The 72,089-nt window shown below is 28.5% G+C and overlaps 2 protein-coding genes and 1 long non-coding RNA gene across 4 annotated transcripts; 2 read left to right on the forward strand and 1 right to left on the reverse strand.

Annotated features, from left to right (window-relative positions):
* Positions 1 to 33,121: 33,121 nt before the first annotated feature.
* On the forward strand, positions 33,122 to 35,164 carry LOC100197887 (DNA polymerase kappa). The gene has a single exon (XM_065808269.1). The coding sequence runs from the start codon at positions 33,141 to 33,143 to the stop codon at positions 35,070 to 35,072; it is 1,932 nt and encodes a 643-aa protein (XP_065664341.1). The 5' UTR covers positions 33,122 to 33,140; the 3' UTR covers positions 35,073 to 35,164.
* A 720-nt stretch (positions 35,165 to 35,884) lies between these two features.
* On the forward strand, positions 35,885 to 57,106 carry LOC100213301 (uncharacterized). 2 transcript variants are annotated; one of them, XM_065808271.1, is made up of 9 exons: positions 35,927 to 36,009; positions 36,090 to 36,588; positions 39,563 to 39,783; positions 43,291 to 43,520; positions 43,632 to 43,867; positions 49,629 to 49,910; positions 50,611 to 51,045; positions 51,264 to 52,611; positions 56,866 to 57,106. In XM_065808271.1, exons 2-9 carry the CDS (start codon positions 36,099 to 36,101, stop codon positions 57,014 to 57,016), a joined length of 3,393 nt encoding a protein of 1,130 aa, XP_065664343.1. In that variant the 5' UTR covers positions 35,927 to 36,009; positions 36,090 to 36,098; the 3' UTR covers positions 57,017 to 57,106. The 2 variants fall into 2 exon arrangements, with proteins under 2 accessions (XP_065664342.1, XP_065664343.1); XM_065808270.1 differs by having other exon boundaries at positions 35,885 to 36,588.
* A 6,447-nt stretch (positions 57,107 to 63,553) lies between these two features.
* LOC136086647 (uncharacterized) lies at positions 63,554 to 64,500 on the reverse strand. The gene is made up of 2 exons (XR_010641493.1): positions 63,915 to 64,500; positions 63,554 to 63,824 (listed from the first exon to the last, which is right to left on the reverse strand). It is a non-coding gene; the product is annotated as an uncharacterized LOC136086647 (long non-coding RNA).
* Positions 64,501 to 72,089: the final 7,589 nt, after the last annotated feature.

A 72,089-nucleotide genomic window follows, 5' to 3' on the forward strand; every position in this document is an offset into this window, starting at 1 on the left:
CGTCCATCAATCGTTATCTTGCTCTACAATATTCATCTTTTCTCTTTTAGTAACTTCCAACTTTAATTAGTGGCTGCTTGCAGCCTTGTTGGAAGCGAAGATGTTTAAAAAAAAAAAAAACCTTACTGAGTTCTTTAACGACTACTTTTTCTCGTGATTCAATCTTTATTGATTCTTTTAACACCATTTTTTCTTGTGATTCAACCTTTCCGAGTTTTATAACGACCACTTCTTCTCGTGATTTAATTTGTTTGTTTTAGAATAATTTCTTTACAACTTCTTTGCATAACCCACAGCTAACTAACTAACGGGTTTTTTTTAAGAATGCCGAAAACTTTTTCAGCACTAAAACCTGTAACACACTGAACGTATTCAAAAATGCAAAAATTCAGTCTTATTTCGACGTTGGCCCGAATTTAGTTCGACGTTATCACTTGAGTGATAAAATAAACCAACGCTTCCGACGAACACTTCCAACGTGCCAACGTTGGCCCAATGTATGTGTGCTAGCTGGGTAACAGCATCCCCACGAACATTTTTATTGATTTTAATTCTGAGTTTTCTCATATTCTCTTTAAGCTATTTAATATCTCTTTTTAAAATTTTTCCTGACATTTTAAAATTATCTTTTGTCATTCTAGTATATAAAAATGACTCAAAGCTCTCATGTACTAACTATAGACCAATTTCAATTCTTTCTAACATTAGTAAGCTTCTTGAAAAATTAATTTGCTGTAGATTATACTCATTTTTGAATTCCTTTAACTGTATAAATGAATTTTAGTTTGGATTTCGATCAAAACACTCTACTTGTCACGCTTAAATAAGTATAACCGAAAAAATTAAAAAAGCACTGAATACTGGTCATTTCGTAGGTGGTGTTTTTATCAACTTACAAAAAGCGTTTGATACCGTTAATCATACCATTTTAAGTTCTAAACTTGAACATCACAGAATCCGAGGAGTTGCTTGTAACTGGTTTCAATCTTATCTTTCAAATCGAAAGCGGTTTGTAAGCATTAATGGCTACAAATCAAATAACAATCATATAGTTTGTGGTGTTCCCCAGGGTTCTGTTCTTGGCCCTTTGTTGTCTTTGATTTATACAATGATTTACATAACTCTGTCCCCTTCTCATCAGTCCATCTGTTTGCTGATGATACTAATATCTTGCATATTAATAAGTCTCGTCATTCCTTGTGTAAGAATATAAACTTAGACCTAAAACTTAGTTCATTGGCTAAATGCAAACTTAATTTCTCTGAGCATGGAAAAAACTGAACTTATTTTTTTTCATCTCCATGACAAAAAAAATCATAGAACTAAAATTAAAATTAATAATAGACGTTTATATCCAACACACGTTGTTAAATACCTTAGTATTTTTATAGATTCGAGCCTCTCATGGAATTTTCATATAGATGCGCTCTGTAAAAAACTTAATTGAGCTAATGGCTTGCTTTCAATAATTCGCCATTATGTTGAAAAAACTACCCTTAAGAATTTGTATTTTGCAATTTTTCAATCTCATCTCAACTACTGAATTCAAGTGTAGGGACAAATTGGCAACTGTAATATTAATAAATTGTTATCAGCTCAGCGCCAATCAATCCGAATAATTAATTTCCAACTCCATATTACAAAAACTTCAAAGTTCTTCAAAAAACTTAAAATTCCTATCTTGTCAGCACTAGTTAAATTTGCCAATCTTCTTTTTGTTTTTGACTCCCTTAATAAAAATTTACCTTTCTCTATTACAACCTTCCTTACTGAAACTCGATTTATTCATTCACATTTAACTAGAAACATCAATAATGGAAAAACAATATGTACCTCCCTATAAAACTTTGAGGTATGGTAAGTATTTAATTACACATCAGTGCATCAGTGAATGAAATCGAAATCTTGTGTGCATTGTGAATGAGTTTGAAAAGTTATTTTTATATAATATATTTTAGTTTTTTATCATTATTAATTTCCTTTAGTTTTCTTTTTTTTTTTGCTTACTATTTTTATAAAGCTTTTATGTTTTCGTCATTAATATATATTACTTCCATTATTGTTGTTTTTATTATTAATATTATTACAATTATTATAAATACTATTATATTTGCTGTTACTTTTGCTCTATTATTGAATAAAGTCAATATTGTTGTTATTATTATTTTTTAAATTAATATTATTAATATAATTACTTGGTGTCACTCCTTTGATCAGGATTCTGCATGATTGACTCCTTCCTCAATCAATTATTTATATTTACTCCTTATATTTGTATTTTGATTTTTTTATTTATAGTATTATCATATTTTTATTATTATTTTTATTATTATTGTTATTATTATCATTATTATTATTATTATCATTATTTTTATTATTATTAATAATATATTATTGTAATTATATGATTGCAAATTTTGAGAAAAGTAACTATCTCGTTGTTGTTTTTGTTTTGTCTACCTTCTGGAAAATAACAATCATTCTAGACATCTTATAAATTAGGTAAATCCTTATTTCATACTCAAAAAGATTATAAACTGCTAGTTTATATATTACTAGGTATAGTACCTTATTTGACTGTATTATATGCAAGTAGAAAATATATTCCTTTATTAAATGTGGAACAATATATAAATTATTTTGGAATAATATATAAAAAAAATAATTTGAATTTTACTAATTTGGTTATTCCATATTAGTTTAGAGGAGTTTCAAAACATGTTTATAAACGAGTAATAAAAAAAATCAAGGACCTGGTTGGTTGATGGTTTAAGGAATGCTGATAAAATAAAAAGATATCTTTAATGCTATGTCAAATATGACACATTGGAAGGCCTGCAGCAGCCGTAACAACTAACAGGTGTTTTTATCCTCAAATTTCCGGTATCAGAAACTATATTAGCATCGCAGTGATTGCACTTAAATAATTTCAAATGAATCAGGAGAATGTTTTTTATGAGATTGAAGAATGTCGAACTTTTGTTCAGAGGATACGAGTAGAGGTGTTCGAGTAATAGGAAAAAAGTACTTTATTTTAAGCAATGTTTTTCAAATTACTTAAGTAACTTAAGTAATTTTAAGTAACTTTAGGTATTTTCAAAACATAAATTTTACATACATTTTTGTGTTATAGTACTATATAAGTTTAAGTAAACGAAAGGAAATATAACTAAACTTTAAACGCAAAAAATGTGTCAATCATTTTATCACTCAATGATGTTTTCAACTTAGTGATAAAAAGCCCAGCAGCACTAAAGCATCTTTCTGCTCCAACTGATGATGGTGGTAAATACTTTAAAGCATAGTGTAATTTTTTTTAGCACTATCGGGCAGTCATTTGATAATTCAAATACAGCAAATTCTTTTTTAATAGAGTCCAAAACATTAACAGAAGCCTTGTCCATCATTAAATTTGATAGGAAATAATTAAGCTCTTCAGCCTTACTCTTTTTTTTTCGAAGATTCTTTAATTTCAACATTGGATGCTGCAAATTCAGCTGATGCTTTAAGATCTTTACGGTCATAAAAAAGACGACAATGTCTTGTTATAATTGGAAGATCTTTTTTCTTAAGATTGTTTAAAATGGAATCTTTTTTAGCTTGATCATACTGATTTGGTGCCTCTAAATATCTTAAAAGTCCTGCAATTCCAATATTTCTTCTTTCAGAAATTTTTTTTATTATAGACTCAAAAAAAAAAAAAGATATTTAGTATATTGCCCTTTTAGTTTTGTCAAAATAAATTCACACGTTTTTTCAGTTCTAAAAAGAGTAATGTCTCTTCTACAAAGAACATCAGCACCAGCTTCAATAATTTCTAAACAATCTTCTACAAAGAACGTCAGCACCAGCTTCAATTATTTCTAAACAATCTTCTAAATGCCGAGCCGTTTTAATCTCATTATCAGTTGGTAGCATTTTCAATGCATTAAAATGCTAAAATATTTTTCTAACTGCTGGTTCAATTTTAAGAAATCTTAAAATCATTTTAGATATTGAGTTCCAACGTGTTTTTGTATCAAAAATTAAAGCCCACTCTTTTCCAAACTCATTAAGACAACAGCGTTAAAGATTATAATTTCTTAAAGGTGACCTTTTAAAAAACTTTACAATCATTCGAATTTTTTGGATAGTGGTTTTAATTGCATGAAGCTCACATAGCTCAACAGCTTCTTTATTAAGTAGTAGCTCTTGCCAATTAACAGAAGTTTCATATTTGGTTTCACTACCATCGTCATCGACTTCTTCAGTATCCTCATCTAAGTTGTCACAACAAGAATGTTTATCTTCTACTAAATCATTTGCTTTTTTATAAAGTACATCAAGCCAAGTGGATTCCATGAGAAAGACATAGTTGATGAGTTATTTGAGACAATCTTCCGGCTTTTTTCATTACACTGGCATGACAAATGTACTAGAAAAAAATCGAAAACAAAAAAAATAAAAAATTTTTTAAACATTTATGATGAGCTTACACTATATTGCACACATTTGTCTCAAAGTTGTTATAAAATAAAATAAATCTTTTCATATTCTCTATAACAGCGAGATAAAAAAAAACGCTGTTTAGAATTCGATTGCATTTGTTGTTTAAAAATGGAACGCATGAAGTTTTAACGACAAACGTAAGCAAAGTCGATTAAAAAGAGACCACTGCAACGTTTATATTATTTTAAAATAATATAAAATAGCAGTTCTCTTTCACTATTGTAATGCCATTAAAGCAATATTGTACCGTGTAGGATTAGGGTAGCTGTATATACAATTGAAAATCGACTACTTTTATACACATTTTAATAAAATAATAATTTTCTGTTTATTAATTTGAAAAAAAATTACTTGGTATTACTTATGTAATATAAATATATTAAAGTAATTGAAATGTTCAAACAATTACTTATGTACTTAAGTTACTTGAAACAGTCCTAGATACAAAATTGTAATCAGAAAGAAGGGTTTAATTTCGGAATTGAAAATCTAACTGATGTTAACGTAAATCATTTTGTGTATTTGTTTTAAAATAATATATTTCTTGAAATGAGTTTGTGTCATTATTGCAACATGAATTCTGTTAATGCTTTTGAAAATGTAGCATCACTTGATTTGAATGAGTTCTCAATGCAATGTACAAAACAACACGATATGCCATCCAACTGCACTTTTTAGTCTTAAAACTAAAGTGGACTACCAAGTTGTAGCATCATTTTCCATTCAAAATGAGACAAATACCTCAATTACAGAAACTTTAACATTCATTTAAAAATGGAATCCACCATGGCAACCATAAGCATTTGTGGTAGACAACTGCGATAAAGAAATTCAATCCATTTTATTTTTCCAAGTAAGTACATTATTTGTAAGGTGCGATTGTTACATTTTAAAAACACTTAAGTAAAAGTAAAAACAGTGAAAAGTAAAGGGTAAAAAAGTAAAAAACTGGTTCTAAAAGTAACAAAGTAAAACTTAAGAGTACTACTAAACCAAAATACCTAATTTGTTAAAAAAGTAAGCTGAAAGTACTTTTTAGTTACAAAATTAAAAAGTTCTTTTGCGTGTCGCAATATTGAATACATCAAACAATAACTTTTTTTTATAATAATAAATAATAAGTTTTTAAATTATCCTGCAATAAAACTTTACACATGTTTAATCCATCAACCTAAATATGTTTATTACAACAGATGCGTTTCAAGGGTTATTAAAGTTAATGTTTGTGGGTTATTGTATGATGCCAATTAACATGAAAACTTTTTTGAATAGTGAATTTTTGAAAGTTTTTGAATAGTGTTACAAGCAGACAGTTAGTATGTTTATTACGTTGTGTGTTTAGGTTGCGTATCTTGCGTGTTCAATATGCAGTCTTTTGTCTTGATGCATAGCTAAAATATAAAGTCAAGGTGTTAGTATCAAGGTATCTATCAAGTATCTATATTTCAATATATACTGACACCGGTAGAATATGTATAGTGAAATATATTTACCAATCAAAATGTATTTTTTCTTTATTTAGATCTAAGTACGTTACTATCGACTGTGTTTGCTTGAAGTTGCTGTAAAAACAAATAATGAAGTGGAAAGTAAGAATAAAGACTCTAAACAAGGCTACTTTAGAGCGTCCACTCGCTAGAAACACTGGAAAAGGGCTACATTTTCTAGTTTTTTAGCATGTTTTTCTAAAACAGCCCTTTCCAGTTTTACCAGTTTTTTTAACGAGTGCAGTAGGGCTTCCAATACCGGACCAAAAATTAAATACCGGTTTTTCGGTATTAGATTTAGTGAAAACCGAAAAAATTTACAAATACTAAAAAAATATTAATTAAAACGCAAAGCAACAAACAAACGGATCCAGCTGCTCCTGTAATGTCAAGCTCAAAGGTTCGTCTTTGCACATTATAGTATCTTCGTCATCATTTGTTTCGTATGGCAATGCTGTAGTTTTAGCTTGGACGGATAAGAGCCGCTGAATAAGATGTACAATTAAATTTACCAGAGCAGTTTTAGTTAGCCGATCAAATATGATCCAAAATCATTGAATAACCAATACTTTGAAGTAAAGTAAACACTCATCAATAATTTATTAACATGTAAACTCATTCCTTTCTTTCTAAAATACTCTCTTTGACCTTCTCTGTGTCAAATCAGAAGATTTTTCGACAAAATTCCTCATTTAATATATCATACATATCAACATACACGAAGTAAAGTAAACACTTATCAATATATATATATATATATATATATATATATATATATATATATATATATATATATATATATATATATATATATATATATATATATATATATATATATATATATTAGGGTAAAGACTTTTTGATTTTTTTTCTCAAACATTATTTCTTGTAACACGAATGAACTTTTGCCTATTAATGACTAAAATGACGTTTATTCCGTGTAGTTGAGTTTTAATTATCTTAATTTGGTGTCAATATTTTTATTGCCTTATCTTAATTATTGCGCATTCTTTATGGTTTAAGTATAAAGAGATCCTTGTATTATTTGGTAAGTTACACTTAACTCTTTCGCAAATAATAATTGAGCATATAATATCTTAATAGTGTCTGCGTTTTTCATTTTCTATAATCGTTGTTTGCTTCTTTTGAAATAAAAAATATTAACAATAACAGTTCAATTGAAAATTTAATAACAGTTTCTTTAATTTGTTACGTAATTAATATTGACGTTAAGGCCTTTCCTATTTCAGTTGCTGAGTAGAAGACAACATGTCGTTCAAGAAAAGCTATTCTAACACGGAGAAGAACAAGGAAACCTGGACAAAGAACTTAGTCCAGTTTCAAGCCCCATCAAGAAGAGGCAACGTGGCAATTTATGAAGCACCCTTGAGCGAGCGGAGTTGCATGCCCCTGAAAAACCACGTTGTTGGACGCATCAAATTTCTTGAATTCACTGTCAAAGAACGGAGAGAGAGGATCGGTTTAATTGCTGTAGAGCTTAAAGACCTATGGAGCAAAACGTTGAACTTCCCGCATGTACCTGATCAAGCCATTTATGCAAAATTAGCAAAACTTCTGAAAGACTACAAGAGTTGCAGAAAAAAACAAAATTTTGATTCATTGAATGAACTGTTTGACATAACCAAGATGAAAGACAAATGGTTGTGCAAAGAGGATAAGAACCTCTACAAACTGCGAATTGAGAGCAAAGGTCACGTTGGTTATTTGACTGGTAAACCTGCTAGTGCCAATACCATCCACCCGTCCGAGCGAAAAAAGGGCAATGGAAGCGACTGTGTCCACTCTTACCAGCTTAGCGCTACCTGATTGTTCTAAAAGTAGCACGGACTCATCCAAGAATAGTACAGACAGTCCTTGGGAGGATGACAATGCAGCATCAATAAGCAAAAGGAAGCATAACCCAACAGGCATTGAAAGACGTCTTATTATACGCTCAAAGCCGTCGCCCCACGGAGCTGCAGCTGTGTGTAGCCAGCTTTCTATTGAGGACATTGAAATCCCAACCCCATGTTATTCAACAATTCACAAGGTTATCTACACGAGAGTTGCTCAAGTGAAGAAACACTTGGTGAGCACGCTTCATCTGGACAATTGGAGCATGCACTTTGACGGCAAACACATTGAGGGCTCCAGGATGTGTTAGAAGAGTTCAACCTGTGGGGATCAGTTGTGATGATTGTTGCCGACACAACAAACGTGAATACCGGCAAGAAGACAGGCGTTGTTGTTTGGCTGCAGCAAATGTTCGAAGAGAATGGTCACCCCAAACCCAAGTTTATTAGTTGCCACCGCCATGTGCTAGACCACGCTCTTCGCGTTGTCATGAACGATGAGCTCCATGGGTCGACTAAAACACCAAACATCGAGTCTTTCTTTGTGCAAGATTTGATTAGCAATTACGATAAATTGAAAGCAGCCTTCAGCAACGGTAAAACTGAGAGTAAGGAAACAGGCGGCTGGAGAGATAACATGAAGTTTCTCTACCACCTCACTTGTGTCTTCCGTCACTTAACTGAGAGGAATGAGATCTTCTACGTGAATTTCAAACAGGTTCCAAACATCGGCAATACACGATGGAGCTCTCGTGTCATTCTAACCCTTCTTGCGTTTATTCTGATGCCAGAAACCCGGATCAGGTTACGTAAAATCTGTTTATTCAGTTCTTACTTATGGGCTGACCAATGGTTCAGCAGTCAATTGTTCCGCGTTGAAGGTTTTGAAGAACTATCTGAAGCTCTGAATGACTACCCAAAAGCTCTCAATTGCTTGAAAACCCACTCAAAAACAGATGACTCTCCAATCAACATTGCCAGAAGCAACCAGTGCTGCGAGCGTTCCATCAAAGTTATGCGAGAATTAATCTAATGACATTATCGTGAATATTTGACTTCCTTGTGCGTTTGATGATCTTATATAATGTTTTATGCATGTGTCTCTTCAGCTTGTGTTCAATTTTGTATCTGGTTACAGTGACTTCAAAAATTTGGCCAAAAAGCTAGTAAATAAAATTCCTAAAATCATTTTGTGCGTGAGGTTTTTTTATCAAATTGCCTTGAGTGTAATATTTTATTTAATCTTAAATGAAAGCTCATCAAATTATGATACAGGGAAATGAGGTTGTATAAAAGTCATCACCCTAATATATATATATATATATATATATATATATATATATATATATATATATATATATATATATATATATATATATATATATATCTCAAGCTCACACAGCCAGAGCAACGATTACTGTCCAGAGTAATTCCCTTCGTTAAGATCATCAAGCTCGCTGGAATCTGTACAGTATGGATTTCGTGGCCAAGCAGCGCTCTTCGCCCAGGATATCTTTGAGGTTAGTGACAAGCTACCGAACATGCTACCTCGATCAACTGACAATACGAAGATGTCAGTTAGAAACACACCGGCAATAGTACGAGTCCCATACTTTATGGCAGCCAATGATCCTGAGAACTATTACTACAGTCTCCTTCTTCAGTACATGCCATACAGACGAGAAATTGAACTAATCGAGGAGTTTGACACAGCACGAGATGCATTCCTCGCACGTGAAGCACGACTGAAAGAAATTAGTAGTTATATGGAGACCTTCAGAGAACGAGATCGTCAATTGGAAGACGCATTTGTTCAGGTTCATGCATTCCAAGTACTTGATAAACCACATCCAAACATCGAGGATGTTGAAGAAGAAGTAGTAATAGATGATGCTATGACTGATGAACAATTCCAGATAGCTCAGCGTGCAATGAATATGGGACAGCATGAAATATTTGTACGAATCACCCGCAGCATTCAACAACAAATGAACGGCGATACGAACCGCGAGAGATTGTTCATAGCAGGAGGTGCTGGAACTGGAAAGACATTTGTGTTCAACCTCCTGAAGAATCAAGTCAACGGATGCTATGCAAAGACTGCGGTTAAGGTGGCAACGTTAACAGGAGTAGCAGCGCGACTCGTAGGCGGACAAACGTTACACAGTCTTCTCAAGTTACCAGTTCAGAAGGATGGAAAGCTTGTACATAACATGTCACTTCTGACTGGCAACTTCCTACGAGTTATGCGACAGCAATGGAAAGACAATGGTGAATTCTCTGTAGAGAAAGCGCTGCGCATATACCCGACTAACAAGAAAGTCGATGAACATAATCAAGCTGTCCTGGCACATTTCAAAGCAAAGAACACTGAAATGTATAAGATCAGAACTCAGGACAGACTTGTGGATAGTCCAGATAACAACATCGACTATGACAAGATTACTCCTACCGACATCAATAAGACAGCTGCCCTTCCAAGAGAGCTAGAGATATTCGTAGGTGCAAAGGTCATGCTGAGATCCAACATCGATATCTCCAAGGGCTTAGTCAACGGTGCAATTGGCTTCATCACAGAAATTATATGGCCCTACTTCCGAAGAGCGCAAATACATGCAACAGATGTACCATCAATAAGAATTGACTTCGGTAGAGACGGTATACACATCATTGAGCCGATATCGAAGCAATTCCCAGCGAAACGAATTGCCGGAACAATCGAGAGAAGAATGCTACCTATAGTGCTATCGTGGGCTTCAACTGTACACAAGATGCAAGGCAGTACAGTAGACTATGCAGTGATTGACCTAGGATCTGATCTGTTCGCAGAAGGTCATGCATATGTTGCACTAAGTCGAGTGAGATCTCTGGATGGCCTACAGATACAGGAATTGGACTGTGCCAAGCTAACTGGAAAGAAACCTTGCAACAACGACGCTTTGGCTGAGATGGAAAGACTGAGATCGATTCCTTGAATGAGTACATGAAGAAGTGCAACCGAATAAGACATATGCCAACAACAATATCAACATTCACCGACTTGACAAACGGACAAAGTGCTCTCGGATCGCACTATAAAATGTAAGGTCCAAAAGATAGATCGTTAGATAGATCTATCTTTTGCAAAAATTAATTGTAAAAATTTTTTGTATGAAATTTTCCCTTCTACAAAAGATTTAAATTATTACTGTTAATTTAATAAATTTTATAAAAATATAATAGTAATTTTTCCTTCTACAAAAATTTTAAAATTTTAAAAGAACACTGAATTAATAAAAAAAAAATTTAAAAACGTAACAGTAATTTTTCCTTCTACAAAAGATAACACAAAAAGAATTTCTAGGTTCGATAGAATTCCGCTTGCATAAAGCATGGATTTGAAAAAAGAATTTTTTTTTGATTTACTAGTTTTTGTTTATTTTTTGTTGTTTATTTATTTGAATTTCATGTTATATTTTTCTATACATTGCTCCTATATCTAAGAATATTGTTGGTTTAGCATAGAAACAGTCACAAATAGTCATAAGGACTAATCTAGCGTCCGTTATTAATCAACATTTTTGTGTACCGAAATACTAATCCTGCTCTGAGTAGGCGTTCGCTGGATTTGAACTTATATCGCACAACAGTTCAAGTTTTAACAATTCGTTTGAAACTTTAACTAACTGAGCTATTCAGTCGCAATTTCTTAAAAGCTACAATATTTGCCTTCTCTTGTTTAATTGCGCAAAAGCTTCAAATCTGGATGCTTGTATGAGTAGTAGCGAAGGTCTTCATTGAGTGCAAGCTTCATAGTAGAGGATGCAACATTCATTTCACGTGACAAAGCCCGAATTTCAATGCTAGGGTTCTTCAACACCTGTTCCTGCAGACTTGCGAGGAATTCTGCTGTACGAACGCAATCAGATCGTCTGCTAGGGATCTTTCTTCTTACTACATCCTCGTAGTCACCATTGCAAGTCTCTAGTTCATACCTGATTGTTTTTACTGTGTTCAGGGAGCATTGGGCAGCAGTCATAATATCCTTATTTTGATGGCCGGCACGAATCATCATGATGCAAGTTATTCTCTTCCATGATTCAGGTGGGTTCCAGTCATCCATTCTTTCTGACATCTTGTATATGAATGAAGAAGGGTTCAAACTTTTAAATGACCTGTAGTGTGTATTAATACCTCTAATCTACAAAAAAATATAATCAATTATAATTATGTCAAATTTATGCCGAACACCCTGTATAACAAGACAAAATAAGAAAATTTTTATAAATATTTTTTAAATTTTATTTTACGTTAAATATTTCTGTTGACATAAATTTGAAATAAAAATTTATTAACTCTGGAAAAATAATTATTCCATAATTCCGCATCATAATTTATTGTTTCGATGTGCAATGATTTTTCTGTGTACACAATAAAATCAACTGTTTTAGTTTCTGTTAGTGCCATTACGCCTTGATATTGATAAAAATAGGGATGCTTTACTTTTAATTTTGGAGCACCATTGTTAAATTTCATATAAAAGTTTTTATCTTGACACGCTTCTTCAGTTGTTAAATGTTTTTTTGAAGAAGGACATTTCACTTCAAGTAGTTTTTCAGTGTTAACTGCTCCATCAAGGCTACAACCCAACCAAAGGCATTTTGGGTTTATAAAAAACCCACATCAAGTAACTCTTGACTCCGTTATGCTTTCATTTAGTTTTATTGCTGTTTCTTCATTATCCTTTCCCCACAAGCATACTCTTACTTTGATATAACAAACCTTTTTTTAAAGTGAATGTTGGGTATTTATCACATTACCAAAATTTGAAGATGTCAATCGTTTGCATCTTTCTTGATACCATAATGTACTTTCAGATTGTTTGACTGTCTTTACTTCAATATTTTTAGCTTCCTCAATGTCAACAATTAAATGCAATTCTATAAATGCTTTTTGTTCAGAGGTCAAACAACTAAAATCAATAATATTTTTTAATTTGTCAAATAGAGTAATAATAACCAATCTGTCATCTTTTTTGCTAAAACGTTCTGCAATATCATTTTCTACAAATGTTGATAGAGATGAATTATAAAAGGAACATGCCTGAAAGTTATTATCACGAATTATTGAAGATATATATGTCCCCTGGCAGAGATTTTTTAAACCTTCACATAGTGCTTGAAGTTGTAAAGTTGAAGTTTCGTAATAACTTGGTAATGAATGGTATTTACGTGTTCCTGAAACTAAAGGTCTTTTTCGGGTACTTATTTTGTCTTTAAAAGCATCAGCTCTTTCAAAATTTAAGTTTGAAAATAAAATTGCTTCAGAGTTGTATGATTGACCTGGCACATGCCATATCTGTGAAACATCAGTACATGTTTCGGTTTTTGGGACCACTTTAATATCTAACTCTTTAAAGTCAACTACTTGATATAGTGATGCAGCAACATCTTTACAACAGCCCGCCGCACCAGCTTTCAATGGCATTTAGTATAAAGTATTTCACCAATAGACTGGCACAAGTGCACAAAAACTTCGTATTTTTTACGTTTCATAGAAGCAGCAACATAGAAGCATATACATTAGACTTTACAATAAATAAATTTATGGAAGCTTTTACAATTGCTTTAACACATTTTTGAATTTTCTTTAAATAAACGCTAGCCAAGAGTTTGGTGCTTATTGGCTCCTTTTTTACAATAATCAATATATATAGTATTAACAAAATATTTCTTGATAAAATTGTGAAATATATTTGGTAAAAGTCATTCAATTAACTCTCATCATTTTACTCTGACTGTTCCTGAGTGTTCGAAAAATACTTATTCGTCTAGTTTTTTTCCTCGAACATCAGTCCTTTGGAATTCGCTTTCTTCATCTTTTTATCCTGATTCATATAGTTTGCAATCTTTTAAGTGGTCTGTTAATCGTTATCTTGCTCTATAAGTTTCATCTTTTCTCTTCCAGTAACTTGCAACTTTAATAGTGGTTGCTTCCAGCCTTGTTGGAAGTGAAGATGTTGAGAAAAAAAAAACCAACTAACCCATGATAGCATCAAACTTATAAATTTTTGGGGTTTGTACCCATTTATCAACAAAAGCCAACTGGGAAACTGAAGGAGTCATTCTGTAAAAAAGAAGAAATATAATCGTTGTGCAAATTTACGCAAAGTCTTTTTGAGTTTAACTAATTATAGATATAAGGTTTAATTTCCATATAATCGTGCAATGATATTCGATAATATTGTACGTTAAATACTACATAAAAGATGTAAAATATCTTCACAATTTGATACAAAATTACTTCTTGATAGAATTCTACAAGTCAACATTCACAATTACTGAAGGTATAAAATTGTTGTCTACAAATCTGTAACACGGTTTAAATATTCACGCATGCTCAGAAAAATTATTCAACCGCTGTCTGTCTTTAAATTAAAATCTGGTTTTGTCTATTTTAACACTAAGGTCTACCTGCTGTCGAAAAATAAAACAAGACAAAGGTAAACTTTGAGATAAACCCGAAAAAAAAAGTTTTTCTCAATTATTGTTAAAATAGCACACTGTGCGCCGGTCAGTGTGATTAAAATACAATTTAGATGTTCGAAATCCACTTTTTAAATGTCCGAAATCAACTTTTTAAATGTGCGAAATCAATTTTTTAAATGTCCAAAATCAACTTTCTGATTCCAAAAACCTAGATGCTTAATATGACTATGACTAGATGTTTTCAATGTTTGTTTCAACTTTTAGTATGTTTTGACTGTATTTACTTGTTTTTATTTTTTTGTTTTGTTTTTTTTTATCTTCAATTTTTGTTGAACATCTTAGGCGTTATAAGAAGTGCTTACATTTTTGTAAAAAAAACTGTTTAGAAAATATGTAATGTCGTTTATTACTGTTTTTTTTTTATTCCTCATTATATAGTATGAAGATACTCTTCATCAAATGGCTCCTGTATTACAGACTCTTTTTTATATTTTTTTTATTGTTTTGAGGTTCCTAATTTGATGGTATTGCTCTCAGCGTTTGCGAATATTTCTTTCAATGCTGGATAATAGTTTTCACCTAGATTGTTGGGTAACAGTTTTCATCTAGAATGTTGGGTAATAGTTTTCAACTAGAAGGGACCGCTCTACTTTGGAGATATGCTTTTTCTTCTTTTATATAGAGAATCCAATTTTCGTGATTCAATAAAATAACAAGTAGCATGATTATTTCGAGGAGCACGACATATAACTTTTGATGCTTTTTTGGATTGCATCAGGTTTATCAATATATGTTTTGGCAACTGGAGCATAGAATAGATATAAGAGATTCAATGCTGTTTCTTACAAGACCATGATAAGCCATCTTAAGCAACTCTTTTTTTAATCTGAAAGGTAAATTTAATAAACCCAAGCCTGAATTATATTTTTAGATAATTAAGTCAATTTATCTTTTAGATATCATGTGTTAATCTATTATCCCACCAAGAAATTTAACTGCTCCTACTTCGTCCGCTTTAATACTGATTACAGATTATTTCGGTTTTTTCAGGAGGTTTTTGTTTGGTACTTTGAATAAAGTTAAAGTTTATTTGTGTTTATTAGTACTTCATCAGCTTGTTTTTAACTTTTTAATAATACTTTCTAAGGACTTACCAGCTTTGGAATGGATGATAACATATGCATATGTAGCAAATAGATTGTTTTTAACTCATTAGTATTTGTCTTTTTTTAATTTTTGAACCATGTTAGGGTTTTGATGTTCCAATTCATTTTCAGTTAATCAATCAATGGAGGTTTGTATGGAACTGTGTCAAATGTCTCTGATAAGTCAATGAAAAGGGTTCCAACTTATTTGCTCTTTACTATTGGTTTATACCAAAACTCAGTGGCTGATAACAACGCAGCCTCACAGCTTAATTTACATTAAAACTAAAATTGTTCTCAAGGAGTATTGATGTTTTTTATAATTAAATTTAGTTATTGTTTCGCTGTTATTTTTTCAAATACTCTTGTTAATATAGGTAATACAAAAATTGGTCCGCAATTTTTGGGGTACTGTTACTTCTATATCATTCCAGATTGCAATAATATTGACTTTTCTCTATCTGCAAGAAAATTTTGTATTTTTTCTTTTTTTTTTTTTTTTTTTTATAACTTTATTTTGCCGTATAATACTATTTACAATGAGAAAAATCGTTTACATATATAATAAATGGCCGGAGCAAGAAGAAGACATACTGTCTTATCACCGAGCCCCGTTAAAATTGAAGCCGTCAGTTAATATTACAATTTAAAAACTTTAAACATAAAACTATATATATATATATATATATATATATATATATATATATATATATATATATATATATATATATATATATATATATATATTATATATATATATATATATATATATATATATATATTAGGGATATGACTTTTTTGCAACCTACTAGGCCTGTATCGTAATTCAATGAACTTTTATGTAAAAAGAACGAATAGATGTTTCATTTTGACATATTTTGAAAAAAGGTCACCCCAAAACCAAAAAATCGAATTTTCAATAGGTACACTTTTGTACAGTAAATGAATATTAAAGGCTGAAGATGTTGTAAGAGTCATACTCCTGTTGTTATTTTATTTATTTATGCAACATGTACTGTGATATATCAAAAAACATTATGTGATATATAATTATACAAGTATTACAAAATTAACAGTATCAAAGCGTCTAGTACAACAATATACATAACTGTCTGTGTCTATAGGCTTACTGTGTTTAGTACATGGGTCACATGATGCTCACGTCTCATAAAGAGTCTAGCGCTTATTACTTAGAATGAATCGAAGTTGCAGTTTGTCTTTCTTTCTGCAGGAAGCATACAGGTCTTGCATCACCTTGATTGCACGTTCAGCTATCTGATTACTTCGTGGTATGACGATGACGGATGGCTCTTTCTTCCAGTGATTTTTGAATGACTGCAATGCCTTTTTGTAAGGCTTCAATACATCAGATAAGTTCTTGAAGTCATTGTCATTGTACTTTTGACTACTAAACCAATGTTCTGCCCACTCATATGAAATGAACCTGCAAACCTTTTCCAAATTCTTTCTCGCTTCAGGCATAAGAATGAACGCCAGAATGGCGAGAATGGCACTTGAGTTCCATCTGGCATTGCTCATATTAGGAATGTTCTGAAAGTGAATCAGAAGGAAGTTTCTTTGTTCTTCATAGAACCTAAACACTCTTGTTAAATGGTACAAAAACTTCATATCGTCTCTCCACCCTGATTTATCAAGAATTTCTACAGTTCCATTCACAAACTTATCCTTCAGTTCATCATACTTATTCAACAGTTCAGACACAAATGGGTATTCAATGTTTGGAGATTTGGTATCACCCCCAAGTTCTTCGTCCATCACCAGACGGAGAATCCTGTCTAGTACGTGATGCTGACAACCGATAAATTGTGGTATTGTGACACCCTTTAATTTAAACATACGTTGCAACTTCACAACAACTCCATTTCTCTTCCCAGTATTGACGTTTGTTGTATCAGTAATGATCATCTTAATTGAATTCCACAAATTGTATTCATCAATAAGTTTGGCAATTTTTTCAGCAACAGTTTCAGCTTTGCCATCTTTTAAACGCAGTGCATCAAGTTTCACGTCAGTTCTTTCATTCTGAAGTACAACTACCTGATATTCCTTATCATCTATTCGTTTGCCGTCAAAGTGTAAGGACCACTGTTCCATTTTAAGTTGTTGTATCATTTCTTTTTTTAATTTACCTGCCTCTTTGAATATGGACTTGTAAATTGCTGATTGACTTGGAGTTGGAATATCAATACCTTGTTGTGATAATACATTGCATATTTTAGCAGCTTTCTTTGTGGAAACTCCACTTGATGTAACCATACTTACAGCAAATTTACTTTTGTAGTGCTTTCTAGTTTTTTTCTGAGTGTCCTCATCATCGTCTTTATCACCGTCGTCGTCTTCATCATCTTCACTCTTACTTTTGCAGTTTTCAGATTCAGTACCACTGTCTGTGGTAGACAGGACTTGTGATGTGGAAGGTATTGCTGTTCCAGACTGGACTTTCCTTCTCTTGGAAGGGTGAATGGTTTCTTTACTTGCCACTTGTCCTGTTGAGTACCCCACCTGTCCTTTACTTTCTTTTTGTAGGTGGTATAGACGTTTATCTTCCGAGGATAACCACTGGCCATTCACTTTCGTGATGTCAAATAATGCATTGAGAACATCATATTTTCCACGCTTGACACATTCATCATAGACCTTCAGCACCTTCATAAGCTTTGCTCTTATCACTTGATCAGACACACGTGGAAAATTCAGTTTATTGTCCCACAATTTTGTAATTTCCTTAGAAATTTGGTCTATTCGTTCTTTTCTTCCTTTAACATATGCTCCGAGAAACTGGTATCTTCCTACGATCTGCAATTGAAGTGGTAATCTGGATTTTTCATCGAGTGAATGTTCTTCTACAGCCACGCTTCCTCTTCTTCTGTGTGACTCTTGAAATCTCACCAAATTTTTAGTCCAAGTCTTCTTGTTCTTTGTTACTGTGGTATGACTTTTCTTGTGAGACATCATATAATATTGTTACGACTTTACGGATAGCTGAGCGTAAATATCCGTTTAATAAAGTCGTTTAATTAATAAAAAACTTTAACTGTCTAGTAATCCAATTATAGTTCGATAATCCAGTCAATGTTGATAACAGTTCGATATTCCAGTCCATATCCTAACGATAATGCTACAACTACTTATACTTCGTACACTTACAGCGTCTTTAGTTCGCTACAGTAGTTCCTTATTAGCTCAGTTACACGCAGAGTACTTCATAGAACTATTCACATTATCAACACTGAGCTCTGGCAGCAGCTCGCTTATATAATTATTTAGAGCTTCCAGAATGTTCTACTAAGTTCTATAATCTTCTACAGTCTGTTACAGTCGTCTATATCACCGTGGTAACACAATGACGTCATCACATAACAATTCCAAGTATTTGCCGGCACACGGCCGTTTCATTGCCATAGTAACGTGTGGCGTTTTATTTATAAATTCATAACAAAATAATGAAATAAATAGAATTAAGCTGAGAATTAAGCTTAAGATTAAAACATCGGTCAAAAATGAATGTATAAAAATGGTAAATCAAATTTTTATTTTGGGGGTGACCTTTTTTTGTTGCAGAAAGCTATTTGGGCCTTTTTTCATGATTTTAGGTAAAAGTTCATCGATTTATGATACAGGAAACATTTTATTTGAAAAAAAATTAAAAAGTCATATCCCTAATATATATATATATATATATATAGATATATATATATATATATATATTTCTACAAAGATATTATAAAACTTATAATAAGATATTAAAATAGCATAAGTTTTCAATAACAACATATTTAAATGAAAAAATAAAAGTCAGAAGATCAAAAAAAAAAAATAAGTTATGACTTTTTCACAAAAAAAACAAACAAAAAAAGTAGATGAAAACCTATTCAGTTTATATTTTTTTTTATTACTTTATAATTAAATTTTAAAATAAATATTTTAGATCGAAATTTTTTCCTAATAAGAAACGTTTACATACTATTTTGAATTGTTCAAAAGATATGTTTTGAAGATTTTTTTTATTTTTATTTTTATTAATTTTTTGAAAAAATTCATTCCATAGAAATGCTCCACGATATTGAATTTAGAATGAACTGAGTTTGAAATAGAATCTTGGAATTACAAAATTATCATTTGAAAAATTTGTGGGGTACTTATGAGAAATTTTAGTAAAGTAAGAGTGAAATATATTAGGCGACAAACCATGTTTAGATTTAAACATGAACAGCATAACTTGATATATATTAAGTTTATAAACATTGAGTGCATTAAGTTCCATTAAGAAAGGCTCTCCATGAGCAGTTCTTTAAACGCCAAAAATAATTTTGCATGCAATTTTTTGTTTACTATAAATTTTCTTAAGCTTTCCATAGTTGCTACTTCCCCATGCAATATTGCAATAGGATAGATAACTATGGATAAATGAAAAATATATAATTTTTAAAGACTTGATATTAAGAAATGGTTTAACTCTATATAGAACAGAAATATTTTTGGAAATTTTATTTTCAATAGATTTAATATGAGATTTCCATGATATATTTTCATCTAATATTATTCCCAGGAAGTTTACATTTGATTCTCTTTTAATAACTGAATTATTCATAAAGAGATTGGGTAATTTTAGAGGGAGGTGATCACTCTTACTAGGTTTATGAAACAACAAAAATTTAGTTTTCAGTACATTTAATGAAAGTTTATTACAAATAATCCAATCATTAACTTTTATTAGTTCTTCATTAAATATTTTAAAAAGATCTTTTATATTTTTATTTGAGTAAAAAAGATTAGAGTCGTCAGCAAACAAAATAAGATTTAAAGTCTTTGAAGCTAAATATAAATCGTTAATGTACAACAAGAATAATTGTGGTCCTAGGATGGATCCCTGGGGAACACCACAAGTTATAACTTTGTTTCCAGTTTCATTTTCTTTATACACTATGTATTGTTTCCTGTTTGACAGGTAATTTTTAAACCAGAGTAGGTTATTGTTTAATACTCCATAGAGTTCTAGTTTTTCTATAAGTATGTCATGGTCAACTGTGTCAAATGCTTTTGACAGATCAATAAAAACTCCTAGTGTATAACAATCATTATTGAACCCATCGGATATATAATTTATTAAATCGATTACTGCATGATCCGTTGAATGTTTTTTTTTGAATCCAAATTGTTTATTATACAGTATTTTGTTTTTGGTTAAATATTTATTAAGCCTATCATACATAATACGTTCTAACAATTTTGAAAAGCATGGTAAGACAGAAATAGGTCTATAATTTGACATAATTGTGTTATCGCCAGTCTTAAAAATAGGTGATATTTTAGCAATTTTTAATTTCTCTGGTACAATACCGGATTGTATTGAAAGGTTAAAAATATGAAACAAAGATGGTTCTATGATATCGAAGATGGCTTTAACTACGTTCACGCTAATTTGATCAATGCCAGCGGATTTATTATTTTTCAGACTATTGTACGCATTACGTACCTCAGTTATATTTAAACTAACTTCTTTCATAGATATATTGGTTGGTTTTATATAGGATTTGAAATTTGTGGTGTTTTTTGGGATTTTACTTGCTAAATTTGGGCCAACATCAAGGAAATAGTCGTTGTGCTTTTTAACGATTGTTTCTTTATTACTGATCATTTCCCCATCAATTATGAGTTTTTGTGGCAAATTATTGTTAGAACATCTTTTTTTACCAATTATCTGGTTAATCACATTCCAAGTTTTTTGAGTGTTTCCTTGTGTTTTTTTTAGCATCTTAGCATAATAAATTCTTTTAGAGTGTTTCTTTGTTTTTTCAAATAAACTTTTATAATTTTTGTAATTTATTTCATTTGTGAATGATTTATGTTTTAGATATTTTTCATAAAGTTTTTGTTTTCTTTTAGATGATTTAAGTAAACCTTTGGTCATCCAAGGGCTTAAAAGTGATTTTGAATTTATAACTATTTTTTTTTAGTGGAAATGCCAAATCGTAATATTTACAAAACTGCGCCAAAGAAAAGATCATACGCCTTATTTGCCTCTTGTGATTGTAATATAAGGTCCCAATAAATTTTTTTCTGATAAGAGATTTCGAAAGTGCAACAAGGAGTTTTCATCGATCTGTCGCATTTGGATTGTAGATTTTAAAGCAGAATGATTATCAAATATATTATTGGTAATTAAGAATATTGGGAAATGATCTGTTATGTCAGTTTTGATTACACCAGATTCTAGGAGGCAATTATGAATATTATTAGTAAATATATTATCAAGTAATGTTGATGAAGTGTTAGTTATTCTGGTTGATTTGCTTATTGTTGGAATTATATCATGTTGAATTAAGGTATTTAAAAAATATTGAACATTTACATTTGAAGAATGATTTAACAAGTTTATATTGTAGTCACCAGTTAAGTAAACGTGTTTCTTCGTTATGTTGGTGTTGCTTAAAAAATTTTTTAAATAAGATTTAAATATTTTAAAATTCCCACCTGGCTTTCTATAAATAGAATTAATGATAATATTTTTGGTTGCTTTATTTGTTATTTCGATGCACAACGACTCACAATCTGTATCATTAACATTGACGTCATTACGCAATATAAAGTTAATAGATTTGTGAATAAAGATACTTACACCGCCACCAACGTGGGTTTTACGAGGTTGGTGAATTGATACGTAGTTATTTAATTCATAATTACAATTTTTTTCATTGCTTTTTAACCACGTTTCCGTGAGACTAATTATTTTAAAATCGTGGTTTAGATCATGCAATAATAGTTTTAGATTATCAAAGTTTTTACTTAGTTAATACTTCGAATGTTTAGATTTAAAATTGAAAATTTTTTTATTTTTTTACTAAAAAATTGAGTAGATTCACGGACTGAATAGTATTCACTTACAATGTTTTTTTTATTGAAATAGTCATCAAAGCTGCTATTTTCCTTATTAAAATTAAATAAAAAGTTGTCATCCATTTTGAAAAGAAAAAATAATAAAATAATTTCGTGATCACGAAAACAAATAATATTAAAAAATTAAAATACTAGGATATTAAATTATTACTTTTCTTTGAAGCCCAATCGCGTATGATCAGCTTATCATACGAGATGGTTGCAAACTTTCCTGCCGCTCGTTCGATTTTCATCTGTTCTTGTAGATTCTTCCTAATTTGCACTCAGCGCAAAAATCTTCATTTATATAGATATTTTTACCTTTAAGTAGGGAGTTTAGGCAATATTTATAGCAAATGTAAATATTTTTTATTTTAAATGCATTATATTCCTTAATATATTTCCTTTTCAAAATGGTTTCAACCACCTCTGTAGCTTATTTAGTTCCAAAGATATACGTGTTTTAATATTTTCAATTCATAGACTTTTTATGAAATATTTTCTTCAAGTATCTCGTTCAATTTTTGGCACCGAAAAAAAAAACTTTTTTATCTTTTTTTTTTTTGCGTAAAAAGTTGCGTAAACTAACTTATAATAAAATTTTATTAGAAAATAAATTGTAAATCTAAATTATTTGAACAATTCATAAGTAGAATTTTTTGGGGGGTTAACGCAGACGTACCATGAAGTAGTCAAATAACAGTATAATATGTTTGAATATGTTTTAAACCTTTTTGACGCAAAATAAATTTTCAAATGTTTTAATTTATAATACGTTGAGCGTAACAAAACTTTGATGATAAATATTAACTTAAATTAATTTTATTTTTCTTTAATAAATTATCAATTGAACAACGTGGACCCAAATAAAACACGCTGAAAACGTCAAAATACGTACAAAATAAAAATAAATCTAAAATTTATTTTTACACAAACAAAAAAAGAAATTAGTCAAAGACTTGTTAATAATTTCAGTATTGTTATAGATTCAAAAAAAGATTTAACCACTTTTAGTTTACTGATTCGACTAATTTATTGTTTTCAGCACCTATCATAATATAAAAAATGTTATATTTTTTAATGGGGTTAGGGTTTTTAACTTTTTAAAAATTTTAAAAACAATGAATGAAAAACTCGTTGAATTGTTCTATTTCATTGTGTTTGGCTTTATTTAATTGTGTACTCTCGAGTCCTTGACTCAAGGGGGGGGGGCGTTTATTATTTTTGGGAAGCTTTGCCACCCACACTAAGCTTATTAAGACCCCCTCCCGTTTATTAATTTTTACTTGTTTTAACAAAAAAATTATATCTAAAAACTAAAAAAAAATCAGTGAAAATCAGCTTTAAAAATCAAAAAATACATACTCGTTACTGATAAGTAATAAAACTTTCAGTGTAAATTCTGACCCTCCCCTCCCCCGGTTCATTAAATCTTGACTAAACCCCCCATCCACTTTTATTACCCCCTCTCTTGTATTAAGAAATTGAGATTACATAGATTAACAGACACATGGAAATACTTATACGGATTATCTTATCTATCTATTTGTCTTAAACTTTTTAATAAATGTTTTAAATCGTTTTGTCTTTGAAATAAATTATCGCACTATCAATGTACCCAAATTTGATATATGTTGCAAATTATTTGAACTCAGAAAAAATATTTTAATTATCGAATTTCAATTCAAACTTCAGAGTAGGCTGTGTGTGTATTGTTAACAAACAATTTTATACATAATTTGCCTTGGCTATTCCGTTCATAAATTAGACAAAATTGTCTAACTTACTTAACGAAGCGCACCAACGAGAAGGTAAGCCATAGGACTTTGCACTCCATCCGTAAGCTGTCATGTTGCCTAAGGTTAGCCCTACATTTCTGGATTCTTTCCTTTACTTGATAGGCAGTTCATGTAAAAGTAATAGTAAATTAGCCTAAGGTTAGCCCTCCATTTCTGGATTCTTTCCTTTACTTGATAGGCAGTTCATGTAAAAGTAATAGTAAATTAGCCTAAGGTTAGCCCTCCATTTCTGGATTCTTTCCTTTACTTGATAGGCAGTTAATGTAAAAGTAATAGTATTTTTGCATAAGCTTTTATTTTATTTTTTTTAATAATAAAAATGTGCAGTTAAGCTGCAAATAAACAACAACAAATAAACGAAATTGGTACAGATAAACATATCAGATATGATTCATACTATTTGTAAAGATAAAAACCACTGAACTCAAATGCAGTAAAAACAAACTATTGGAACATAACAATAAAAGAAATAAGATTAATATATACTGTAACATAATTCTAAATTTACATTAAATAAAATTACCTCGCAACCCTAGCTACAAAGAATAAGATCACCTTTTTCAAAATCAATCAATAAAGGAAATGACCATACTTCATCAGGTTCATTATCATACTTAACAAGGTATGTAGTTCTTCTACCGTTTAATTGATCAATTTGAACCACTTGCGCACGTTCCCAAGATACTTTAAGAGCATCTTCTTCTCTAACACGATGTTGTATAGAAAAAGCTGCAAAATTAGATGGATTGTTCATAAATTTTGATAAGGAGTGCTTTTTTTGTTGCTCTATTAGTTTGTTTAGTCTTGCATCCTGAATTTTTTTGTTTTTAACAGCTGCATCACGTATTGTACGAGGCTTTAAATTATTACTTATATTATTACTTAAAGATTGTTTGTTTGGTGTTAAATTTGCTTGAATAACAATAAGAAGATTTTGATATAATTCCTCTGAAGACAAGTTTATTCTTTTGCTTCCTTCTACTTTTGTTTTACAAAAATGTTTTTTGTCACATTCAACACATAAGATTATGCGATAAAAATTAAGTTGAGCAAGGAGTACTTTTGATTTCAATGGCTCTTCTATATTAGAAACTGTTTTCTCTGCTTCCTCTAATGATATCCATGCCCTTACATTTAAATTTATCAAATCATTACAAGCTGCAACCTTTTTATGTTGTAGTTTAATTTCTTCTCGATTTTTTTCTTCTTGCTTTGCTAGAAGGTGCATAGCTTTATCTTTTTTAAGAGCTTCTTTTCTTTCATCATATTTGCTTTTCATTAATGTTACTTTAGTTCTTGAATATTCAAGCAATTGTTTTCTTTCTTCATCTGATTTACTATTAAGCCATTCTAATGTTTGGTTCTGAGACCACATTGTCAAAGCCTGGATAGTTTGAACATTTGCATTGGGTTTTGTGCGAACCATTAAATCCAAAATGGCAAAGTCACTTTCTGATGCTTTATTAGTGACAGGGACATTAGAAGCAGCTTCAGAAACAGAATTAGATGGATTCCAATATTTACCACCTGGTAATTGATCAGCACACTGACGTTCCAAAATAACAAGAATTGAGTGGAAAATAATTTCAAGTGATTGAACAGTTAAAGAATCAAACTCATCATTTTGAGTGCATTCAAACAGCTTGGTGTAAACCACATCTTGATGAAGAAGATTGGTATCCTCAAAAATTTTTCCATTAGCAAACAATAAAGAAGATGCATCGATACAAAGAGATGAAAGTCTAACTTTCAAGCGAAGTAGGTAGGGGTTTAAAAATAATATACTATCAAGTGATTCGATAATTCTCCACATTGGACCAGTAAGTAGTTTGTCAATAATACCTAATGCACGGACTTCAGCAATGAATACAAGATTTGTGATACCTTCCTTAATTGCTTTTAATAAATTATTAGGGTTAGGCCAAGCATTAAGAAATTCTGTTATAGAATCCTTATGATAGTATAGGGCAGCTGCATTGTAATACAAAATATTAAATCGATTTCCAATAAATGGAACAAAATAAGATTTATCGTTACGAGAGGAAAGAAAAGAATTAAACCATGATGCAACACCAGCTTCCTCACTACCCCTTGAATGAAATGCCTTACATGTAGTACGAACTAACCGTACAGCACCACATTCTTTACCACTAAAAGCAAAAACAGTTTCAAAATCATTTTGAAGCAGAATTTTTTCCAAAGAATTTAAAACTTTATCAGTTTCAGAAGCAAAATTAGCAAGCAAATGAAGTTTACAGAAAAAATTACTCATGTCCTTCATATTGTCTTTGACGTTTGAGGAAAGAAAATCCCAGTTACTAATTGCAATAGGCAAAAGTTTTTCCCTTAATGTTTTTAACTGTGAGTTAAAAAGAGGATTAACCGAAGAAAGATCAGACATTGTTGATTTTATTGATGTTATTAGTTTAGCAAAATTAATTTCTTTTTCAGTAGCTGAGTTGCTAACAACGTCACAAATGTCATCTACTATATTAGTAAAGTTTTGCAAAACAGTTGCTGCATCTTTGCCAACCACTTCTGACAGACCAAAAGATAAAGTTTTCCCACTAGTTGTAGTAATTTGAAAGTTTTGATAATGCTTATGGTATTTCTGAGTACCATCACCATGCAAACAATTGCCTATATTAGAGTTTTTATTTATCAAAATATTTTCAAGCATTGCTTCCGCAACTTGAAATTGACCTAAAATTGAAGCTTCCTGCATTAACCTACATTTTACAGCGGCTGATGGCAGTCTAGATATGTTCTTTTTGGCTAGTTTGTTTAAAACTACTTTTATGACTTCGTTGACACTATTCATACTCACGTTCATTGAAAGAAGTTTCATTATTGTTTCTCGAATGTCATCACTGTATCTGCCATCTTCAAATGTTATTATTTCGTCATCATCCAGCAAAGAAACCAATTTTTGAAGTTCTAGATTCTCCTCTTTTAAAATGGTTGTCTTACTATATAACGAAACAACTTCCTTCTAAACTTATAACATTTTTCATATTGTTGTCATTAATATAGTTGGTTTTATTTTGCAAAATAACTTTTAAATTACTCACTTTTTTTTGCAGCTTTAATTTTTCGTTTTTTAATTCAGAAATGTTTATGTCTGAGTTTTCAAGAATTAAATTAATATCTGTTATTTTATTTTTTAATTGCAATATTATTTTTTTTCTTTATTTTTTAACGAATTTATTTTATTCTTTTTTATTTCCAGCTGAGTATCACGATATTTTATTTTTTTATTCAAATTTCTAACAATAAATGATTCTTTTTTTGACTTTAATAGCTCTAGTTTGTTTTCGATATTATTAAGCTTTTCTTCTTTTTCACAATAACACTTTTTAATAAAGTTTAATTCAGCTTCTATTAGAGAGTTTTTTGAAATAAGTATTTTTAGATTGTTTGACATATCTTCAAAATCTTTTAGATGTGTAAAATAATCCATTTGTAAATCCATCATAGATTCCATTTTCCTTTTTAAAATTTTATTTTCTTTTTTAAGCATTTTGTTTTCGCTTATCAGTATTGTTTCTTTAAGAATTTCGGATGCATTCACTGTATTATCAGAAAAATTTGCCACAGGTGGAAAAAAGGCTTTACCTAATAACAATGCTAATTTTATATTTTTTCGTTGTTTCTTTAATTTTCTGATGGTGTCAACTAATCTATTTATCTTTTTGGCTAAAGCTTTCTTGCAGCAGAACAGTTCAACTTTAAAATCCACACAATATCTACAATATATTGCATCATAAGATGTATCTTTTAAAGCCAAATACCAATCATAAATACTTTCATTTATCATTTTATCTAAATAAATAAAGATTTTCCAGTCATCAATTCGAAAAAATATATAAACATATAAATATATTATTTTAAGTCTTTTACTTATTATATATATATATATATATATATATATATATATATATATATATATATATATATATATATATATATATATATATATATATATATATATATATATATATATATATATATATATATATCAAAGGTGGGCACTTCCGATAAAAGTTCCGATAATCGATAATCGATAATTATCGCATTAAGAAAAAATAATCGATTAACCTAACTATCGGACTATCGATTATCGGACCAGCAAAGTTGAACTTCCGATAAAGCGATAATTATCGGATCAAAGAAAAATTATCGTAATAAAATTTTTTTTTAAACTATCGGACTAAATTATCGGACCGACTCAAAACTATCGGACTAAATTATCGGACAGACTCAAAACTATCTGACTTCTATTTTTTAAAATGTTCATATATTTAATATTTTGAATTTCAAAATTGGAGTATTTTTCACGAAAAAGACGACATTTAGACAGCCTTCCGCGGCATTCTTGGACAGGTGGCGCGTAGTTTGAACAATTTATAATAGTAACTCCTTGAGGAGGACATTGAAAAAGCTTACGATGAGTGGAACAGAATCAGAGTGAACAGTAAACTACGTGTCTCTTATGACCAGTTCCCCCTGCTCCACAGAGTTGCCTGGTTGGATATGTTCCTCAAGTACAACACAGCCCCTCCCCTCCTCCGCAGCTGTGGAGAGGCTGTTCAGTAGTGGTTCAGATATCTTGAGGCCTAAGCGGTCGAACCTGACAGCCGACAACTTTGAAAAACTGGTTTTTATCAAGGGTTACCTTCCCTTGCTTTCTTAAAATAAATTTTTTGTACGTTTTCTTTTTACAACTTTCTAAAATTTGTTGGAAAAATTACCATTCTCTTTTTTGTCAAAATTTTCTAATGCAAAAATTTTTGTTGTTATTTTTTTTATATGCTGGACAGCAATTTTTCTATATACCACCATGGCATACTGCTTTGGGTGACAAGATAAACTATAAGATGCATTTAGTTATTTATGTTTTTGATATTTTGAGATAATTATGATCGGAACATGCATTTTGGAGGTCAACATGTTAAAAAAAAACCTCAGAGGAAATTTTTTTATTCTGGAATTTTTTAACATTAATACACAAGATCTTTCAAGAGAAGAGATAATTTCATCAATTAATTTTTTTAACTAAGATTATCGGACTTAAATTATCGGACCGGTAAATCTGGGAAATTATCGGACTTAAAATTATCGGATTGGTCTTTTTTTTGAACTATCGGACTATCGGACTATCGATTATCGGACCGGTGAATCTGGAAAATTATCGGACTATCGATTATCGGATTAAGAAAATAAACTATCGGACTATCGATTATCGGATTAAGAAAAAATTATCGGGTGCCCACCTTTGATATATATATATATATATATATATATATATATATATATATATATATATATATATATATATATATATATATATATATATATATATATATATATATATATATATATATATATATATATATATATATATATATATATATATATATATATATAAACTTAAAAACTAAGTAAATTGTATAAAAAGAAAATTGTAAGTTACAAATAAGACTTACTGATAAACTGCTGTGATTTAATTACCAAATGGTTAGCAAAAACCACATTAACAATACAAAACAAACTCACTTTAGAATACCTTTAGTAAAAATTTATAATAAAATCTCAGCTATATAAAATATTGAATTCAACATGTGCAAAAATCTTTAGTCAAGTAAATGAAGAAACGGCAAATTTACCAAAAATATCTAAAGACGGGGGAAATTATAATAATCTTTACTTAGAAAGCAAAAAACCCACCCTATAAGACTACAAAAAAAAAAAAAAAAAACTTATTTACCTAATAAATAAATAGTTGCAGAATTTGTTTGTACGTGGGGACGAAAGAATTATTTTAACTTACTTGTATTTTAACAAAACTGAAAGATTTAAAACTAAATAACTTTATCAATTCTAAACCAAAACGTCGTCCCCAAACAGATTATTGTAGTACAACCTTTTCTAAAAAAAATAACATCTACATGTACGTATATACTATTTATTTTCATGGGTGGGTTTTTATTCTTCAACACCTATATAAAATCATTTCTGGCGTTTTTTGGACGAAGTTTTTCAAAAATATATTAACGATTTTTTTCCGCGATAATATGTCACGTGACAAAACTCCCTACTTTAAGATTAGTGGTCTTTTTAAGAATATCGATTTTATCTTTAAAGTCCAGAAGTTTTATTATTATTGTTCTTGGTTTAACTGAGTTTTTTTGGCCAGTTCTGTGTGCCCTTTCTATTTTAATGCCTTTTAGACCTAAATAATTTTCAAAAATTTTATTTACCTTCATTTCGCTGTCTTCCCAGCTTTCCCCTTCGTTTTCTTCAACTCCGTCAATTCTCAGATTGTTCCGTCGTGATCGATCTTCCATTTCTCTTAGTTTGCCTCTAATTTTAATAAATGCTGATTCGTTACTTTGAATTGCGCTTGTTGTTATACACTTCTCTTGTGAATTAACGACAGACCTAATTTTTTCATCTATTAAGTGTTCGTGAAAATTTAGACTCACTTTAATATCTTCAACCTCTTTTTTTATTGTTTTGATCTGTTTACAATTTTCTTTAATATTTGATTCAACAATATCTAATCGCTCGTATAATATTTTTGTGCTACTACTTACGTTTAACACATTCTTTTCTTGTTGTTTTATCATGCTTTCAGTTTCTTTTTTAAACTCCTTAAACATTTTTTTCATCATTTTCTCTATTTGATCGATTGTAACTGCCATAATAAATATATCGAGTATATATATATATATATAATAAAATAATAATATTATATATTTCATAATAAAATAATATCTAATACGAAATAACTTTTTGGCTTTATAAAAACGTCTTGCTTGTTCAATGTTCAATTATATTCAATGTTCAATGTTCAATGATTTATATTTGACAGTAAGCTAATAAAAATACATGTAAAATTATGAGCAACTGTTCCATTAATTTTTTCAGCACAAATCCTTATGTTTTTTATCACACCAGGGCCGTGCAAAGAGCGAGTCCCCAAAGCAAATTGCTTGTGCCCTGGTTCCCGGAGGGGTCTCACCAGTAGTTGACCAAAATAAAATTTACCCTCAGGAATGCAAAAAACCTCCCCTTTTTTTTACAGAATCAACAGAAACAGAATCAGGAGTGGTCGCAACATTTCAGAAAATGTATTGAGTGTCTATTAGCAGAAAATCTTGACTTCATGATGTGATTGAAAAATTTAAAAAACAAAGAACACGAAAAATAACAAGTAACAATAAGTAAAAAAATAACAATAATATAAGTAATTATGGTAAGAATAAAAAAAAAAAGTAACAATAATAGTAAAAAAAGCTGAACAACTTAATTATACTTATATACCATATAATCAAAAAATTAGAGCAGGCTATTTTTTTTTCGTAAGAATGGGGGGGGGGGGGAGAAAAATAAGCCTCTAAATTAAGGAATCCTCTAGGCCCCCAAATTCGGTGCACGGCCTTGCATCCCACAGCACTATTCTTTTTGATATTTTTAAGGAGTTCAACAGCATTGAGGCTTTTAATGGTTTTAAAACTGAAACTGTTTATATTGTTACACTCTTGTGGGACCATTATAGGTGAATTATCTTTTGACACAGATGATGCAAAATAGTTATTTAGAGTCGTTAAGTCGACCTTTGTTTTATTGTAGTTAATACCTCTTTATTGAATGAGGGTAACCTTTTTATCTTTTTCTAACCATCTTGAGGTTGAAGTCTCGGGTTAAAGTCTGGGGTTGAAGTCTGAGGTTGGTCTTGAACTCATTTTCTAGAGCCCTAAATACATTTAATCTTTTCTGATATCTTTTAATTGACTTTTGATTCCTTTTTTTTGAAGTTTGCATATTTTATATTTATGTTAATTTATTTCCTTTCCTAAATAATTTTGCTAGTTTGTTTCTGTTTTCATTATTTGTTATATATCTTTATTTATCCAAGATTTTGTGTGGCTTCCTCGTATAATTTTTCTTAGGTTCTTCTTCATCTATAATTTGAGGGAATGCCTTTTCCACCGTAGTTCTTCTGGGCCTTCAACATCATTTTCAACCACCAGCGAAATTAGAATATCAATATTGGAAACTTTAGTCTTCTTTATATTTTTGATTAACTTTTTAAAAATTATTTTTTGACCATTGATTTTAACTTTACTTCAATACAAAGCATTGAAGTTGTGAGAGAGAAATAATCACTCTTAGCATTATTAATTACTTTATACTCAGTTCATAAAATATTTTTATCTTCTGCAATTATGATTAGACTTTTGATGGTTTCTTTTGCAACACCAGTATGCTGGGTGTTTTATATTTTTATATTTACCATATCAAGTGCTAATTTGAGTTTTTCTCTGGATTTTTATCAATCAGAGCCGACCACACAGGGGGCTCACGGGGAGCTTTTCCCCCTCCCTCCTTTTCACTTTTTTTTTTTTATATAAGAAATTTCTAGATATGCAGGAATTTTTTTAGAAATTGGCGATTGTGCCCCTCGACTTTGAAACCCGTGTCGTCAGCCATGTCAATTTATATCAAGTTGCGTGATATCAAATAGCCTTTCAGTACAGATTGCCATGGATGCGATCCTATTCAAACCGACCATAAGGAACACATGACGAAAGCTATGTTTAGTCGCACGAAACACTATAAAATTTAATTTCTTTGCAGTTTAATATTTGTTACTTATAATTACATAATACTACAGTTTTTGAGAAGTAAAATCTTGTAATTAACAGTTTTGCGACAATTTTTTAAGTAAAAATTTAGACTGTCTAAAAACAAGTTTTAATTTTTAAAAGCCTAAAATTTTTGCTATTAAAAAATTTAAATTACCAATCATTTGTTAATCAATTTAACGTCGTTAGTAACGACTTTAACACAGTTATTTGATTATTTTACTATTTTTGTCATATCCCCACGTTATAACAAAGTTTTTATAAAAATATCTGCTACGATATTATAAATAGTTCCATTGTGCATATACAAGGATTGGTATAAAACATTTTTTTATTTTTTTTCATTTCAGAAAATGAATAATCGTCCGTCTCAATTCAATTATGTCCAAAATAAAAATAGTAATAATAATATTGATCTAGAAACAACTGGCACTAATAGTGTTGTTTCCCTTGACAAAGAAGCTAATGTAAATACACAAGAAAATGGTCTTAAGGTTTTAACCTTGTTAAATGATAACAAAGCTGGTATGATAGATTTAAATAAAGAAAAAATAAATCAGATAATTTATGAGGCGAGCAAGGGCTCAAAGTTTTATGAAAATGAAATTAGAAAAGAAAATAAAATTAAAAAAAAAATTGAGCAGTTGAATAATGAACTATTAAAATTTAGTGATAATGAAATCAAAAATGCTCTTGTTCAGAGTAATTTTATTTATGATCAGTTAAAAAAGCAAATTGATTTGACACGAATATTGGTTCATATTGATATGGATGCATTTTATGCGGCAGTTGAAATGAGAGATAATCCAGAATTGCAAAGCATTCCAATGGCAGTAGGATGTTCTGCAATGTTATCAACTTCTAATTATATTGCAAGACGTTATGGTGTCAGAGCAGCTATGCCAGGATTTATTGCAAAAAAATTATGCCCCCAATTAACTATTGTTCCACTTCATTTTGAAAAATATCAGCAAGTTAGTCTCGAAATACAAGAAATATTTAAAGAATATGATTCTAACTTCTTACAATTAAGTTTAGATGAAGCTTATTTAGACTTGACAGACTATATTAAAAATAATGCTCCAATTTCAGAGCTTCAAACTGAAAAAGATTTTGTAGAAATTGTTGTTGAAGAAATTCGCAATAAGGTGTTTGAAAAAACCAAGTTGACGTGTAGTGCTGGTATTGCACCAAACACAATGTTATCAAAAATATGTTCTGATTTTAACAAACCAAATGGACAGTTTTATTTAAAATCAGATTATCAAATTATTAGTAATTTTGTTCAAGCATTACCTATTCGTAAAATTGCTGGTATTGGACATGTTACCGAACAGATTTTGAAATCATTTAACATTTTAACATGTAATGATTTGTATGAGAAACGCAATATACTATATCTACTATTTTCAGAGAGTACATTTATTAGCTTTATGCAAACTGCGTTAGGAATTTCATCAAATCGTTTAGAGCAAAGCGAACGAAAAAGTATGAGTGTAGAACGAACATTTCAAGATATGTCTAATATAGAGGATCTTTTAAAAGTTTGTAAAAGTGTAGCTGAAAACTTAGCAAATGATTTATGTCGAGAAAAGCTTGGTGGTCGAACTATATCATTAAAGTATAAATTATCAACATTTGTTACAAAGCAGCGATCAAAAACTTTTTCAGAATTAATTTTTAATGCAGAAGATTTGTTTACTATTTCAAAGGAACTTCTTTTAAATGAAATGAAAAATCACAAAAATGGTGGGTTTGTTTTAAGACTTTTGGGTATTCGTGTCACACATTTAGATAATCAAAAGAGTTTTAAGCAGAAAACTGTTGATCATTTTTTTCATAATGATCTTTTTAACAAAGTATCAAAGCAAATGTGCCCCATATGCGGAGGTTGGTTTCAAGATACTAAGATACAAGATCATGCAAGTAAATGCCTTTCTGAAGAAAATGATTATGACAGATCTCCTTTGAAATTCAAAAATAAAGAAAATCAAAAATCCATTTCCTCAAAAACACAAGTTTCAACCTCTTTTGAAAACTTGAGCGAAATTGAAAACCCTGTTGAATGCCCTATTTGTGGAGCAGTTATTAAATGTAATTTAAACTCTCATATAGATATTTGTCTAAATAAACAAACTGTGAAGAATCTAGTGAGAGATTCAATGAATCAGAATGTCTCTAATGTTTCACGAAAACGCAAAACAATTAACGATAGCAAAGTAAAACAACCTGAAAAAAAAACTTTGCTTTCATTTTGGGAAGATGTTCAGAATATTCAAAAGTGATTTTCAAAAAAAGATTTCAAAAATAATTTTTTTTACAATTTTTTTTACTTCTAATATTGAAATGATTTTAAAATTTTTATTACATGTATTTATTTTTTGTTTGTTTTCTCTCTAATCTTCTTTATTAGAAAAAATTAATGTTAGCATTTCAAAAATGTATGCAAGTCAAATGTGTTAGTACATTACTTACTTTACTATTTTGCATTACTTAAAACCGCGTAAATAAGTGTGTCTATATATATATATATATATATATATATATATATATATATATATATATATATATATATATATATATATATAGATCGCAAAAGTTTTTTATTTCTCTCAAAAGTATAATTATCATTGTAATTAAAATGAAAAATGCAAATTCAAAAAAATTTAATTAATTGGAAAATAAACAGACACAGTTTTTGCAAAAAAAACTAAAGAATTCTTTCACGGCTCAATGACACTTGTTATGTCTAAATTATTGTAACATTAACATTACAAACATATGCTTGTAAAAAGTATAAAACCAAATTTTGTATTTAATAAGCAATTTTTATATAAATAAATAGATAACTTGTGCAAAAACCAAAAGCTCTTGTAAAAGCAGTTTAGATGTTTTCTCCGCCCTTGCGCTTATTTACTCCTGCCAAGGCCTATATATATGTGTGTGTGTGTGTTTTTGTGTTATTGTTTTGCATCGCAAATTTTCTCTTTGTCTGTATGTTGCATCAATCTATTATAACTGAAATCAATTACTTCAGAATAAAATGTTTGAAAAGTTTTTAAATTTGATATATTTATTTTAATTTTTTTTTGTTTATAGTTTTATAATTGTGATTGCAACAAGAGTTTTGATTTTTTTTAGACACAAGTTATACATTTAAATAGTACTTGGTTGTTTTTGAACCATTAGAAAATTTAATGGCTTTGGTTGTTTACTCAGCAAGTATTACTTATAAGTATTTACTTAATATTGAAGAATAGTTTTTCGTTTTGCAGAAATAATGTTATATAAATTTTATTAAGAATGTAATTATGAGCAATCAATTACGTAAACATCAGAAGCAAGTAAGTTTCCATGTTGATTCAAAGTATAAAATTCTAGAAATCATTGGAGAGGGAGCGTACGGTGTAGTTTGCTCAGCACTAGAAAGTACAACAGGTCAGCGTGTAGCTATTAAAAAAATATGTGATGTTTTTGATGTGCCTGCCATAACAAAAAGAACCTTAAGAGAGTTGAAGATTTTAAAATTTTTTAGACATGATAATATTATAGCTATCAAGGAGATATTAAAACCCCCTGATGATATCAAACTTTTCAAAGATGTTTATGTTGTTTTGGATTTAATGGGTAGTGATTTGCATCATATTATCCATTCAAAACAAGATCTTTCAGAAGAACATGTTCGGTATTTCCTCTATCAAATATTAAGAGGTCTTAAGTATATACATTCTTCAAATATTATTCATCGTGATTTGAAACCAAGTAATTTGCTTGTTAACAAAGATTGTGAGTTGAAAATCGGTGAGTGATTTTATTAATTATTTTCATTTTTAACAATTTTTGTTTAATAGCATATTTTTTTCAGCTGAGTTTTGAAAAATAAGTTAAATATAGTGTTTGTTTTGAATATATTTATGAGTTAGACTTATATCATATCAATCTATAAGAAAGTATTTCTAAGATTTTATTGGGTAATTAAAATGTTTTTTTAATACAATATAAAAAAAATTATTTTTCTTACAGTTCTTTATTATAATTTTTTTGTTGTTGAGTTTTTGTATCATTTTGTTTCCTTTGGGTTTTTTGATCTGATTAGAAACAAGTTAAGGGCAATTGCAGGCCTTGCAACCTATTATAAATAAGTTATTGTATCAGTAATAACTGTTATAAATATTTTTATAATAAATATTTTAAATAAATTTTTTTATCACTTATTACTGTTATAAATGTTATAACTTATTATAAATAAGTTATTATATCAGTTATAACTGTTATGAATATAAAATTCATAATGCGTAAGCTTTAAGAAAATCATAAAATTCTTTTATTTGCTTTTTGTTTTTTTTATCAACTTTTTGAAAATTTTTATTCGTTTTATTAAGTTTTATTCGCGTAAAGCTGAGCAATTAAAATTGCTTAACTTTACATGAATAAAAATTTGAGCAAAACTGCTAAAGTTTTTGTTCACATAAAGCTGACCATTTACTGAGTGAAAGCAATTGCTCATTTTTATTAACTCAAACAAAGCAGAAATTTTGTTTCATTGAAATGTTGTGGAATGTTTTTCTTTTGGTTTTTTAAAATATAAAATAATTTATTTCTTTTCTTAACATTTAATACATTTTTTTTTTCCTACCAAAAACCAAAATATATATATTTAATATTTGGTTTTGTTTTTTCCTTAGTTTTGTGTATACAGTTTTGCAAGAACCAATTATTTTCTATTGCTAAAAAATCAGCAAATAATAAATGAAAAAACAAAAGTTCATTTAGCTTTGCTGCTGAATTAATAAAAAACAATTTTTACAAAGCAGTTGATATTCACTTATGCATATGTTACTAAAAAAAACTTTGTGTAAATTTTCGATTCAAAATTAGAACACAATTACAAGAAATTTCATTTCTAAAAAAATGAAATAAAATGTGGAAAAAATGCCTCATAGTTTAAATGAGCAAATTCAAGCAAAATATCATCTTTTTTAAATAAATTAAAGCAAATTTCAATTAAAAAATGACACAAAAATATCGCTTAGTTAGAGTACTATTTTTATTAGAAAATCAAAGTATTACGCATTCCTTTAACAAATTAAAAATTGAAATATTGATTTAAATAATTATTCTATTAAAACTTTTTATAAAGTTTCTGTAAGGAAATTTTTGTTTAAAAAGTACCATGAGATAAAAATTGTCATAAAATAGAAATAAACAAAAATAAAAATTTTTCTTAAACTAGGTTTAATAAGTTCAGAGATGCCAGCACACAAAAATGCTGGATGGTCATTTTTAGGCTGGCATGCACGATTTTAAATTCAAATCTTCATTTGCTATTTAAAAGAAAAAAAAAGAAAAAAAAATTTGAATAAATTCTAAATGAAATAATTAAAATAAAAAAACGGTAGAAAAATAAAAAGTACAAAATGTTTTATATAAATATTTATATAAATGTTGAACAAAAAACACAATAAAAACAGAAAGTCAAACATTTTGTTTAATGGGATTTCCAAGTGTGGAGACATGTTTATTTTGTAAGTAAACATTGGAAAATAAGTTTTAAGTTTATTGGTGTTACCTAAACAAACTGTTTATTGAGATATGAACAACATTTGTTGTTTTGCAATTATATTTCTAGTTAAGAGGTTTATATAAACTATGCATGAGGTTTATATAAAATTTGCATAGTTTTTTGTAAAAATGTTGTTGTAAAAATATCTGGTTTGAATAAGAAATGAAAATATATAGAGAATAGCAATAGAAATAGAAATAAATAATAATAATAAAAATAATATTAAATAGAAATAAAAATAGAAATAGCAGTCTTCAGATATTTCTAGCTAGAGTATAGCATTTTGAAATTTATTATTTGTGTAATTTTCAAACTATTGCAACATTAACACGTAAAAAAAAAAGATGATAAAAATATATCTTTAGTTTACTCAGGTAGCCTAAAATATGATCAAAATATTTTTGTTAAAATTGTTAAGAAAATAATAAAAGTATGTTTATTGTGTTCAAACTTCTAATTGTTAAAACAAAGAAAAATAAAAAATCATGCATAGAATTAAAATGCCTTAAATAGTTTTTTTTAACTTTACAAGCTAGATTTTTTTTTTTTTTTTCAAATTTTTAAATTAAACTAAGCTTTGTTAAGTTTTTCTAAGCTATATGTTGCATAATTTTTTTAAAAGTTCATATCTCATTATGAACTTATATGACATTATAAATAATGTCATTATGTCCAGCCCTCGGAATTAATACACATAGAAATAAGGTTGGCAAAATTAAAAATGGTACAAAAAAATTTGGTACAAAAGTAAAACCTTGGTACCAAATTTTTTTTTGTCAACCTGATGCCGACCTCTAACAGATTAAAGTTAGCTTCAGGGTCAACCAGATTAAAACCTCATTTTTTCTAATTCCGAGGGCTGTATGTCATTCCTATAAGTAAAATGCGGTAGTGGTGTAGTGGTAAGAGCGCTCGCTTTGTAAGTGAGAGGTTCGGAGTTCGACTCCCACCACGTCCCTGGAAGTACCGCGCTCAACCTAGTTTCTCCGCGCAGCGGCCTTGCTCGGCAAGGTTCGTGTTTCGGAGTTAAAGAGTTGAGAGAGGGTTGCACCACGAAAACAACTAAAAAATAAAAACACAAAAAAATGAGTAGCCTCCTCGACTGTAGTGGCCCCCCTCGGGCCTTGGGGAGGTGAATAATCTAAAAAAAAAAAAAAAAAAAAAATCTTTATTCAACGATTAAAAAAACTTCTTATCAAACACGTATTTAAGGTGATTTTGGCATGGCAAGGAGTCTTCTATCTTCACCAATTGAGCAAAAGCGTGTAATGACAGAATATGTTGCAACTCGCTGGTATCGAGCACCAGAGCTGATGCTTACTGTGCATCAATTCACTAAAGCTATTGATATGTGGTCAGTAGGATGTATTTTTGCAGAAATGCTTGGTAGAGCTGCTCTATTTCCAGGAAGTAATTATCTTAACCAACTTCAGGTATTTTTTTATTTTTTTTACTTCAATTCACCTCCCCAAGGCCATAAAGGCCACTATAATTGTGGGAGGCTACTTTAATTGTGGTTACAACCCACCCTCAACTCTATAACTCTGAAACACAAAACTTGACAAACAAAGCCACTGTGCAGAGAAACAATTTGAGTGCAGTACTATCAAGGACGTGGTGGTGTAGTGGTAGAGCGCTCGCTTCATAAAGGGAGAGGTTCTGAGTTTGATCTCCACCACGTCCCTGGTAGTACCACTCTCAACTTATTTCTCCCCGCAGTGGCCTTGCTCTTTAAGGTTCATGTTTTGAAGTTATAGAGTTGAGAGAGGGTTATAACCACAATTAGGTAGCCTCATAATCTGCAGTGGCCTTATCAGCCTTGGGGAGGTGAATTAACAAAAAAAAATATGAATAAAATAAATTTATTTTTAAAAATATCTTTTTTTATGTTGTTATAAAAAAAATGTTCTCATTGTGTATTATCTTTGAAACCTGTAGTGAGTTAAATGAAGTTGCAATATCATTTCTCTACCTTATAAGAATTTTATCTCTTCTTATGAGAATTTTATCTCTTCTTATGAGAATTTTACTTTTTTTAAACATAAAAGTTTGGTAATAGTAATACTTTTACTCAAATTATGTTTTCAAGTCCCTGTCTTTGTTTAATAACTGCATGTAATTTTTGAAAGAGTAACAACCTAGATGAAAATGACTTGGGAGGAACTAAAGACAATGGCAGTATTTATAGATAAGAGTAAATGATATAAAATTGATGTAACAATGAGACCAAAATTCAAGTTTAGTAGCTGGAACCAAGTTATGTTAAATATGTGTTTCTCACATATTAAACATAACTTGGATTTATAGAAAAGGCATTATATAAAGAAAATAATTTAGTGAGTTAATCAAAAGTAAGAAAATTGCATTCTTAATTAGTAGACCCTTAGCAGATTCAGATGTTGTAATTTAATTTGCTTAATGGTTTCAGAAAGTGATCTGTATTAAAAGATTTGATAAGATGTAAGTTTAGCCTGATGTCATTCATATATATAGTATATCATTCATATATATATAGTATGATGTTATTTATATATATAGTATGTCATTCATATATATTTATTTAGATAGGACTATCAAGGTTATTACAATGTCTTAAAATAACTGAGTTAAAATTTACCTGCCCCAGGAAGTTTTATTATTTTTTTTTTTTTATTATTACTTTTTTTTTAACATCTTTGCTTCCAACAAGGCTGCAAGCAACCACTATTAGAGTTAGAAGTTACTGAAAGAGAAAAGACGAAGCTTATAGAGCAAGATAATGATTGACAGAAGACTTAAAAGATTACAAATTATATGAATCATGAAAGCAAGATTAAGGAAGTGAATTCCAAAGAAATGATGTTCGAGGAAAAAAACTAGAGGAATAAGAGTTTTTGGAGCACTTAGGAACAGTCGCAGAAAAAGGATGAGCCTTAATTGAATGATAAGTAACACAAGAATGAATTTTAGTAGATGGCACTTTAGAGCAGTGTCCATTATAGTATTTGTAGAAAAGAGAAAGAGAAGCAACATAATGAATTGCGGAAAGTAAAAATTGCAAATTTCACATAAAAAGTTTGACTATAATAATATTCAGAGAGTATTTTATTTAAGAGTGTTAACATTTTAAAAGATGTTTTTTGTTGCTTATTTATACTTTTGTTGCTTAAAGCTTATTTAGTGTATCGTAAAATAAAAATGAAGATCATTTTGATCAATAAACATGTCTACTGATTGACCATTGAACCATTGCAACCTCAACTAAACATGTCTACTGAATGACCATGATGAACCATTACAACCTCTCCTACAGCCACCTTGCAAGCAACTTGCAATTTTAGTAAAAGTAAAGTTGTTACTATACTTTTCAGATTTAGTAAAAAATATTTAAAAACGCTTTAAATGTGTTTATAATGTAGTTAAACTTGCCATTATAAACAATTTTATGCAAAAATTATAATGTCTAATATATGAAGTAATAAAGTTATAAATGAGTTGGGTTTAGAAGGACGAACAGACATCAGTTACAAAGGACGTAGAGTGGACATCAGTTAGTTGTAAAAAATTAGTTTTCCTGTTGTGCAAAAACAAAGTTTAGTCTTCAACAAATATAGTTACTTGTTTATGGTGATTAAAAATAATGAACTAATTATTTTGTTGTGTCTAATTTTTTTAAAAAGTCCTGAATATAAATATATTTTTATATTTTAAGCACAAAGTTATATTTATATATATTATAATTATATATATTCTAAACACAAAGTTATAGTTTAAACACAAATATGCTCTTAATTTCAATCTTAAAGTTGCTAACCTTTTTTACCCTTTTGGGAGTAACTTAATCAAAAAATACAGAGATGACATAAGTTTTTATTCATTAAGGTTAAATTGCTTCTTATCTATATTCCTAAAAATGTTAGTAAATACTAGTAAGATTAATATTAAGATTTTTTATCAATAAGATTAGTATTAAGATTTTTAGGAATGTAGGTAACAAGCAATTTAACTTTAATGAATAAAAACTTATGTTATCTCTGTATTTTTTGATTAAGTTCCTCCCAAAAGGTTAGAAAATGTTAGCAACTTTAAGATTGAAATTAAGAACATGTTTGTGTTTAAACCTTCTAATGCTTGTAGGGTTCTTGAATCTGCAATCACAATGATTAATTGGCACTTTAGTCTTGTGTCTCAAGTTGAGGCTTGGAGAAACTTTAGAATTTTTATTCAGAAGTTAAGTTTTTTATCAGTTTTCTTTAGTGTGTCAATGACACCAAGGCTTGTTTTTAAAAATTCACCATCAGTTCTATATTTTAATGAAATGATCTCTTGAGTGTACCTTGTCAAAAAGAGCTCAATAGTTTGCACAATTATGTGCAATGTCTGTGTTCTCTGTTTCTATTTTTTTTTTTTTTTAATGTTGACAATATAAAAAATTATACCTAAAGAGTTTCTTTAGGTATAAAGCGAACATTGATCATGTATTGTGTTTGGAGAGTATTGGCCAAAGAACTTTGTGCTTTTGACTTTTGTATAGAAAGCAATGAGTAACTTTATTTTTAAAATTTTTTATCTTTTTTTATCATCACAAAGAATTGGTGTTAAATAGATATAAAATTCAAATTTTTTATTTTATAAAAGTATAAAAAGTTGTATAACATTCTCACCGAGAAAAGATTTGGAAATTTGCTTTAGTTGTAACTTGGTTTTACCTTTAAATTTTCTTGGAATTCATTGTAAGCATTCTCTCAGAATTCATTGTTAGTTAAATCGAAATACAAAAAATGTCACAAAATAATATTTTCGCAAAACATTTAGTTGAAATTTTTGGTGAGAAGGAAGCCTCTTTTTAAAAATATTATTTGCACCCTACCACGCCCTATCCTTTTTCCAATAATCAAAAGGTTATATGTTAATAACTTATTATTAAGTTAATTTTACAAAAAAAAAAATTTAATTTTTAGCTTATACTGAGTGTTGTTGGTCTTCCTTCTGTAGAGTTTCTCAGTACAATATCATCGGACCGTGTTCGAAACTACATAACAAAATTGCCACACAAAGATGCTGTTCCGCTATCAAAAATGTTTCCAAATGCTTCTGCAGAATCTATGGACCTATTGAAAAATTTGTTAGTACTTGACCCAAAATACAGGTTCTCAGTAGAAAAAGCATTAGATCATAAGTTTGTTGAAAGGTGTTATTTATAGTTTTTAAATATTTTAAATGTTCAATTTTACAAAAAATATAAAGTTTTATTAAACTATTTCTGTTTATTTTACATATTTTTCATAAAATATATTTTCAGGTATCATGACCTTGATGATGAACCCACTTGTGCTGAGTTCAGGTACGATATTGAAAGTCTCCCACTTGATAGAGATATTTTAAAGGAGAAGATTATCAAAGAAGCTTTGGATTACCACCTAAAGCGAGCTAAGCCAAAACTAGCCCCAGTGCAGATAGACTTTTCAAATGAGTTTATTAAACCTGAAGATATAGTGCTGAAAAATACTTCTGTAGAAGTTTCAGTTTCTTCAGAAGGTTTTTAGTTATTATAATTGCTTTATTTTTAAATAGTTGCATTTAGCTTTAGTGCAACTTTTTTTCTCTCTGTTTTGAGCACTGTATATATATATATATATATATATATATATATATATATATATATATATATATATATATATATATATATATATATATATATATATATATATATATATATATATATAAATTATGTTAGTGTATTCTACAAGCAGAGTGCTCAATGTTCTAAAAGAACAGAGCAATAATAAATTAATAAAAAACACTTATCTTATTTTTGTTTTCTTCAACACTGTGTTTCACCATCAGCAGGTTCATCAGGAAGAATGTCTAAACATAAAAAAAAATTCAAAATATAGAAAAATTATTTCACAGGAGGTTGGAAATTGTTTTAATTATGTAATAACTGTAGTATTTTGCAACTAGGAAGTTGCATCAACTACATTAGATGATTAAAAAATCATGAAAAGAATTCTTTAGAATTAGGATAAATTTTGACTGGTCATTTGTTCTTATAATTTTTTAAAAGGAACTTATTTTCATGTCTACAAATATATATATATATATATATATATATATATATATATATATATATATATATATATATATATATAAATTAGTAAAAAAATATATATATTTAAGCAACTTTTTAAAATGTATTCTACAAAATAGAGTGTTCAATGTTCTTAAAAGAACAGAGCAATTATAAATTAGTAGAAAATCGCTTAACAAAAATTTTTTTCATTTACGCTGTGTTTCTTCAATAAAGACTCATCAGAAATGAATGATCAAATTAACAAAACTTCAATTTATATCAAAAATTAAATTACAGGAAGTCGCAAATGTCTTAACTACTGCAAATTTTCATACATTTGTGGAATTTGCTGACACTATTATAAATAGAATTCTTTAGAAATGATTACTTATATAATATAAACCATTATTATATATAAAACATTATGTAAACCAAATTTTCAATACAAAATCCTCGTAGGTTATTGGTTCCCTCAAAAAGTGAGATTGGACATGTAAGCAAAATTAAATTTGACAAAATTAACAATATTCTTAGAAATAAATTAAAGTTGTAACTAAAAATACTACTGATGTTATAAATTGGTTCTCCATAATTGAAAATAAAAATGACTGTATATTTATTCAATTTAACATTAATGATTTTTACCCCTCAATAACTGCAGATATTTTAGATAAAACAATTGAATTCGCAAAAAGCCACTCAGTTATTCCTGATGAAACAATCAGTATAATAAAGCATTGTAGAAAAACCTTACTTTATTTTAATAAGGAAACTTGGAAAAAGAAAAACATACATGACTGCTTTGATGTAACAATGAGAAGTTATTGCGGAGCAGAAATTTGTGAATTTGTTGGACTATATATTTTAGATTTATTAGGTAAAATAATCAATATAAAAGATTTAGGCTCCACAGCTCGATAGAATTAGAAAAGACATAAAAAATTTTAAAAATATTGGTTTTCAAATCGAAATAAACATAAATTTAAAAAATGTGAATTTTCTTGATGTCATATTTAACCTCTCTGAAAATTCATATAAGCCTTTCAAAAAAGGAAACGATGAATTATTGTGTATTAATATTAACTCAAATCATCCACCCCAAATTCTAAAACAAATCCCGATTTCGATTAACAACAGGCAAAATCAAAACTCCTCTAATGAAAATGTATTCAATTCCTCTAAAAGAATATTTGAAGATGCCTTTAAAAAAAGTGGTTTTGAAAATTTTGAACTAAAATTTGACCCTGAAAAAAAGAATACAAAAAAACGAAATAGAACTAGAAATGTAATTTGGCTCAACCCCCCATATAGCAAAAATGTTTCCACTAACATAGGAAAAGTGTTTTTAAAATTGGTTGATAAGCATTTCCTGCCCTCTAATAAATTACATAAAATTTTTAATTGAAATACAATTAAAGTAAGCTACAGTTGCACAAAAAATATGGAAAGAATTATAAAAGGTCACAATAAGGCTTTGTTAAACAAAGAAGAAATCCTAAATGAAAAAACTACAGAAAGTTGTAATAGTAAACAAAAAAACAATTGTCCAATGAATGGAAGTTGTTTATCAAAAAATGTGGTATATAATGTGTTGTTTCCTCTAAAAATGTACCTGATAAACAATATATTGGCATAACAGAGGGTGAATGGAAAAAACGTTTTGCCAATCATAAGCAATCTTTTAAAAATAAAAAGTATTCAAAAGACACCATGCTTTCAAAACATATATGGGAATTATAAGGTAAAAATATTGATGATTTTATAGTGAATTAGTCCATCTTTAAAACAGCGCCTGCATATAACATTTCCAAAAAATGCATACTTGCATACAAGAAAAATTTGAAATAATTATTCATGCAAACCAAGAATGCTTATTAAACAAAAAATCGGAATTAATTTCTAAATGTAGGCACGAAAATAAGTTTCTCCTAAAAAACTATAAAAATAAATGAGCTCAAATAATAGTTACATTAAATCCCCCTTCATAAGTAATCATTTCTAAAAAATTCTTTTTATAATCTTTAACAGTTTCTATAATTAGAGCAATAGAGCGAATCTGTTTTTCCACGTCTCTTGCATGGTTCTGATTTTGTTAAGTCACTTAATGATAAAGCTGAATTGTTTGCTAAAAACTTTTTATCAATCTCATCTTTTGATTCCTATAATCAAATCCTACCTGATATAGCCAACAAATAGTTTGATCCATTTCTTGACATTTGTATTACTCCAGCTTCTGTATCTAAAGTGATTTCCTGCTTAGACAGCTTGTGATCTGGACAACATAGCTGTTATAGTCTTGCAGAAGTGTTCTCTGTCTTCTTTCAAAACTATTTATCAAGTGATTATCAGAGTTTTATTTTTCAGCACCCAGAACTACTGGAAAATTCTGGAGAGCAATTTGACTTGTCTAACTACCATTCCATTTGTCTTCTTCCTATTATAAGCAAGGTTTTTGAGTTTTTAATTAATAAACACTTATTCTCTCATCTTGAATTTAAAAACTTTCTTTCTCATCATCAATATGGATTTCGATTATCTTGTTCTACTGCTGGTTTGTTAACGATAATAACTGATAGGTTTTATTATGCATTAGATAGATGTGGAGAGGTTTGGACTATCACTCTTGACATTTCTAAAGCCTTTGATAAAGTTTGGCATGCTGATCTTCTCCATAAGCTCTTTTCTTATATTGTATCAGGTAACATCTTTAAGGTTATTGAATCCTTCCTTGCCAATCATAGTATAAAAGTTGTCCTAGGTGGACAGCACTCTTCTTCATTTCCTGTAACTTCAGGGTTTCCTCAATGTTTTATCCTTGACCTTATACTTTTTTTAATTATTTTTCAGAAATTCTCAGGTGGCATTGTTTGTTAATGATACTACCATTTGTTCTTGTCTTGATAAAAAGCCAACACTCTCTGGTTGCTTCAAGGAGTGGGGGGAAAGATCTAGATAATCTACATCTTTCTATATTCATTAAGGGTATTCGATGAGTCATCTACTCTTCTAGGGTTATTTAGTTCTGTCTTTTAGGATTAACTCTTACTTTCAATCTTTCTTGAAAACCATGTAAAAAATCCATTGCAAAATGTATGTATGTATGCATACATGTATGTATGTGTGTATGTATGCATGTAAGGAATGGAATTAACATAAGGAATTAAAGTTGTCACACAACTTTTAGATATTAGGTTTAGTGTGACATTTATAAATAAATTAGTCACATGACTTTTTAAAAATTAAGTATGGCATGACTAAAGCACCATTGTGTTGCAATTTACTAAGCCCAATTTGTTACGTCGCATTTAGAGAAACTAAATTTGGCATGATAAATTGGACTTGATGATATGCGACACAATAGTGTTTTTAAGTGTCCCGTGACAAGTAAAAATTTTAAATTTCACATCATGCCTTAATAAAATGAATAAGAAGAAATAATAAAAGTTATGTTTTAAAAAACTATCAACAAATAAAAATAATAAATTTTGAATTGATGTTTTTAGTCTACATAACAAGTTTAATAGTTTCTAAATATCAATACACAACACTTTTCACCAAATATCAATACACCACAACACTTTTCACCAAATATCAATACACCACAACACTTTTCACAAAGCTTTGCATTTTTTTTAGCCAGAGCTAAATCATATATAGTTAGTGAAAGTCCAGGATGAAAGACCATCTAATCATCACATGCTGTCTTATAATTGATTGTTCCAAATATTGTAAAATTTATATATTTGAGACATTTGAGGTGGAATAGTTAAAACATCAATTTTATTATCTTTACAATAATTAATTGATTCAATTGTCAGATGTGATTCATGATTATTAAAAACAATAAGTCTAGAAGAGTCTTTGCTGCATCTCAGATGATTTATTATAATTAGAACATTGTTGTGGAGCTTTCTCTGTTCCTAGTGGCCCATCATCTACTATTCTTGCTACCAGTTTTTGTAAAGAAATATCATAAATGGTGGTAAATGGTTAACCAAAGCATTTAATTGTGCACACACAGTAACAATCTGCTCATGCTCCCCTGAATTCACTTTTGAAACTTGCTTAATATGGACAGTAGTAATACCTGACTTGTTTATACTCATATCTTGCTCTAGTCTATAATTGTACAGGTCTAATAAACTTTTTGTGTTTTCAAAAAAGCTTCATTCATATTATTACACAAGTTGTCTCATTTTTTCATCTCACTGTTTCATCTCACTGTTTTTGAAGTACAGCAAACTTTATTGAATAAAATTTGCTTTATTGAATAAACCGCGCTCAACTTGTTTCTCCGCGCAGCGGCCTTGTTTGTCAAGGTTCGTGTTTTGGAGTTATAGAGTTGAGAGAGGGTTATAACCACTATTAAGTAGCCTCCTCATCTGTAGTGGCCTTGAGGAGGTGAATAACAAAAAAAAAAAAAATTTAAAAAAAAGTTTATTAAACATGCAATTTTTAAGTCAATTAAATTCTTTCCCTTCTTCATTAGAAAATGTGTGTGACTGTCTATAAATTAGAGCGTATTTAATTTCACTAGTAGAATTTTTATTTTTTGTACATACCTTTTGAGAGACATAATTAAAATTTGATGAGCTTTAGCAGTTCCACAAATACTTTTACCTTTTAAAAGGTTATTCACAGCTGATTTCATTTTTATTTTTTATCTATCAGTATTCTTTTCTGAACACTTTCTCTTCTCTTATATTTTTCATCTACCAGTATTCTTTTCTGAACACTTTCTCTTGTCTTATTTATTCTTTGCCTACTGTGATTCTTTGTGTACTTTGATTCTTAAAGAAAAAAATAAATATAAGTATCCTTAATAAAAATTACTAAACTAAAATAATTTTTATTATTTTAGACATTTTAGTAAAACAATATATATATATATATATATATATATATATATATATATATATATATATATATATATATATATATATATATATACAATCCTCGGAGTTAGGAAAAATGAGGTCAGCAATTTTTTGCTGCCCTCAAACACTTTCAGGTCGGCAGTTAGGTCAGCATTGCCGAATACCAACCCAAATTCAGAGGGTTGTATGTATTATATATATATATATATATATATATATATATATATATATATATATATATATATATATATATATATATATATATATACGCATATATATGCATTTATATATATAATTCTTTTAAGAAGTAATATATTTAGCAACCAGATAATTGTCATATTTTCTTTAGCTATTCCTAACATTCCAAAATCTGTAAATGGTACTGATATACCAACAAAGCATGCTATAAAGCGCAAGCAGAAGGATAAGATAACAGGCGTTAAGGTTGAAAATGTTAAAAGAAAAGTCACCAGTGTTGAGCTTACTTCTGCTGATAAAAATCTTTTGGATCGCTGGTCTAATATGCAAAAGTCAGCAAAAGCATTTGTAAACCCAATAAGAAATCATGCTGGTGACTTGATTGGTAACTTGGTGCAGAAAAAAAATATAAATAATCAAGAATCTGTAAAAGGTTTTTTTTTAAATAGTTATATAGAAATATAAAAAGTAGGACAGTCCTAAATTTATTGAAATATTTTTATTCGATTTACTATAATATTATCAATTTCAATTATAATATTGATAACATTTCTAACAACCTAACCCTTATATTTACAAAAACAAGTATATATACTGCAACATACATACAACAATTGTATCACATTCTATAACATCTGATGCTCCACTAACATTGTCACAACTGTGTAATACAGCATTCAACAGCAACAATAACATTAAACACCAATTACAACCACAACCTTAACAGCAGTGTGACAGTAATTAAATTGAAAAATATGCAGTGTAAAGTCCACTCTGACTATAAACATGTTGTTAGCAACTGTATGATCAGAACTAGAACCATAATGATTAATACAATGCAACAGTATAACAACAACAAAATTAACATTAGAATTTTAAATTACATGCAAAAATAATAAAATTAAAAAACAACTTGAGACAACACAGTAATAAAATGGAAACCATAAAACACAAAAGTTAACTTACTAAATACAACTTATTAATTTAAAACACTTTACAAAAATGTTTGTTTGTTTGTTTTTGTTTTTTTTTTTTTGTTTTGTTTTTTGTTTTTTTTATTATACAGATTTGTTTAAAAATATTCTTTATACAAATATTAAGTTAAACAAATTTTTTTATTTTTTATTTAATAGGTCAATCAATTATTAGACGTGTTTCTACTTTCCAGTTTACGAATTTTGTTCCAACAACAAAAGATGGACATGTAGAGCTCGTTAAAGAGGAATCTCTACACAATTCTGTTACTTCATCACATTTCAGTGTTGCTTCATCACATCTAGTTGTTGCTCCATTGCATCAAACTGTTGCTTCATCGCATCTCACTATCACTTCATCACCTCTAATTGTTACTCCATCACATGTACCTGTTGTATCATCACAACAACCTGGTGTTTCCTCGCATGTTGGGGTTGCTTCATTACATCTACCTGTTACTCTATCACATCTTGCCACAACAGCTTCTTCTGTTTATTTTATCTCACCAAGTCTTACCAATAAAGTGTCATCAGTCTCAATGCATCTTTCTACCCCAGTCTCTTCTCTTGAGAAAACACCACAACAACAATTAAGTAACTTTTTTGGCTTTTTATTTACTTTTTTCTTAGTTTATATTAATATATTTTATTTATATTATATATTAATAAATTATATATATATTAATAAATTATACATATATATTAATAAATTATATATATATATTAATAAGTTATATTATATATTAATTAATTTTTGATTTCTTTACTGACGATGTTGATTAAATTTTTTAGGTTTTTTTTTTGTGTTTTAGATTCTCAAAATGCTATTCTTGTACCAGTTAGTGCAGTTTCTATGTTTAATATAGAGAATAAACCTTATATTTTGGTGCCAAATATACAAATAATGAATCATCCGATTCGAATAGCACCAAAGATTTACAACAATATTTTGCCTGCCGAATCATCAACAGACAACAACCACAGAACAGTTTCTCTTTCAATGAATGGTGCAATGATAGTAAGCTCATGTGCAAGTTTAAAACCTGTTATTACTTCTCAGCTTAGTTTTACTTCATCTGAACCAAAAGAAAGGGTAGCAAGAACAAAAGAAAGCGTAGCCTCAACAAGTGATCAATTGCTGCCAGTATTGAAAAACACATTAGAAAAATCAGTGAATTTATTTAATAATAAAAAAGTAGAAAACATTGTAAGTAAAACAGTAAATAAATCTAATGTGAACTTAGTAAGTCTGAACTTAGAGAGTGGAAACTTAGAAAGTTTTCAAGTATTTAATGACTTAAATAATAGTGAAACTAAATGTTTGTTCTCTGGGGAATCTCATTTATCAGAACTTTCAATAAGTTCTTCGGATTTGAGTTTTACAGCTAACTTATCAGCTGATGTTGAAAGTATTTTAAGTGAAAAAGAACCATTTGAAAGTATTGATACCTTGCCAACTCTTTCACATGGTGGAGAGGAAAAAACTGATGAAAAAGACACTTTATTTAGTTACATTAGCACAACTTTACCAAACACGAATCCTGGTGATTGGTCAATTGTTAAAAATATGTTGCTTAATACAATTAAATTAAAACCAGTTAATAATGACACTGTAATACCTCACTTATCTGAAACTGTAATTCCTCTTTTACCTGAGCAAAGTTCACTTTTAGTTTGTGATGCTTCTAAAATAAAAACTAAGGTAGAAAATGACTGCCTAAATAATTTGCACAAGCAAGTTAACACCACTGAACTGAATCAAAATATACCCCATTATAATGTTAGTATTTTAGAAGAAAGTAACTCAAAGACTTTCAATGATAAGTGTTATGATTTTGATTCAAGTTTTATAACAAATAGTTGTGTTCAAAAAGCTTTTGGTAATGCATGTTCACAGAATTCTTTATTGTATTCTCGAAATTCACAACATCCTAATAGTTTTGAAGAAAATAATAGTAGATTTTTAATAACACCAAAACCTGAAAATAGTGTTGAAAATCAATTAGAAGTGCCTAACATTGAACCTCATAATGTCTCAAGAGGTGACAGTTCTGATATATTCCTTACAACAATTATGACCACACCTTACACACCTCGTAGTGGAGCTGCTGGATATGGTTTAGGAATGGATTTTGAAGATTTGTTAAGCGCAGGAGACATGTAAGAGATTTTTTTTTAAATAAAATTCAGTTATGTTTTATTCTAAAGTTGTGTTAACATTATATAGCATATATAAGGTTATGTATTTTAGAATACTTGTGTTTTGGATGTTTTTAACTAGGGGAGTATGGGGAGGAGAGAGTTAGTTTCTCTTTAAACGTCTATACAATTATATCAAGGAAATTAAAATTAAGCAAAATATAGTATAAGGAGCCCAAGGTAATGTGGTTTATTAGGTTTCTAATAGTGTTTAAAAAAAATATATCCAAATTTTTATTGACTTGAACAATATGATCCTGTCTATTTATGGACAGGTAGGAGTTAACGATCAAATAATTATTTCAAAATTAAAGTTAGGTATTGTCTAAAACTAGTCAAGTGAGAATGATGTAAAAAATAATATTTAAGTAGTTGAGAATAATAAATCCTAAACTTATTTAAATAATTAATTAAACAAATAAAATAGACTTCAAGAAAGTTTACATTCTGTGTTAATAATATCATAGTAACTAACCAAACAATGAAAAAAAATAATATTGTTTTGTATAATGTTAACCAATAACAATTGAACTCCCATTTGTGGAACAACTGAAGTGAAATTATGTTCACATCTTAACTAAACCTTAGAAAATTTAGAGTTAATTAAACTTACTAAAACATTTTACCAAATTATTTATCAAGATATTAACAATCAAACCTTTCATTTTTTAAACTATATTGTTTTTTGCAAAAGAAAGTTTTGGCTTTTTGATTTTTACTTTAAAAAAAAATTCTGGTTTTGTTCACGCATTCTTTGGCGTTAATAAAAATAAATATTAATATATATATATAATATAAGTTAATATATTTTTATTAAAATTTTTGTTAATAAATATATTTTAACAAACAAATAATATATTTTTGTTTAAAATGTATTAATTATTTGTTGATAATTAATATATTTTAGTTTTTGGTTTTTCCCTTTTTTAATATTTTACATTTTAAAATAATAATTTTTGGAAAATAACTTTGATTTGTTGATTGCCAGTGTTTGTTTGTTTTTTTTGTTTTTTCAAGAAAAGCCAAGTTTAGTTAAATTTTTCATTTTGTTTCTGACAACTGAAATATACTTAAATCTAGCAAAAATAATTTATTATAATCAGTAAAGATGAATTAAAAAAGCGAAAACCTGAGCTTGTGTTTAAATTAAAAACCTCAACAGTAGACACACCATGCATTAATCAAATCAGATATTTTTATTACAAACAAGTATAGCAGAATCATCATAGAAACAATTGTCATAGAAACAGAAATAAGATCTCGAGTATTAGGCTTAAAAACAAAAAATGATGAAGTTGCAAAGCAAAAGTTTTTTGTTCACAATAAAGCTTGATGTTGAAAGTTTTATTAAATCAAAACTTATTTTACAAATTTAAGAACAAACTTTGTCTCTGCACTTAGAGATTCCTTTTAATTTAATACTTTTCCAGCATAATACATATTTTTTGTTGCTTCAAATTTATGTAAAACATATTTTAAGTAATACAATGTTCTCTAAGGTAAATATTGAGATCACAATTATTCTGAGATTTTTCTATCTGAGATTGTCAAAAGTAATTTCCTTTTTTTAATTTTTTTTTTTTTTTTAGTTTACTTGATATGTGGGTTTTTTTTTTTAGTTTGCTTGATTATGTGGTTTTTTATTACAATTCTGTAAATTGTAATAAAAATTGTATTTCTTTGGTGAGTTTTACAAACTTTCAATTACTTAATCTTTTCTCAATCCAAGTTGATCTTTTTCTCAATCCAAGTTCAGGAGTGTCTTCTTAATAGATCATTCAAATCATATTTGAAATCTTCTCCCTTTCCTTTTCCTTACAATACTTTCCAGCTTTAGGAAAAAAGATTTCAGACCTGATAAAAAAAATCTGATGACAGATCAACCAGTATTACTATTTTAATGTTTTACTTAATGTTATTTTAATGTTAAATTAAATCAAAATGTTGCAGTAGCATTAGACAATTTCCGTCAGTTTAATCAAGTATATAAGATAAATTCTCAGAAATAGTTTATTTTTTTATTCAACTATTTTTAACATTAAAAGCTTTTTCATAACTGCACACAATTCAATATCTATTAAAATATTACTGTCATAAAGAAATATACCTTTTTTTGTTAAATGCAGCTATGATAATAGAGGTTTTATGTTTTTTTGAAAAACCAGCCCTACATATGCAGCTACTTGGTAAGTATTTGTCCAGGATTGTGGAGCAGCCATTAATTGATAACTGCGCTATATACAGTCTTAAATTGCTTTGTAATTCCCCCATTAAATAACTGTTTGTAGAATGAAGTGGTCAAAATTGGCAAAAGTCAAAATGGCTTTAGTTAATATTGCTATGGCAACTGGTTTTACAGTCATAATACATTAGTAACAATTTCTTTGTTGCCAGATAAGAATTTTATAAAATGATTTCTAACAGCCTAAAATATTTCATTGTTTTTTGTCCTTTTTTATATGTAATTTCGAGAGATAAAAGAGCTCCTATCTACTTATGCTCCTTGGAATTTATTCTTGGAAAGATAAGTACTGGTGGAAGATATTGTTCAGAAGCACAGATTATATTATATTGTAAAATCTATTTTTTTTGTTGTATAAGAAACACATATATTGCATATTGAATGATTACCCAAATTGAATGATCACTCTCTATGAGCATTGTTTTTAGTAAAACCTATAGTGTGAAGCCTCAGGAATTCACGTTGTAAGTTTTGCACTTAAAATCAATTCGAATAATAAAATCTTCTGCCGGTTTTGTAAATTTTCATAAATACCTAGACATTGTATTTATTTATATATAATAAAAAATAAAATGATAAAAAAGTATATATAAAAATAATAATAATAAAAAACCTCAAGTGAAAATCACTTTTTAATGACAGTGAAAAGTATAATGATTATTTAGGACAGTTTTTTTATCGTTTATGTGATTTTCTTACAGAAGGCTCCAAAGTAAAATGCACCAACTTGCCTTTACTATTTTTAGTCTTCTCTATGTATGTGTTTATTTGTAATATGCATGTCTTCTCTATGTATGTGTTTATTTGTAATATGCATGTCTTCTCTATGTATGTGTTTATTTGTAATATGCATGTCTTCTCTATGTATGTGTTTATTTGTAATATGCATGTCTTCTCTATGTATGTGTTTATTTGTAATATGCATGTCTTCTCTATGTATGTGTTTATTTGTAATATGCATGTCTTCTCTATGTATGTGTTTATTTGTAATATGCATGTCTTCTCTATGTATGTGTTTATTTGTAATATGCATGTCTTCTCTATGTATGTGTTTATTTGTAATATGCATGTCTTCTCTATGTATGTGTTTATTTGTAATATGCATGTCTTCTCTATGTATGTGTTTATTTGTAATATGCATGTCTTCTCTATGTATGTGTTTATTTGTAATATGCATGTCTTCTCTATGTATGTGTTTATTTGTAATATACATGTCTTCTCTATGTATGTGTATATTTTTATTAAATTGTCATGCTGTATGCAAATATTACTAAATTTGATAAGTTTGAAGTTATTTTGGATTTAATCGTTTTGATTTTAAGGATTTGTCAAGATTAAAGCAGACCTGACTTGATACCTTTGCTTTATCAATTACCAGCTATGGGGGTCCTTAAATATCCTAATCGATTACATATTAAGTTACTTCTTTGATAATCAGTCGTTGTTTTTTTAAATGTTGATCTTACTGCATAATGTATTTTTTTATTTCTCTTTTTTTTTTTTTTTATAATATTTCTTTTTTGTTCCTTTTTATTCTATCATTTATTTTCAGTTTTTTTTTATATTTCCTTTTTATTTGGATTTTTTTTTAATTCTTATACCAGGTCTCCATGGTAAAGTACCCTGTTGCACTAAAATTTTCCGTTGCAGAGGTTGTTGCAACGCTAGAGTTTCCCATAGCCCCCCAAGAATTAATGCTACGTTAGAATTCCTTATGCCAGAAAACACTGCTAAGCTAAAATTTTCTTCTTTTACCTTTCTCATAGCCCCTAAATTTATTTATAACCTTGATCTAAAAGTACACCTTGCGTATGAAAAGGTTGAACGTTTTAAAATTAAGAACATGTTTAAACACATTGTTTACAATGTAAATTAAGAATGTAATCTTCTATCAAAAGGAGGTGACCTTAATCTAAGGCATCTTTTGCTAATAGTAAACAATTTGTGTATCGCCGTATTTTTTTTTATATTAGATTTAATCCGGTTCGTAATCATTTTTCTGAGCCTTTATCTGCATCTTTTTTAAATGAATGGCTCGGAATGAGTGACATCGATCATGATGATATTGTTGATCTACAAAAGGAACTAGAAGATTCTACATCATCGTTACTAACTGAAGTTTAAAATTCATATATATAAACCATTGCTGAGAATTTATTTTCCTATGTAATTATTGATTAAAGTTCATTTTGTTAATATATTATTAAAATTAAATTTTTATTACTTTAAGTATGTAAATTAAATTTTATACTTAACTTAGTTTTTACCAATTTTTTATTATTTTTATTTATTTTTTAATTTTTTTAAGTTAATATTCTTTATTTGTAGTAAAGTGGATGTCTCATTGATTAAATTTGACAGGAGTTAAATAAATTAAACTGTTTTTTTTTTGCTTCATTTCTATTATAAATACGTTTTTAACTAAGGTTTTCGGTTGTTTTTTTTTTTTTCTCAATACATCTTATCTTAATCTTAATCTTAATATATATAAAGGGCAATGTGTGTTTGTGTGTGTGTTTGTTTGTTCTCTATAGAAATCCAAACCGCCGGACCGATCTCGATGAAATTTGGCATGGGGGTAGTCCTCGAGGGGGAGAAGGTTCTTAGCTGGGTTTTGACCCCGATCCCCGGGTCAAGGGGGCCCAAAAATAAGCCCCCCTGACCCCGGGTCAGGAACGCCAATTTTTGGGACCATTTTTGTGTGCAGATATCAGGTAAGCCAGTTTAAATATTGGCCCGGGCAACGCCGGGTAACTCCAGCTATCTTATCTTCTTATCTTAATCTTAATATATATAAAGGGCAATGTGTGTTTGTGTGTGTGTTTGTTTGTTCTCTATAGAAATCCAAACCGCCGGACCGATCTCGATGAAATTTGGCATGGGGGTAGTCCTCGAGGGGGAGAAGGTTCTTAGCTGGGTGTCGACCCCGGACCCCGGGGTCAGGGGGGCCTAAAAATGGGCCCTCCTGACCCCGGGGTAAGGGGGACCATTTTTTAAATATTGGCCCGGGCAACGCCGGGTAACTCCAGCTAGTACATGATATAAAAAACCAAATTTGAAAGAGGTTCTTATATACTTCTAATGAGGTTGTATAAATAAAATAAAAAGAAATAAAAGGTGCTTATTGTTATGCGACATATGCAAATAAACAAGTTAAAACATTTTACCTAACATAACTAAGGGTGTATTGAAATAGAGATTCTAGTGGATATTATTTGTAAATGATTTCATCTTTAGATTCTTTTTTCTGTTTTAAAACTAATTTCGATTTAAATTTGAAACCTAAACCAGTTTTTTGAAATTACAATAAACAAGATTAACAATTCAACAGAACTTAAAAATGAAGGAATTGATTATTTCACATTTATTTTGCTTACTCGCATTATTAATTTTTGCTTAAAACTTTGAAGAAAATTGCGTAAATAGACTTCTAGGAACTTTGCATAAATCGACTTCGAGGAATTTTTTATATATATTATCTCATCTAATGAAAACGTAAATCTGAGCTCAAAATAGTCTTTTTTTCAAGTTTGATATATAACCCGATTTCTATAAAAGTTTTATTGGTTTTATGTATACGCATATATACATAAAACCAATAATGTGTGTCTATATATATATATATATATATATATATATATATATATATATATATATATATATAGACACACACATTTATATATATATCATCATCTCGTAAAATTATGCAAAATTTTAACGTTAAAAAACAGTTAAAATTTACGGCCGTCGGCAGTTGGCTTCTTACATTTTTAAGGTGGTACACTACCAAATATTCCAAAATGTTCAAATTTAAAAAAAAAAGATAAATTTTATATCAAAAAAAATTTCATTATTTTAAAATGCTATTTTATACATCATTTTACTTTGCCTCGAATTTACCAAAAAACATTTTAATGGGCCAATTCAAAACACCATAACTTTAGATATATTAACACAGCATCCATGAAATTTTTTACATATGTTCTAGACACGTCAGGTAAGGTATTAACATTTGGATTTTAAGATTTTCAAAGTACATTAAAAATTATATCAATTTTTTTACATCAAGTTAAAAAAAAAGACTTTTTTAGACCTTAACATTAAAAAAAAAAAAAGATTGGGGCAGAATTCAAAAATTTCGAAATGTCATTCCCTAGAATATTTTTTTTTTTTTTTTTTAGAAAATATTTGGTGTTGCACCATGTTAAGCAAAAATGTAAAGATTTGAGTTCCAAGCTTAGTTTTAACAAACTTCCTATTATCAAAAAAAATTTCGCTATTTAAAGAGGAACATTAATGCTTCTGTATTTCAAGAGCTTTACGCGCTTTCCGATAACTTTTTTTACTTCCTAATTGAGATTTTATTAGTTTCTCACTTTATTTCTCGCGATAATAAGTTCCTATGGGTGCCTATTACAGACTGATGTTACACTTAGTTTAAACTTTTTAGATCTTGCTGAGTTAAAGTTTTATATCTTATTGAGCATTTGCATGCATTTAAATAAGTTACGGGTTGAATATGTTAGGAATATTCTTAAATTATGAGTTGATTTGAAAACCACTATATATCCAACTTTCCTTAATATTTTTCATACTTTTGAAGATATTGATTGTATCCGCGTTAGTAATACAGTAAAAAGGTTTTCAGAATCTGATTAAATTTTATTGTTCTTTATGGACCGTTTACTTTTTTTATTAAAACGTAATACTTACCAATACGTTTAGGTTGGTTTTAGGAGTACTCATTTTCATTGAATGTTTGAAAATCTATCTCATTTTGTAAATGCAAATCATTGCGTATGGAATAAACCCTGTTAAAGAAACTTTTAAATATTGCGCCTAAAATCTTGAGGTCATTATTTAAGTGAGGTTTTATTTGAACAATTGTAAAGAAAACTATTTCTGTAAACATTAAATTCGTATTTGCCTATGATGTTATTTATTATTGTTATAACGAGGAACTTCTGTTTTCCCGTTCATTTTCGGTTATGTATTTTATTGCAGAATGATGCTTGTATAAGATATTTTGAAATTGTTTTGCTTTTTGATTGTTTTAAAATTTAGTGTGGCTACTATCAATCTTAGAAAGATTGATAATAGCCAAATTTAAGTCAAGAGGAGGATTTAATCCCATTCTTTTCTATCACGATATTCTTCGTGATAGAAAAGAATCCTTTAGTACGACCATAAATGAAAGATCTATTGGCACTGAATCTCTTCAATTCATAGATCTTGTTGTTCCACAAGAAATAACAATCTATAAGTTTTGTTTCTGAAACAGTAAGCATTTGTAAAAATCATCTCTATTTGATCAGTATGAATTAAAGTAGAATTAAGAATTGATGGGTTCAGTTAGCTGTATTAAATAAAATTTGAACTTTTTTTTATTAATACCTCACGATTTCGCTTTGCTAATAAAATCAAAGAAATTTTTCCAGATTTTTTTTCATTGCTTTTTTTTATTGACAAGTTCCATTTTCTTTACTAAGTAGTTTAATAATGCACAGATTGCCGATAGTTATATAACTATTAATAACACAGTTAATATCTAAGGGTAGAACTTTCAGATTTGTGAGCTTTAATTAGACCGTACAAACGATGTGGGATGGGATCACTTGGATATACTATCATACTCAGTTTTTTGAAAAAAGTTGTGAGATGTAAGTTTTTATTTTATAAATTAAATAGAAGTAGGGTCTTTACTTAAAACTCTTTTTGGACCATTTCTTTTTTTTTTTTTTTTTTTGCAATGTTTTGCTAACGTTTTATTGTGTTCTTACAAAACCGTAAACTTCAAATGGATATATATCAAGTTTGTTTTCCTTAACTTTTTTAAGAGCTCTTCTTTGTTCTTTTGTTAATTTTTGGTTAATTTTTTTACCTATTTGAAGTTTTTTTGATAGTTTTTTTCTCTGTGCATCTTGTTGTCATAATCTAGTTATATATTTATAATTAATACCTATGTAATCTATATACTTCAACAAAGGTATATACTGTGGACCAAGATTTAAAAGATCGCTTGGTCTTAAAATATCGATATTGCATTGGTTTGAAATATCGGTATTACATAGGTTTAAAACATTATCATTGCATAGGTTTGAAATCTCAGCATTGCATAGGTTTAAAATATCGGCATTGCGTGGGAATAAAAAAGTGTTCTTTTTATGCATTGTTAACTCACATATTATTGAGGTTATTTTTAAATTCGTCCTGAAGAAAATTAAACTAGAATCATGGCATCCCCTACCTTAAAGAAGCATCTATCGTGGTTTTTGAAAAAATCAGTAAATTTTTTATGTTTTTTTAAATTTATTATTTTAGTATTGTTTTATACAAAACTAACTTATTTCAGTAATAATATATTTTTAAAGATTTGAGATGTTTTTTTATCCGCAAATGATTTTTTTATTGCATTCTAAAGAAAATCGCTAACAATAAAAAAAAGTTTATCTAGTTTTTTTTATGGCTTAAAACTTATATATTTTTTTCGATAAAAGTTTAAAATAATTGTAAAAACATTAAATATTTTAAAATTTATCAAAATATGTTAATATTTTTTGTGTAACATTGTTTAATCCTTCACACGGTACACAGTAGGTAATTACGGTAATTTCGAATATTAAAATAGTTAGCACTTACCGTTTATGGAAATATTTTTTCGGACGTTTTTTATTTTGTGATGTTTTCTCTCTAAAAATCGATTAAGTAAAACTAAATTACCAACATAAAATAATTTAACCTTAGGGAGTATTTATTTGATATGTTTTTCATACTTTATTTATTATGTGAAATGAATTCGATTAGAAAGATGCAAGGTTCAAAAAAGAAAAAAAAAATATTCAAAAAAAGCTATTGTATTCCGAAGAACAACTGCATGCAACACTTAGAGCTTTGAATAAAGGTAAAAAAATTTCATGAGTCAGCAAAAAGTTTAATGTTCCTAAAAGTACCATACGGGACAAATTATCTGGTAAAAGCCAATCCAAACGGCAAAACTCTGGCTTTAAATCATATCTTGGAGAAGAAATAGAGAATGAATTGGTTGCTTGGTTAATGCAGTGCGCTAACATGGGTTTTGCGATAACAAAAAAATTATTTATTAAGACAGTACGAAAAATAGTTAAAGGGCGAGGTATAAAAACACCATTTAAAGATGATATCCCAAGTAAAAACTGGTTTTATAAATTTATGCTCCGTCATAAGGAATAATCGCAAAAACGAGCAAAGCATATTAGTAGAGCCAGAGGTCTTATAACTGAAGCATGGATAAGAAAATGGTTTAATGAGGTGTATGAATTATTAGGCAATAATGCGCAATACATTTATGATCCATCTCGTGTTTTTAATTTAGACGAAACTGGTTTTGAGGTAGCACCAAAAACTAGAAAAGTAATTAGCATTAGAGGAAGAAATGTTTACAAAGAATGCAACAACTGCGATAAAGAAAACCTTACAACTCTATTTTGCGTAAATGCAAATTGTGAATTTGCACTATCATTAACATTAGACAAGTATGCTCGAATGCCAAAAACTATTGCTACTGCGGCACCATCAGGTTGAGGTCTCGGTAAAACCAACAGCGGCTGGATGACCGGCGAATGCTTTTATGAGTACTTTTCAAATGTGAAGTTTGAAAACAACGTTACACCCGTATTGTTCCAGTTTGAAAAAACTGAAAATAAAGAATGGGGACGAAAAATTGACTTCAGAGAATTATTTGTTTTTTGGAAAAAAACTGAAATTTAACGATAGCTCCAAACCAACCTGTAGTTTAATAGAAACCAACAATAATGCATCGAATAATGAAATCGATAAAGAATCATATTTAGATATTAGCCGTACGCAAAATTAAAATATAACTACCCAGTAAGCACACAAACGTTTATTAAACGTCGAAACAACGTTTAGATTAAGGGTTTAGATTTGGTCGATTATACGTTCAGAATGAAATCCAGATTAACGTTTAGATCAAACCTCCATAAAACGTCGAGATTACAACGTATTTTCGACGTCTATTATAGGGTTAATAAAGGCATATAAAGCGTATATTATACGTATATAAAGCGTTTAGATTTAGTTCAATTAACGTATATAAATTGTTTAGATTTAGTCTAATAAACGTCTAAAACGTGTTTAGATTTAGTCTAATAAATGTATATAAAGCGTTTAGATGTAGTCTAATTGAACGTATATTTAACGTTTAGATTTAGTCAAATAAACGTATGTATATCGTTTAGATTTAAATCTAATTAAATCCAACCTAATATATATATATATATATATATATATATATATATATATATATATATATATATATATATATATATATATATATATATACACACACACACTTTATATGCTTTTCCCAAATATACAAATATTTTATATACTTATATATTATTTATAACTTTTTATAATTTACTCCTTTTATACTATATATACCCATTATAAACTTAAAAAATACGCTATAGTTTGGATTTACCTTACAAATAGCAGAGGGAAGGGGGGGGGGGTCCTTAAACTATATTTGTTTGTTTCAATAACTCTAAAAAATTTATTCGCATTATCCATTATGCCTTCGCACTAGCAATATTACAGTGAAATTTATAATATCAATTTACGTCTAAAAAAATCCATTTTGCAAGAACGCACCTAAACAAATATTTTTTGTAAATTTAATCTCATTTAGCAAAAAATAAAAGTTTACATTAGTATTAAGTTAAAGATTACTAATAAAATTATTAAACTTATAAAAATGTATTTTGGATCACTGTGTCCTCTGGTTTCTCAAAAATCTTTCTAATATACCGTCCAACGAATGTTCATCAAGCGCCGGTTCTTGTTCATCGTGCGCCAGTTCTTTGTTCATCGGCCTCGGTTCTTGGGCAACATCATCATTCATATTCGTCTCCTGATTGTCTTATTTCGTAACCTGATTTGTAACCGCAAAAAACTATTTTAATTAAAATAATTTTAATGCACATTCATAAAATAAAATTAGAATTACACAGAACAACTTTACATATAGAGGATTTTCTGAATGGAAGTTTCCAAAATTTCCTGTACCATCCATGTTTATTTTTGACAAAAATAAACATGGAAAATTTCGAAAGTCGCGCCATATCATATGCAGTGGCTTTTACCAGCTCTGTTCAACCAAATTTCTTTAGCAAATGTAACTATATTAAGCTAATATGCATCTAAATTAAAAAAATTAAAAAATTTATTTATTAAACCTTAATTAATGCAAAGATGAATACCTACTGCTACACTATCCAACTAACGCTTACAAAATGAATTTAAACTGTTTATAAAACTTACGAAAAAAGTTCTTGCAGCAGGACTTTCATAACGAGAGACCAGCAACTCATATTTTTTAACTGTGTCAATGTTGCAATCAATAATTTCTAAAACATCTGAGTCCATTAAGTTGTTGGCATTTTGGAAGGTAGATTGTCGCGATAAGAGTTTTTAACTTTTTAGCTTCCGACACTCGTTTATTATTTATTAATCAGTCGTTTTGCTTTCAGTTGTTGCAAGGAAGTGAATCTTGTAAACGCATTTAAATTAATTATTTAGCCAATAAAAAGTAATTTTTTATTAATTTTTTTTATTTCGTTTTAATTATGCCTATTTAAACCGCGTGATATAAGCTGTTATGTGAGTCTTCTGACCAATGGCTATATTGCTATATTATAATATAATAAACGTTTATTAAACGTCGATCAAACGTTTAGAATAACAACTTATATTAGTCAATATTGTAAACGTTTGATTGACGTTTAATAAACGTATAAATTAAAAGATTTAAAGCGTAGATTTTAAATCTATAAATGTTTACGTTTAATTAAGGTCGATTAAAGGTTTACAATATTGACTAATGTAAGTCGATATTCTAAACGTTAAATCGACGTTTAGTAAACGTATATATAAAAAGTTTGAAATATACATTTCAAATCAAGCGTCAATTTTTAGTCAATAATAGGTCGCTAAACGTTTTATCTATTTTTCGACCGATTTCGATTAAATATTGACCAATTCTAAACCATTCTGTGTTTACTGGGTAGTCCTGTTAGCGAATTCGGAAAAAGCGCAATAATTGATGAATCCGGTGAAAGTAAATCAGCAGCAGATTCACCACATTCAAATAAATAAATAATAAAAGATGTAAATTCATTACACGACTTTTTTTATGGCCAAAACAACCAATCACGAAAAAAAGGCTGAAACAAGTTGAATGATTACCGAGCGTTGTAACTTTATCAAAATGGTTAGAGATTCAAATAACTTAAGAAAATGCAAAGGAAGAAGAAGATATCAAAAAAATTGAACGTAAAAATAAAGCTGCTGAAAAAAAAAGAAAACAAGAAAAAAGAAAAAGAAAACAAGAAAAATCTAAAATTAAAATTACAGAAGCTGTTACAGAAGAAAATAATAATTTAAGACAAAAAAAAAAAATTTATTAAGAATTTAAAAAGAAAAAAAGTTTAAATTCAGAAAAAAGCTTTAGTGGATAATTTTAGAACCAATGCCGTCTTTGTTTTGCAATCATTAAATTTATGTATTTGTTTCTTGATTTAAATAAATAAAACTAAAATTAAAATATACGATTTTTTTCAGAAAGGCACTAGATCTTACAAAAATTTAAAATAACATTAAAATAATAATTTGACTCAAATTTGAATAATATAAATTAGTTAAAAATTGAGTAAAAGTATTATTTCGAAAACCCTAAATAAAAATCTGTTACGGATTTGGAGTTGAGAAGTTTTGAAGTTAAAAGTTTTCTTAAATTCGTGGTAGGGGAAGTCATGACCCTAAAATAAGTTTTCTTTTGATTTCTTATTTCGCATTATTTCGCGAGATTTTTCAGTAATTTGTTTAACTTTTTTGTAGCAAAATTTATTAATCGAATAAATACTTACTGCTCTTTTTGTATATTCAAAACTGTTGATTTGGTTTTTTAAAAAGTTTTTTTGTTTTTTTGTGTTTGTATGTGTGTGTTTTTTGTATTCTTTGGTTATTAATGTGCTCCCAGAAATCCTTAATTAGAACATTTAACTAGGAACTAGTTCAAGCCTCCTTCTTTATCAATGCTTTTTAGGTAAGAGCCGGCGTCGAACCTTGAACCTCTTAGTTCTGAGCCAGAACTCAAGCCACTGCGCCATTTTTGCGCATATTTGTAAAAATACTACATTTTAGAAGTTTTTTTTAAATTGTCAAAAATATTTTTAAATATACTTATTGTAGTTTATTTTATTTTATCTTTTTTTTTTTTTTTTGCCATATAAATTTATTAAAGTCGTAAAGCATAATATAAATACAAATAGCAGGGGCAAGAAGAAGACATAATTGGTCTTATCACCAAGCCCCTTAGTCTATACTGTAAATATAAGACAATAAAAATTAAAAAACGCAACACTATATAATATAAAACGTTTTTCTAAAGACTTAATAGAATAAAAATCAATCTTTAACAAAAAGTTAAAGTCCTACTTTAACTTTTTGTTTTTGTGTTGGTTAAGAAAAATTAAAAAAAAGAGAAAAAAGAATTTGTACAAAGAAACTATATTACTAAAAAGCAAGCAAGTAAATACGCATAATCCTGAAGCTTTCCTTTTACACCAGCATGTACCTTTAAATATGTGAATAATTCTTATAAACCATAATTATATATATATATATATATATATATATATATATATATATATATATATATATATATATATATATATATATATACTATATATATATATATATATATATATATATATATATATATATATATATATATATATATATATATATATATATATATAATATATATGATATACAAAATTGATTAAATCTTGTTTTACAAAGCGGCTCATTTACAAACTTATTATTTCTTAAGGTATATTTTTTAATGAGTTTCAAAATTAATAAATCTTTAAAAACTAAAGGGCATAAATCGTTTTTCCACATATAAATGAAACATCAAACATTAAATACATTTAATTCCTATACATTGAGTATTCTCGTTTCCATATAAAATATTCTAGTATGAGAGAATCGATCTGCGAAATTAATTAAACGCATTGCGTGTTTCTGACGGCGGCAAAGACGTTTTAACTTACTTTACTTGTACAACCCCAGGCATTAATTGCATAATTTATTTGATTGTAATTGCATAATTTATATAACTGTAATATAAAAGTAATTTAAAACTTTTGCTTTAAAACTGTTGGAACAATAAATAGAAAAAAAGTTCTTTAAAATTTGCAACTAATTAAACATTCATAGTCATCTTATGGTTTGCGTCAACTTACGCCGGAGGGTGTAAGTGGTGCAAGAGCTTAAAAACTAAAAACAAAGGCCTCCCCGGTCTCCCATATATCTAAAGAGTTTTAAAGTTGAAACCTGAAAAAAATTTAACTTTTTTAATAAGTTTATTTATTTATTATATTTTTTTATATATTTTCTTTATCGTATTATTTGTATACAAAACATTTTGATTTTAAAATAACATCATTTAACTTAATATAAATTTTTTTTTTTTTTTTCATAACAAAAATCGTTGAAAGTCTTTTGTTTTTAATTAATTTTTAATTTTATTGGTTTGTTTTTATTTTAGCGATTAAAACAAGTATTCTTGCTTAATTAAACCGTCTAACTTTCTTTTTTAACGAGCATTACGAACGACTTATCGCAAATTTGTTGTTATAAAGGTATGATGTCAATAATAAATGACCATTTTAACTTTTTTAAATAAACACAAAAACAGACATAAAGACAAAATCCATCAGACAATCCATCAGACAATAAAAAAGAAAGACAAAATATATCAGACAATCAAAAATAATCATATATCAACAAACATCGGTTAAACAGAGATTAGCAGAATAAATTACTTATTAATTAATTATTAATAAACTAAAATAACATAAAATTTAAGAATTAATTTAATAACTTAAAAAATAAGAACGAGTTCAAATTACTGAAACTTTCAATTCGTTACCCGAAATTACAAATATTAGTAATCAGAAAAATGATAGGTTAAGTTTAACAATACGTGACTGCTCGTGTCAAGTTAATTTATTTCGTAATAACTTATTGCTTCATCAATACGCAAATACTAAAGTTTTTCAAGTAACAAAACAATATAAAGATAGAAAATTGAAGAAGTATTACACCAAAAATAAACAATTTTTTTAAACTTGATATATCACGTTAAAAAACAATATTTATTTTAGTTGCGATTCAGCAAATTTTAGTCTATAGGGCAGGGACGCCGAAAGAGGACGGGGGTAAAAGAGATAGCTTACCCCAGGCGGCAAATGTTAAAGAGGCGCCAAATATAAATAGATTCCAAAAAAAAGGTCATTTTATTATTTTAATAAAATAAAATAAAAAATAGATCACCATTAAAGTGATTATTAATCTATAATCATTAAGAAAACTTTAGAAAAAAGTATTTTATTAGTAACTTATAGCATAAAAAATATATATATTATAGTTTATTTTAATTTTATAAAAACAATACATGGAACGAGTCTCAAAATCGACTGCTGATTGTAAATATTTTTCAGAAAGATAAACAATTAAAACAACTTCAATGAACTTGTTGTAGTGCGGTAGTGGTGTAGTGGTAGAGCGCTCGCTTCATAAGCGAGAGGCTCAGAATTCGATTCTCACCATGTCCCTGGTAGTACCGCGCTCAACTTGTTTCTCCGCGCAGCAGCCTTGTTCGTCAAGGTTCGTGTTTCGGAATTATAGAGTTGAGAGAGGGTTATAACCACAAGTAGCCTCCACATCTGTAGTGGCCTTCTCGGCCTTGGGGAGATGAATTATATAAAAAAAAAAAAAAACTGTTGAAAAATATTTAAAAAGATTTTTTTTTAAGTAATTAAGATGATCCAAGAAGACATATCGGTCTTATGATAAAGCATCGCGGAGGAGCATTTAACCAGAAAGGTTACGTCCCATCCTTAACAAAGTCGCTTACTGGGCTAGAGCCGGCGTCAAGCCACGAGTAAGGTTATCAAGGCGTACGTGGATCTACTTCCCGGGTAGTATTATCAAACGATGGGTAACCTTCATTTGATTATGCTACCCGGTATAAGTTTAAAACTCGTTTCGTTCATTTTTTAAGTTCAAAATCATTAATAGTAATATAACAAATTAGAAATATTAACTTGGTATAGAAAGAATATCTTAAAATTGTTGTTCAAAATTTCAATAATTACAACTTCTTTATCGCCATTCGAATTTCAGAAAAAACTTAACGGAAACATACTTTCAAAAGGTTATTTGAATTTCTGATTAAAAAACCCTCTCATTTATTAGTTTGTCTTTCAAACTAAAGTCTTTTAAAATGAAAACATAGAAGATGTAAATATATAACTATTTTAAAGCTCATTCAAATAAATTCAAGTTTTAGTTAAGCAAATAATATTTAAAATGTTTCAGTTTGAGTAAACATAGATTCACAAAAAAAAAAAAAAAGATTTGAAAGAAGATTTTTTTAAATTTTTTTTATTTTAACGCACGTAAAAAATTAAATTCTAAACAACTAAAATGTTATAAGAAAAATGAATAAAAAAGTTTAGCAATTTGTAACAAATAAATGTTTTGTAAAAGTAAGTTGTTGTTATTTCTTCTTTATCAAGAAATCTCGTTATTTATTGTTATAAATCTATCTTGCTATCAGAAATTTATCTTGTTATTTCTTCTTTTACAAAAAATAATTGCGATTTACAACATAGTTAATATGCCCGACGTAAAAAAAAATTTCTCTAATCGATGTGGTTCAAAACCCATATCTAAACTTTATGAGACTATCTTTATTTATCCTATTTTTTAGCTAATAGGGAGAGTTTGGTTACCCTACTTTATTTGAAAACATTAAATTTCTTAGTTAAATTTCTTAGCACGGTGATTATATAAAATTTATTGGTGATTGCATAAAAAAATTTATTTTTTAATCCTATTTTAATTCTCAAAGAAAGTTGCTACAACAAGTTATAAACGGAAAACGCTTTTTGATGGTCTAAAGTAAATTTTTGCCTCTATTATCTTGAATTGTTTTACAACTGTAAGGAAATAGTTTTCTATAAGTTCTTGAATGTGATATCGTTTGTTACTTAATAAGTTTAATAAATATTTCCATAATATAAATATTTTTGTCAAACTTTGATAATAGGGGAGAGTAAAAGATTTTTCAGCTTAATTTTAGAAAGATGCAAAGAAGTACTAGTTGTATGCAAAGAAGTAGTATGTAGATCAAAATTAAAATTAGGCAAAAAAATTTTATTCCAAATATGGGGTGCACGATAATCAATGGAAAGTTGGTTAAAATTTGTTCGACAAAAAGGCTCATATAGAAGGTTGGTATTTCTTAGAGTGTATTTATTTTTAGGTTTCAAGGTAAATAGATCATTAAAAACGCCAGGATTTTTCTAAAATACATATTCAAAGCATAAAATATTTAAAATGTTGAATTCGTAGATATTAAGTATTCTCATTTTAGAAAAAATTTGTTTAGAGTTAAACGATCAGCAAAATTAATTACACATATTGCATATTCCTGACGGTGATAGAGAGATTGTAACATACTTTTTTTAGTGCTTGCCCTTATTTCAGTTCGATCAATATAAATGTCAGGTAGAGCTAGGGGTAAATAACGTTTTTTATTTATCGAATAAAAAAGAATCTATTTTGTTTTTTTGATATGTAGGGTAAGTTTATTGCATTTGAACTAGCTAGAAATATTTTTGAGTTTTTCATTCATAGTAGTAAAGAGTTTATTAATATTGTTATCAGATAAAAATAAATATCATCCGCAAAAATAATACTTAAAAGATTAGAAGCTTTAGGCAAATCATTAATGTAGATTAATGATTTAATCTATATTAATAATATGGATAAAAAAAAAGTGGGCACGAAATTGATCCTTGAGGAACACCACATGAACACCACATGAACACCACATGTACACCACATAAACACCACATGAACACCACATTAAATATTTACAAAAACATTTTGATAAGAATCAGTAAAAGAAAAAATTGTTTTCGGTATGTTAATTAACTTTCAAACCGTTTTAAAATTACTCCATTTACTCTATAATATTTAAGTTTATGAATCAAAATGCCATGACTTACTGTATCAAATGCTTTTGATCAATCTAAAAAAATACCTAATGTGAGTTGTAAATTTTTGAAAGAGTTAAAGATTTCACGGACGAATTAAATGATTGCATGCGCAGTAAAACTATTTCTCTTATAACCAAACTGATTTTTATATAAAAAAATCCTTAAAATAAGTATATAATCTATCGTAAATAATTTTTTCTAAGATTTTCGAAAATGTTGATAAAATAGATATATGTTGATAAAATAGATATACCTCTACATTATAGATATAATACATTTATTAGTTCTGTCTCATTCTTTGTAGATTGAGAATAACTTGGTCATTTTTAACTGATAAGGAAAAACGTTTTGTTGCGTTGAAAACTTTAAAGAGAATATCTTTTAGTTGCTTAAAGCATTCTAAGGCTATGTTTCCGATTATTTCATCAGCTCAAGGGGCTTTTTTTTAAATAGATTTAAATTTTTTTTAATAGATTTAAATGACACTTGAAACTCCTCCTCATAAGATAATTCATTGGAGCAAATGCAATCATCCATCGGTGTTAAAAAATTATGGAACACAACTTGGGAATTTTATTTGCCAATTCGGAAAAGATGTCAATGAAGAATTTGTTGAACTCATTAGCTAATAATTTAAGTTCAAAAACACTTTTGTTATCCTTTCTAATCATGAGCAAGTTTTTTGTTTTCTACCAATTTCTTTTAATATTTTCCAAGTGCGTTTAGAGTCGTTTTTAACATTTTCTATTAACTTTGAGTAGTAATTCTTTTTTAAGTTTTTACGAGTTTTTTCAAATATATATTTGTAATCTTTGTAAAAAATTTCATTTAAAGGTGTTTTTGTTTTTAAGTAATTTATATAAAGCTTTTGTTTGATATAAGATGATTTTTAAAACCCTTAGTTATCCAAGGATCATTTAGGCTTTTTTAATTTATTTTTTTTCACAGATCAGAAAATTGGCGTCATAAACATAATGTTTTAAAACAAATTTCATAAATTTTATCATAAATTTTATTTTAGACAAGTCTGGGGCCTTGAACTTGGGTATTGAAAAAATCGG

This window comes from Hydra vulgaris, chromosome 10 (genome assembly GCF_038396675.1).
Source record: "Hydra vulgaris chromosome 10, alternate assembly HydraT2T_AEP".
In the NCBI taxonomy this organism is placed as follows: Eukaryota; Metazoa; Cnidaria; class Hydrozoa; order Anthoathecata; family Hydridae; genus Hydra; species Hydra vulgaris.

What these genes read in the sequence shown, in the direction of transcription:
- LOC100197887 (XM_065808269.1), top strand. Translation starts at nt 33,141, where the DNA reads ATGAATAATCGTCCGTCTCAATTCAATTATGTCCAAAATAAAAATAGT.
- LOC100213301 (XM_065808270.1), top strand. Translation starts at nt 36,099, where the DNA reads ATGAGCAATCAATTACGTAAACATCAGAAGCAAGTAAGTTTCCATGTT. An exon ending in AGATTGTGAGTTGAAAATCG is followed by an intron (nt 36,589 to 39,562) that starts GTGAGTGATTTT and finishes CACGTATTTAAG; the next exon opens with GTGATTTTGGCATGGCAAGG. An exon ending in GATCATAAGTTTGTTGAAAG is followed by an intron (nt 43,521 to 43,631) that starts GTGTTATTTATA and finishes ATATATTTTCAG; the next exon opens with GTATCATGACCTTGATGATG.